The sequence below is a fragment of the Arachis stenosperma genome, chromosome 4, assembly GCF_014773155.1.
Source record: "Arachis stenosperma cultivar V10309 chromosome 4, arast.V10309.gnm1.PFL2, whole genome shotgun sequence".
Classification (NCBI taxonomy): domain Eukaryota; kingdom Viridiplantae; phylum Streptophyta; class Magnoliopsida; order Fabales; family Fabaceae; genus Arachis; species Arachis stenosperma.
This window is the reverse complement of record NC_080380.1, coordinates 134769444-134833855: the sequence shown is the minus strand read 5'-3', so window position 1 is coordinate 134833855 and position 64412 is coordinate 134769444. Positions and strand designations below refer to the sequence as shown.

At 33.6% G+C, this 64412-nt stretch overlaps 2 protein-coding genes across 4 annotated transcripts; one reads left to right on the top strand and one right to left on the bottom strand.

Moving 5' to 3' along the window:
• Positions 1–17496: 17496 nt before the first annotated feature.
• Positions 17497–19087, top strand: LOC130975592 (sugar carrier protein C-like). Its single transcript, XM_057900363.1, has 2 exons — positions 17497–17618; positions 17674–19087. Exons 1-2 carry the CDS (start codon positions 17497–17499, stop codon positions 19085–19087), a joined length of 1536 nt encoding a protein of 511 aa, XP_057756346.1.
• Positions 19088–26465: 7378 nt separating this feature from the next.
• Positions 26466–33539, bottom strand: LOC130972902 (SPX domain-containing membrane protein At4g22990-like). Of its 3 annotated transcripts, none has more exons than XM_057897239.1 (12): positions 33453–33539; positions 30740–30833; positions 30550–30626; positions 30265–30385; positions 29502–29813; positions 29281–29394; positions 28735–29195; positions 28177–28484; positions 27739–27914; positions 27460–27650; positions 27223–27356; positions 26466–26877 (listed from the first exon to the last, which is right to left on the bottom strand). In XM_057897239.1, the coding sequence occupies exons 3-12, from the start codon at positions 30600–30602 to the stop codon at positions 26639–26641; spliced, it is 2109 nt and encodes a 702-aa protein (XP_057753222.1). In that variant the 5' UTR covers positions 30603–30626; positions 30740–30833; positions 33453–33539; the 3' UTR covers positions 26466–26638. The 3 variants fall into 3 exon arrangements, with proteins under 3 accessions (XP_057753222.1, XP_057753221.1, XP_057753223.1); XM_057897238.1 differs by lacking the exon at positions 33453–33539 and adding an exon at positions 31077–31182; XM_057897240.1 differs by lacking the exon at positions 33453–33539 and having other exon boundaries at positions 27739–27908; positions 30740–31283.
• Between the last annotated feature and the right edge of the window lie 30873 nt (positions 33540–64412).

Genomic DNA, 64412 nt, shown 5'->3' with positions numbered 1-64412 from the left:
GACAGCCTTTGACTTTGGTATTCTTTGATAGGTTTTTCAATCTCTTTTTTGTTATTCCTTATACTCAATTTTGTTTTATTGAGTTTTCATGACTTAGGTTATTCTTGCGATGCGTTTTTAATCGACTCGGTACTTTCCCCGACTTGTGAGTCGGGGTTTTGTACCGAGTTTCCTACGATCGACCTCCATAACCTCTTTACACCGACTTGTACCTCGTCGTTTTATCCTGACGACCATTTAGGTCGGTTCATGAGATTTTCACGTTTTGTCGAGCTTAAGTCGGCGCGTTTCGTAGAAAGGAAGAGAGAACAAATAAAAGGAATTTATAAGAGATATTTGTAAGATGGAAAAAGATCTTTATTAATTGAGGAGGTACTTTATTGCTACTAAGGGCTTTTGGTGATCTATTTCCCTTAGCCTCTACTATGATGCCTCGTTAAAAACCCTTCTTCAGAAAAAACCCTTTAATCTTTTGGGAAAAAATCATGAAGCTGGGAAAAGAGTACATCAGGGAGTAGAGTTCGCTTTTAACTGTAGTACCTTTTCATATTACAAGCATGCCACAACCTCGGTAACTCAGTACCGTCCAGATTGGTCACTTTGTAGTAGCCTTTTCCTAGGACTTCATTGATTTTGTATGGTCCCTTCCAATTTACAGCGAGCTTTCCTTCCCCTGATTTGTTGACTCCAATGTCGTTTCTGATCAAGACCAAGTCATTTGGGGCGAATGTTCTTCGAATGACTCTTTTGTTGTATCTTGTAGTCATTCTTTGTTTTAGCGCTGCTTCTCTTATCTGGGCTTCTTCTCGGACCTCTGGGAGCAAATCGAGCTCCTCTTTGTGCCCCTGTATGTTTCCGATTTCATCATGGAGAAGCACTCTTGGGCTTTGCTCATTGACTTCTATTGGTATCATGGCTTCTACGCCATAGACAAGTCGGAAAGGCGTTTCTCCAGTGGCGGATTGGGGGGTTGTCCTGTAAGCCCATAGAACTTGTGGGAGTTCCTCAGCCCAGGCTCCTTTTGCATCTTGTAATCTTTTCTTTAGCCCTGCCAGTATGATTTTGTTGGCTGCCTCGACTTGCCCATTGGCTTGTGGGTGTTCCACCGAGGTGAACTGATGTTTGATTTTCAGACTGGCTACTAGGCTTCTAAAGGTAGAGTCGGTGAACTGAGTTCCATTGTCTGTAGTAATGGAATAGGGGATTCCATACCTTGTGATGATATTTTTGTAGAGGAATCTTCTACTTCTTTGGGCAGTGATGGTGGCCAGGGGTTCTGCCTCTATCCACTTTGTGAAGTAATCAATTCCTACGATTAGGTACTTAACTTGTCCTGGCGCTTGGGGAAAGGGACCTAACAAGTCCATTCCCCATTTTGCGAAGGGCCATGGAGAAGTTATGCTGACGAGCTCCTCGGGGGGTGCCACGTGGAAATTTGCATGCATCTGGCATGGTTGGCACTTTTTTACAAATTCTGTGGCATCTTTCTGCAAGGTCGGCCAGTAGAATCCGGCTCGGATCACTTTTCTGGCTAATGACCTTGCTCCGAGGTGGTTCCCGCAGATCCCACTATGAACTTCTTCTAACACCTCGGTGGTTTTCGAGGTCGGTACACATTTTAATAATGGTGTTGATATCCCCCTTCTATAGAGGATTTTTCTCACCAAAGTGTAATGTTATGCTTCTCTCTGGATTTTCTTGGCCTCCTTTTCCTCTTCTGGGAGGATGTCGAATTTTATGTATTCGACCAAGGGGTCCATCCATCCGAGGTTTAGGCCAACCACTTCGAGGACTTCTTGTTTGTCCTCTATTTTTACCACCGAGGGTTCCTGGAGAGTTTCTTGAATCAGGCTTCTGTTATTCCCCCATGGCTTGGTACTAGCTAACTTGGATAGGGCATCTGCTCTGCTATTTAGATCCCGAGTTATATGTTTGACTTCGGTCTCCGCAAAGCGCCCAAGGTGCTCCAGAGTTTTTTCCAAGTACTTCTTCATATTTGGGTCCTTTGCCTGATACTCTCCACTTATTTGGGAGGTCACCACTTGCGAGTCGCTGTATATCATCACTTTTGTAGCACCGACTTCTTCTGCCAGCTTTAACCCAGCAATCAAGGCTTCATACTCTGCCTGATTATTTGAAGCTGGGAATTCAAATTTGAGGGAAACTTCTATCTGAGTTCCCCTTTCATCCACCAATATTATGCCTGCACCACTTCCTGTTTTATTTGAGGAACCATCTACATAGAGTTCCCATGTAGTCGGTTTTTTCTCTTGATCTCCTGCGTATTCTGCGATGAAGTCGGTGAGGCATTGGGCTTTAATCGCAGTCCGAGTTTCATACCTTAGGTCGAACTCGGAAAGCTCTATGGCCCATTGAACCATTATTCCTGCAACATCCGTCTTTTGGAGGATTTGCTTCATAGGTTGGTTCGTACGGACTCTTATTGTGTGAGTTTGAAAGTAAGATCGTAGCCTTCGTGAGGCTATCACTAAGGAGTAGGCAAATTTTTCTAGTTTGTGGTACCTTAGCTCAGGTCCTTGTAGAACTTTGCTGATAAAATACACCGGGTGCTGACCAGTTTCGTCTTCTCTTATCAGTGCCGATGAAACGGCCTTGTCCGCCACAGATAGATATAGGACGAGGTCTTCCCCAGTTGTAGGTCGAGTCAGAATAGGAGGTTGGCTTAAGAATCTTTTGAACTCCTGGAACGCCTCCTCGCATCAGGGGTCCATTCAAACTGGCATCCCTTTCTTAATAAGGAGAACAGTGGAAGGGATTTTAGTGCTGATCCTGCTAAGAATCTAGAAAGGGCTGGAAGCCGTCCATTCAACTGCTGGACCTCTCGCAAACAAGTCGGGCTTTTCATCTCTAAGACAGCTCTACACTTATCGGGATTAGCTTCAATCCCTCTTTGTGTTAGCATAAATCCTAGGAATTTCCATGCCTCTACTGCGAAGGCGCACTTTGCGGGATTTAGTCTCATCCCGTGCGACCTTATAGTGTCAAAGACTTGTGAGAGGTCTGTTAAGAGGTCGACTTCTTTCTTAGTTTTTACCAACATGTCGTCGACGTATACCTCCATAAGGCTCCCAAGGTGAGAGGCGAACACCTTATTCATCAACCTTTGGTATGTGGCCCCTGCATTTTTTAGTCCAAATGGCATGACCACATAGTAGAAATTAGCTCTGGGTGTGATGAATGATGTCTTCTCCTGGTCTGGCTCATACATCGGGATTTGGTTGTACCCCGAGTATGCATCCATGAATGACAAGTATTGATATCCCGAGCTAGAGTCTACTAGGGTATTAATACTTGGCAGTGGATAAGGGTCCTTGGGACATGCCTTATTTAGGTCAGTATAGTCAACGCACATTCTCCATTTACCATTTTGTTTTTTGACTAGCACTACATTAGCTAGCCATGTTGGGTACTTGACTTCTCTGATGAAGCCAGCTTCTAAAAGTGCCTGTACTTGTTCTTCTACCACGAGAGCTCGTTCAGGGCCGAGCTTGCGTCTTTTCTGTTGCACAGGTCGGGATCCCGGGTAGACCGAGAGTTTGTGTGACATGAGCTCGGGGTCTATCCCAGGCATGTCGGAGGCCTTCCAGGCAAAGAGGTCAGAGTTATCTCTTAGGAGCTTAGTCAACCCTTGTTTTAGGGTTTCCCCCAGGTTGGCTCCTATGCAAGTATTTTTCCCTTTCTCTTCGCCGACTTGTATCTCCTCAGTTTTTGCTCCCGGTTGTGGTCGCAACTCTTCTTTGGCCCTTGCTCCGCCGAGCTCGATTGTGTGTACTTCTTTGCCCTTTCCCCTTAGGTTTAGGCTTTCATTGTAGCATTTTCTTGCCAACTTTTGATCTTCCCTTACTGTTGCTATTCCCGCAGAGGTCGGAAACTTCATGCAGAGGTGAGGAGTGGATACCACTGCTCCGAGTCGATTAAGGGTAGCTCTGCCGATTAGGGAATTATATGCTGACCCTACATCGATGACTATGAAGTCTATACTCAGAGTTTTTGATTTTTCTCCTTTTCCAAAAGTGGTGTAGAGGGGCAAGAATCCCAGTGGCTTTATTGGCATGTCGCCTAGTCCATACAAAGTGTCGGGGTAGGCTCTAAGTTCTTTCTCATCCAACCCTAGTTTGTCGAAAGCGGGCTTAAAAAGGATGTCCGCTGAGCTTCCTTGGTCTACTAGGGTTCTGTGGAGATGGGCATTGGCTAGGATCATAGTTATTACCACTGGATCATCATGTCCAGGGATTATTCCTTGCCCATCTTCTTTAGTGAATGAGATGGTGGAGAGGTCGGATGACTCTCCTCCCACCTGATAGACTCTTTTGAGATGCCTCTTGCAAGAGGATTTGGTGAGGCCCCCTCCTGCAAATCCCCCTGAGATCATATGTATATGTCTCTCCGGAGTTTGTGGTGGCGGGTCTCTTCTTTCCGCATCGTCTCGCTTCCTTTTTCCATGACCATCCGACCTCTCTATAAGATATCTATCAAGCCGACCTTCTCTAGCCAGCTTTTCTATCACATTTTTAAGGTCGTAACAGTCGCTTGTGGAGTGACCATATACCTTATGGTACTCGCAATAGTCGCTACGATTTCCCCCTTTTTTATTTTTTATAGGTCTGGGAGGTGGCAGCCTCTCAGTGTTGCAAATCTCTCTGTATACGTCCACTATGGAGACTTTCAGAGGAGTATAAGAGTGATATTTTCTTGGTCTGTCGAGACCGAGTTCTTCCTTTTTCTTGGCTTCCCTCTCCCTTTCTTTGATTGAGGGAGGGTGCCCTGTTCGCCAACTCAGATCTCTTAGCTTGGCATTTTTCTCCATGTTGATGTACTTTTCAGCTCTTTCTTGTACATCACTCAAGGAGATGGGGTGTCTTTTAGATATGGATTGTGAGAAGGGACCTTCTCTAAGCCCATTGACTAACCCCATTATCACTGCCTCAGTGGGCAGGTCTTGAATCTCCAAACATGCCTTGTTGAACCTTTCCATGTAGGTTCGTAGGGATTCTCCGACCTCCTGTTTTACCCCCAGGAGGCTTGGCGCATGTTTCACTTTGTCTTTCTGGATAGAGAACCTCATCAAGAACTTCCTTGAGAGGTCTTCAAAACTGGTGATTGACCTCGGAGGGAGGCCTTCGAACCACTTCATCGCTGCCTTCGACAGAGTAGTCGGAAAGGCTTTGCAGCGTGTTGCGTCAGAAGCATCAGCCAGGTACATCCGACTTTTGAAATTGCTTAAGTGATGCTTCGGATCTGTGGTTCCATCATAAGAGTCCATATCGGGGCTTTTAAAGTTCCTCGGGACTTTTGCCCTCATTATGTCCTCGCTGAAGGGATCCTCCCCTCCCAAGGGTGTTTCTTCTTGTTCGTCGTGGGAGTTTTGACCTTTGAGGGAGGATTCTAACTTCAAGAGTTTTCTTTCTAACTCTTTCCGTCGTTCCGTCTCCTTTTTTAGGTTCTGCTCAATCTCCCTTTGTCGCTCCCGCTCCCGTTCTAACTGTTCCAGGCGACTTTGGTGGACGTGGACTAATCCCATGAGCTCAGTTGCATGGGATGGTCCATCCTTCTCTGATTCGCGCCCTTCTGAGGAATTTACCTTTGGATTTTTTACTCCGGAGGTGCCTTCCCTATGATGGTCACTGGTTCCCTGGTGGAGGGCCATGTCTGGGTTATTGTTTCCAGTGTCCAGATTCTCTTGTTCAGAATCTGTCTCCACATGTCCTTCTTCAGGGGATCTGTCCGCCATCACTGGTTGATCTCTCGGGTCCCCGGCAACGGCGCCAATGTTACGGTAGGTAACCGGAGATCAATGGGCTATATGGTGTGGGTTGGTCCAATCGTTTGAAGGAGGAGATCTTCGAGTGGGCTTGTACTTTGAAGTCCTTCGTCCGACTTGTAAGCGTGAAAGAATGGGGGTGGTACCTGCAAAGACACTCCAATGCCTAAGTCAGCAAGGGTGTGAGCAGCTCTAGAGAGTATTGGGACTTAGAGATACCTGAGAGGTGTCAGTGTACTTATAGTGGCGAGCCAATAACCACCGCTGAAGTAGTGCCACCCTTTTAGGGTGATAACCGTCCCTTTATCTTAGGGAGGTTAAGATATGGCTCCTGGAAGTGGTTAGAGAGATTTTAGGGGTAGTTACTCATTTTATCTGCTAACTATTCTCCGTCCCGACTTCTTAGAGCAAGTTGTAGTCGAGACCGACTTCTTAGAGCGAAGGTCGGTGCGTAGTAAGGCTCAATCTTTTGGACTAGGCCTTTTGTTTGGATCTGGACCTTTATTATTGGGTCATGGTATGAATACCACCCTTTACATAGATCAGAAATTGGCTTGGCTTCACAGGATACCCTTTCAATATCCCTCGTTGCATTGCTTGCCACACTAAACAAGTTCCTAGGAGGAATGTCCAAATAAGGTTTTTGTGATTCTCTGATTAATTATTTCTTTTATCTCATACTCTATATGATTTATTACACCCTTTTGTGTCGGTATATGCTTTATTGTAATAGTATAATTATTGTTGAGTTTCTGTTTTTTATGTGCAGTGATTTATGAGTAATGACAAACATAAACCATAGATGATGTGCATTGACAACCTTAAATTGAAAATCGATGACGTTTTGGTTTCAGGTTTCTCATATGTCATCATCGTCTTTTATATTGATGAAAAAATGAATCAGGAAAAAATTTATGATGATACCTCAAAATACTTGACCATTTTCACACTGAGATCAAGGGAATTGCCTTATGTCTAGTCAGTTCTCTATCATTTAACTGTTTGGTTTCGAAGTCTAAAGTTCAAATTATATTTCTTAAGCGCATTTCTTTGATTCTTTGCAGTACTATCTCAACTGATCTGGATGGAGCGCCCTTTGGGTATACATTTCCTACTTTTATCTAGCTGAATTCAGGAAAATTGCTTTCTACCAAGTGATATTGAAAAAGCTGAGATTGTCGATTTCTTGGAAAAGAATAGTTGTTATTTCGTCTTTGCACAACTGCATACTATTTGTTGTATGAGGCCAATGAAAAGGAAATGGCAAAATAAATGCTAATCTCAATTGCTATTTGCTATATTTCTTCTGCCTTCAGTTTGACCAACCTTCTAAATTATCTATTCCTTCTAATTTGAACAACTGCTTTTTTTTTTTTGGCTTGTTAAGATCAGATTATCCTTGAGAGGGGGTGTTTGAATAAAGGATACCAAATCCTCTTTCTATGCAATTAAGGAAAATATCAAAGTTGTATAAATTATTAAGAGTAACGCATTCCCTCGTAAGGTATATGGCATTTCTTAGTTTGCTTACATTCTAATCAGCTGTTGAGTATGTTTTCTTTCATGTACATTTCTTGATTTTTATGCTGTTGTAGTCTTTGTAATATGAAATGTTTTGACATCCCTGAGCTTTCTGTTTGTGCATGAGACTACTAGTGTCCCCTTCAATGCATTCCTGTGGAGTGAAGTCTGGTAACTTTATTTTACTTCTTGTGTTGAGGCTTTTAAGCTGAACATGAGTAATGAACTGCTGAGTACAAATATGTTGCAGACAACTGTACTATTTGTGAGAGAACATTGTTGTTCAATTGACCCTTAGCAGCATTCTTATGTTTCCATAATGCTAGTACTTTTATTCATTGAGTGAATACCCATCCGATCCTGACAATTATCTCGAAAGGATAATGAGGCTCCTAAGAAAAAAACACCCAATACGGCTTCTGATATTTTTTTTTAGACTGATTAGCCCCTGTACCAAAAAAATAACATTAACTTTTTTGGCACAGAAGCCTCGTTATTCTTTTGAAATAATTGTCAGGGGCCGGATTGAAATTTTTTTTTTGTTAAGGGTCAGATTATCTTTTGAAGTAATTGCCAGGGACTATTTTGAGTTTTATTCTTATTTATTCCCCCTTAATATAGCTTAAACATGTGACACTTAATAGGTGCATTCATGCTCTCACACAAGCACATGTGCGCATACATTCACATTACTCTACTTATAATTATATTCTTGTTTATTCCATAATATGTTCAGTGTGCCATTAAGATTGCATGCCTGAAGATTTGCATTTCTTCATGCTTGCCGAGCCACTGAATTAATGACTTTTTTTCTTGTGTTAATACTATAAACTTCAATATAATTTTTGTGCAGATGGGACGTGTTGATGGACATAATCCACATATTATCAGAAAAGATTTGCCCTTCTCTTGGACTAATGTATATGAGGTCACTAGTATGTCTTTAGCTTTAGGTAAACAGAAGTTTTACCTAGTACTTTGCTGTGTTCCTCAGTTTCAACTATAGCTTTGGGATATTTTTTATTGTAAAATTGTAAATTAGCTTGCCATTTGATTCATCTCATCTTTTTAATACATGTTTGTTACTTCTAATTGGGTTGATCTTTCAGGACACCAAAATTAACAATATAATTGAATTATGGGTTTCTTAATTTTTCATATATTCCTGACATTAGGATATAATCTTTATTATCTAATTTGTTTATTTTGAATTCAATTCAATTCACTTCAAACTTCTTGTTCCAAATGGGCTTGCAGCAGGTTGCTGAATTTGTTCTCCTTCATAGTCCTTGATGGCTAACAAAGCCAAAGAAGAGTCTAACACTGCACCTTCTGATCGGTGGTACGACATTGTCCTAGGCCCTTCCTTCATCATTAGTTATGTGCTAATCATAGATGTAATAAATTTATAGTATTTATGTTATTTAAATTTGTATTATGTTTTATTACTTTTTAATAGAAACTTTTGTATAAATATTTTGAATTTAATAAAATATTTCATTTTGTAGTAATTAATTTTAGTATATTTATATATTATGTACAATAATAATAATTATTAGTAAAAATAATTTAAAATTTTAGAAAATGAATAAGTTATTTCTAAAAAAGTTTTAAGATTTAGCGGTAATAATAATGACAAATAAAAGTGAATAATATTCTTTAAATATTTAAATTTTAAATCTCAATTTTATTTTAAATATAAGTTCCATATAAATTGAGAGTATGTGTTGTCTCAAATCTTTTATTTTATTGTCCATTTCTTTAAATTTTAATGGTTTAATTATTCTGTATTTATATTTAGATTTTTATAATTTTTTTAATTGGGTCTCTATTATTTTTAATTTTGTAAATAGGTCTTTTTTAGTATAAAAAATATTAGAGGTAACTAACTATTTATCCATAAATTTAAAAGTATCTATAATTAAAAATCTAATTAGATCTTTGATCACATATTTTTTAAGAAAAATATTCTATTAATTTTAACATTTTTGACATAAAAATAATCTAATTACAAAATTAAAAGCAGTATAAATACTAAATTAAAAAAAATAAATATATAATTATAAATTTGATAAAATTATAGAAACTATTAGAATAATTCAACCAATTTTAATTATACAATAAATCAACACTAATTTCATATGAACTTGTCAATTTAATAATTCCTTCATTAATATAACCAACAAAAAACCATGGTACTTTGAAGTTTGAAGGGATATATTTTTCATTCAAATTATTAAATTGTATACAAACTATATACTATACTATATGTTAAATATTATAACACCACATATCCTTACTAAGACTCTTAAGCTTGACGCATCAAACATAAATATATAGTTTGGTATTCCTTTGCTAGCAAAGGAAGTTTGAAACCAATTTCAAAATACAGAAACAGAAAAAATTAAAGACAGACCCACATTGAACCCTATCAGCTACTGAAACCCACCTTCTCCATAGCCGCTGGCGGACTAGTCTAACCTCACCTATTCAAAATAAAACTTCAACAACCACCGCAGCCACCACCACAACCTCCACCACCACCGCCATGACCTCCACCGCAAGCGGCAGAAGTAGTTGCGGTGTTACCGAAGGCAGGAGCTGTCATAATAACTAAGCCACTGTCTTTGGTTCCGCTGCTACGGCTTCTATGAGATTTTGGTTTTGGAGCAGTAGTGGATTTAGTTGTAGTTTTAGTTTTTGTTCTACGTGCATCCTTACAAATTCTTTCACTTCTCTTATTATCTACTTTCTCTTGAGCATTCTTCTTTCCACCACCACCGAAACAAAAACAACCCATATAGTTCGTTGCAGATTCTAACTAATGACTAAACTACTTCGACTGCTTAGTGCTTATTGCAATGCTTGTATTGGTTAGTCTAGTATGAAAGACAAGTTTAAGTTTCTGTTTCTATTAATTGCCACTGCAATAACAGCTTTTAGAACATGCGAGGATGTTTCCTCCTCTTTCTCCTTCACTAATCCGTCTTCTTGATCAGGTAAGAAAAAATCTGCTAAACTACTAAAACTCTATCATAAAATTGTGAAAGAATAAGAAAAGAAGAATATATGAGTAACTTCGTACCTTTCAATCTTTAGATTTCGGGTATGGACAGAGCGAAATAGGGCTCTATATCCTACTCCGGTTAAGCGGCACAGGGTTGTAAACCGTACTTGATCATTGGGTAGTGCCCGACCTGAGTAAAGTTGTAGTGATCCCTCCTACCGAAAGGAGTTTCGAAGAGGTCCAATGGTACGCTCCGTGCCTGGTCTACAATACATGAACTACCAGTTCAATTTGAAAGTTATAAACATACCGGATGGTTCAATAAAAAGCACTTGAAAACGAGCGACCATAATATTCTAAGACTGCCTCATTTCGAAACCGGATTCGCTACTTTTTTAGTCTCCCTACGCTATTCTATTAGGAATTTCCTTGGTTTCTCGATCAAATTATATTTTTTCATTGATTGAATTGAATTATATTATTAAGGTAAAATTAAATATATATAAAGTATTGATTTAAAAAAAGATAAAAACAAATAAAGAGAAGATAAGAACAACTAAAAATAAAATAAAATAATAAAAACTAAAATTGTAACTAAATTTATGTATTTTGTTGGGCTAAATTTGTGGATAACGAGACTTCTTTATTGTTGTCATGGGCTGGAAGATGTCAATAATCCAATGAAATATAAAGTATATAAAATAATTTTTAATTATTTTTAATATCCATTTTAATTATATAACATATTTAAAATATTTTTAATAAATAATAATATATTATTTCTAAACTCATTTTAAAAATTTATACTAAGAATAAGATTAAATATGTTGACATGTGATAATATTTAAGTATATTTAAATATGTATAAAAAATAATTTTTTTTATTAAAATATAATTGAATACAATAGACACATATATCAGATGAATACCAATAAATATTGTGTCTAAAATATGTTTGACAGACACATACGATAACGTAACTCAGCTAATTATTCTTGCTTGATAGTTAATTATAATGTCTACACTCTAGACTACTTTTCCTATACATTGATTACATATATCTAAATTATTCTAAAGTGATGATATATAATATATAAAGGTGCATGTACATGCATGGTTTAAAGAATACATACCCTACGTACTTTATATATAATAATATTTAGGCACCTTATTTTATTTGGAAGGAGGAGTTAAGTACCTTTGATTAGATTGTATAGGTGTTGTACGTGCATGATATATTATTCTTTAATGAAAATGAAATGAATATAATGGTAAGTGATGATGATGAATAATGTGTGTAATGAGAATGCAGGGCATATTTGGGATATGTGAAGTGTGAAGTGTGAAGTGTGAAGTGGTAGGGTTATTGGTCTCCACGCACACACACCAATCTCTTGTTAGCACACCAAAAGATCCTTGCGTAATTTTTAAACTAAGGTTAAGGTTGTACTTGTACTTGCACTTATTATTTGTTATAGTACGATAAACAAAGTTTTGTGTTTTTATAAAAAATCAGTTATTAAATTAATTATTATATATATTGTTTTATGTATTTTTAATATAAATTTTATATTTTAATATATATTTTATATGAATGTATAATTAATTTGGTAATAATTGAGACAATAATCTAAAATAAATTTAATATCTGTAATTTTGTGTCGCCTAGCTATAACACCTATAATTATATATTTATTGTATTTAATATATATTATCTAATTATTCAAACGATAAACATGATGCATTGGTTAGGAGAGGGTGGGCATTATTGGAGAGGTGTCTTGTCTTTTCTAGGTTTAATTTAATGCAAGGTACAAAATTAAAGAACTCAAACAAAAATAAAAGAAAAATAATTAATAGAATCTGAAATGTGAAAATGACTTTAATTTCATTCAATCAATTAGGAATTTAATTAGGACGATATATCTAGAACTGGAAGAACTACTACCTAGTCTACCATGTTAATAAATATATACTACTCCTAAGTCCTGAAAGTCCAAGTGATTTTGATTTGAATGTGGAGAATTATTCACAGTAAGAAGTATCACCCGACACAATAACATGAACAAGTTAGGTCATTGGCATGGGTTTTGTTGCTCAAAATGTTAATAAGGAAAATTCAGGAACCCCTAACTTTAAAACACAAAAAGGGAAGTGAGCATATAGGGAATTTTCTTTTCCATATAAAAATATAGTTGTAAAAAGTACGGTTAAGAATTTATAATATATACCAATATATCAATATTAACTACTTTAGAGTCTAGTATTTATAATTTAAAAAGTAGGGTTAAGAATTTATAATTTAGAATATAAAAAATATAATTGTAAGATTTTTTTTTTGGGCAGCAGAATTTTGCGTATAAATCTTACTCTGTTGTCTATATTATTAAACTTTAGATTCTTAATGATAAAAATTGGGTTTATAACTTTATACAATAAAAATGTTAAAAATCTACATTTATAAAAGAGCTCTCACATTATTGTCAATTTCATCATCTATGTTGGTTCTTTAAGAATTTAAATATTCTTTTTTCATCTAAGATAATCCTAATTTCATACGAAAGTCACAATTTAGTTCTTTTTTTTTTTGTTTGAAAGTTTTATATGGTACGGTACCTTTGAGGTGCATTCTTTATGGAACTTGAAAGTATATGAAAATGTTTGCAGTTGAACATAAATCTTAACATAAAGGTTTATTAGTCTTTTTGTTTTTGTGAACATAAATCTAAAAGAGAAACTCAGTAAAAAAAAAGACAGAACAATGAAGAAGCTCCTAAACTATACTGTTCATAAGTAAAGGAAGCAAGGTAGGTGATACTGGCTTCATAGTTATTTTGGACTCTAAATTAAGCCATCCAGTGAGACACGGGATCTGCACTTTCTTTAATTAGCACAAAACGCAGCTATCAAATATATAATAATATTCAATTGTGATGTCATCTTTTTTTATATTTATACTCATACTTATTAATTATACTTATATGACAATATTTTTATACATATGGAGTTTTTTTTGAAATAAAATAAAACTGAGGGGACCATGTATTCTCAGAATCTCTAATAAGCTTTACTACCAATGAAACCAACTCGCTTTATTTGAGGGGCTCTGGGCACAACAGTAATAATAATGTCAACTAATTAATTATATATCTTACAAAGAAAAAGGACATTTATTTGAATAGAAAGGGTGCAAGTATCTAAATAAATGGTCTGCTGGCTCCATTTGGGTAATTATCCTTTATTTGTTAAAAATAAAAAAGAAATGATGACTCAATAGGTTCAGCCAAACTTAACTAAAGTTAACACAAAGTCATGATGCCAGTGCATTAATGTTGGCAGATAGAGAATAATATTGTTTTTGAAATAACATATACTAATATTGTTTTTGAAATATTAAATTAATATACTTTTATATTTTTTTAAAAGTGATAAAAAGAAATTAATAAAAAAATTTCATTGTTTTATCAGTTTTTAAAAATATATTTTTTACTATTTTATTTTTTAAAAATTTTGTGTAAAAAAATAAAGATAAATTAAATTTTTATAATTCATTCTATTTTATATTTAACTTATATTATTATTATTAAATAAATATAAAAATATTAAAAAATGTTAGGAGGTTAATATGTTTTAATAATATTATTAGCAAACACTTTAGATTAATAATGCTTTATTTTTATATTATTAAGATTTAAGATTTAGGTTTAGAATTTAGTATTAATCAAGTGTTTGTTAAAAAATAAATTTTGTTAATCATGTAGCATATTCCGGCATAAGAAGCCAATATATTAATAAAAATAATAGAAAATTAGTTAGTATTATTTTAAATATAACGTAAATGTAAAGAAAAATATTATTCACCGACATTTTTCTCTTTTTAATTTGATGTTTAAAATTAAAAGACTTTTAATTTAGTCCCTAAATTTAGGTCTAAACAACGAAAATCATTAAAATTTAAAATAAAAATTACAAAATAATCAATTTTATATACTTTAATATTTTTATTATCACTATTTGAGTTTTATTTTTAAATTAATATACTAAGATATTTTAATTTGTTATTGTTTATTAAAATCTTTTATTCATTATTTATTTAAATCTAGAAAATACAAGAGTACTTATACATTAAAATTAATGCTAATTAAGTCTAATACATTTTTATATAAAGTTATTATTATAATTGAGAATTGGTGAGTCTAATTTAACTTTACTTATGAGCTAGATGAGAAATGTCTCATATTTATAATTTTTTTTAGAAATATTCCAAAAATGATAATGTAAAGTATGAACATTTATAAATAAGTGGTCTAATAATAGATTGAGAGAGCCTAACTCAACTCAACAAATTTTATGAAAAATATCTTATATTTATAATCTCTTTATAAATAGGTGACTCAAGAATATTAGATTAATAAGTTTTAATATTATATTTAAATTAAAAGTAAATAAACGTAACTCAATTTCAAAAATTAATTATAAGGTGAATAATATTTAATTAATTAAGTGTCGAAACTTCATTGGCCAGTTTCATAATCAAGTAATGGGAGTAACACTTTATATAGTTTCAGTACTGATCCGTTGGAGTATATAAACTATAAATATAATTAATTAAATTGCTGTGAGTTAATTTTTATTTTATTAAAAAAAAAGAGAAGGAGCCTACTTTTATATATATATATATATATATATATATGTATATATGGGAAAAAAACTTAAAAATTTTATTATTGCAAATCTCACATCTCTCAATAATAATTTTAAAGCCTACTTATATATGTAAATTGTCCAAGCATGGTCTCTCAGCTTGAAGTTTTTTTCTCCATATTCCTCAAACAAATAATACCCTATACCCACAACTTGGAGAATTTTGAAGCATCAAAGAGAAAAGAAAATGGTCAAAGCAACCAAGCATATGTCATTGGTCTACGCATAATCATAACGGAGAAGAAAATAATATTTAAAATTTCTTTTAGGCTTCTTTTGATTATATTTATACATATTTATTTCTTTAACGAATACATCTTTTGTGTATATATAATATAGAAAAAATTTTAAATATGTCAATAATACCAATATTTCAGTTATTTTAACTGTTAATTTTAATTAATATATATTATATATATTTTTTATAATTTAAATTAATAATTAAAATACCAATATTTTTTAGTACACTTAAAACTCTTTTTATAATATATAGATCCATGTTTTCCTTTTCAAATAAAGTTATCTGCTTATGTGTCAAAATTATTTTTGCCTTTAATTTTTCTAACTCCTTTGCCTTTTTTCTGATTGGGGCCTCACTAACAAAGTCGTCTCATCTACCTTGAGGAGGATCAAAAGTACCTCAAATAAGCCACTCTTAGAGTGGTCCACTATTTATATATATAGGATCATTTTATTTATTTTGTTCCTACCCCAAGGCATGGTAAAACAAATATAATTCACAAAACATGCAGATATTATATTTTTGTGGATTATGACGTTCAAGCATTACCTTTTTTTTTTTTTTTTCATCACATTGTGATTGCTTCATATCTAAAGGAATCATAATATTTAAGGTAAAGTTATTGTTTAATTGGTCATCATTTTTTTATTGTATTTTATATATAGAGAGAGTTCAAAATATAATATAAATTGTGAATGTTAAGCCTAGGCTTTGTCCATTTCTAGTTTCATATTTTATTTTCGTGTCTTTGATATATGTTATATAATATTATAATCTATCCACTGATATAGGTTATATATATTTAGTTTTAGAGTGTTAATGTATAATTATTTATATGTTTCTATCTGATAGTTTAGATTTTTATAATAAATAATTTTATAACATAATATTAACATTTTTATAATTAAAAAATCTAATATTTATTTCTTATTTTCTCAAAAATAAATTTAAGATAACACAAACAAAAGAAAAAAAAATTATGCAAAGATTATGTACTCAAATCCCCAAAAAAAAAAAATCTTGCGTACAGGTACATAAATGATTTCATGATATGGATATTTGTCAATTTGAATATTAGCATACACTTACATGTGTTATTTCATTAAAGGATTAGATTAAGACTTAATTAGTAAATTAATCTCTCAAAACATATATACACACAGGCAAATACACCAGTTTAGTATCTGAAAAGTTTATAACATCAACTTTGTCCCTAGCCAATATATATAATATATTATTTTAGTTTTTTACAAAAATATAACTTTAATTTAGTTACAAAAATATATACATCAGAGTCATTTAGTCATTATAAAGTATTAAAGAATATCTACTTTTCTATATTATTTTTTTTCTACAATTTCTTCTGTTTGTAAATATTATTTGAGAATTTTTTTTTCTTGTTGTTTTGTTGTTTTGGCTTTTGAATATTGTATTTTTTTATTAAATAAAATATTATTATTTTTAGAAACTAATTAAATTGAAAATTTTTGGAATTTAAATTGATGTCATAAGTCTTTCGATGACTAAAATAACTCATATTAGTTTCACTTTTTGAGAAGGGATGGAACTGTTAATTTATTTTTAAACTATTTGGTTGGTTATTCTTTAAACTTTTTTGATAAATTTAAAAAATTAAATAAATTCATATATTTAAAAAATTTATAATTAAAACTCTAAATTTAAAAGATATTTTTTTTAATTTTTTTTAGTACTTTTGTTCTGATTATTATATTATCTTTGTCCCTATTGAAATTTATGTTAAAAGAAATTTTATATTAATTATTAAATTTAATATGAAACAATATTTATCTTATTATAAGTATTAAAACTAAAAATAAATAAAAAAACAAACTTAACATTAATAAATATTGATTATATATTTTTTAAAGCTAACCAAATAATTAATTACTAAATTAAAACTTAATTTTCTAAACATAAGTGAAATTATTAGTTTTGTTTTCAAAAATTAGTTAAAATAAAAAAGAATATTATTTATTTATTAATATTAATTATATAATAATAATAATAAACTAATAATATTATTTTTTTTTTAAAAATGGGGGGTCCATGGCACGTTAGCCCCCCCCCCCCCCCCCCCCTCCTCCTCCTCCTTAAATCCGTCAGTCCTTTCTCTTCTCTTCGTAGTCCCCCATATCTCTCCCTCATCACCAGATAAGACTAGTCCCCCATATCTCTCCCTCATCAACAGTGATTCCTTTTTCTTTCTCAATCACATATACAATGGCCGATGGACTCATTGGAGAGGGCTCTGCCAATGGAAAGCAATATCCGGGAAAACTGACTTTCCGGGCTCTTATGTCGTGTATCATTGCTGCGTTTGGAGGATTACTCAAAACCTGGCTGTCAAACGTGCAATACAGATTTTCAGATGGCTTCACGTTCAGCTTCTTTGCATAGAGGTGGAGTCACATCCATGAGTCCTTTCTTGAAGAAATTTTTTCCAAATGTCTATGCAAAGAAGCTGAACGTGAAGCCATCTGAAAATCTGTATTGCACGTTTGACAGCCAGGTTTTAACCATCTTTATATCCTCCCTGTATCTGGCTGCATTCGTGGCATCACTCTGCGCGTCTTCCATCACTCGAATCTTTGGAAGGCGTCTTACCATGTTGTCCGGCGGTATTCTGTTTCTCGCCGGTGCCGGTTTCAATGCCTTTGCTCAGAAAGTGTGGATGCTCATTGTTGGTCGCATGTTGCTTGGCTTCGGAATTGGATGTGCCAATCAGTCTGTTCCAATCTATGTGTCGGAGGTTGCTCCTCACAAATACAGAGGAGCCCTTAACATGATGTTCCAATTGGCCATCACCATTGGAATCTTTGTCGCCAACGTCCTCAACTGTTTCTTCGTCACGATGAATAACGGTGAAGGCTGGCGCTACAGCTTGGGTTTCGCGGCTGTCCCCGCCGTCATGATCGTCATCGGCGCAATCTTTCTCCCCGACTCGCCGAGCTCCTTGATCGAGCGTGGCAAAAATGAGAAAGCCAAGCAAGAACTGATAAAGATGAGAGGAACCACTGACGTGGACGAGGAATTCAACGACCTTGTTGAGGCTAGTGAATCGCCGAGGTCAGTGAAAAATCCATGGGCTACTCTCTTGAAGAGGCATTATAGGCCTCAACTCGTGATAGCCATAGCCATTCCTCTCTTCCAACAGCTCACCGGCGTGAATGTGATTACATTCTATGCTCCAGTTTTATTCAGAGCTGTTGGTTTTAGCAGTGAGCCTTCTTGTCTTCTGGCTTCTATGGTTATTGCAATTTTTAACGCACTCGCTACTTTTATTTTAATCTTCACTGTTAATAAAATTGGAAGGCGCAAGCTCTTTTTCGGAGGTGGTGCTCAAATGTTTATCTGTCAAATTGTGTTAACCACCGCCATAGCAAGTGAATTTGGAATCGATGGAAACCCAGAATCATTGACAACATTGTATGTGGTCTTTGTGGTGAGTTTTATATGCTTCTATGTGATGGGATTTGCATGGTCATGGGCTCCTCTTGGATGGTTAATTCCTCTATTTCCCCTTGAAGTCAGACCTGCAGCTCAGAGTATCATTGTGTCTGTTAGTATGATTTTCAATTTTGTGATTGCTCAAGTATTCACCTCCATGTTCTGCCACATAAAATTTGGCCTCTTCATCATCTTTGCTTTCTTTGTTTTGGTTATGAGTGGTTTTATTTATATATTTCTTCCTGAGATCAAAGGAGCTCCTATTGAAGTTGTATGGCAAAATCATTTTTATTGGAAGAAATTTGTCAAGTCTGCAAGTGCTGCAAGTGAAGAAGTTAATACGAACGTGGATAATTCATGTTGATTAGATCGTTTAAGATTATTCAATTTTAGCTTGAGTTTGTCTCTGTTGATTGTCTAAACTTTTTTTTTTTAATTAGGAAGTAAAAATGATTTAGACTTTACAATATAAAAGAATAGTTTAATACATCTTCTTGTAATATCTTTTTAATTAACAGTGACTAACATGATGAGTTAATACAATATCTTTTTCTTATTTCTTTATCATAATATTTTTTAATAAAAATTTATTTGTAGTTATTTTTATGTAAAATTAATAATAAAAAATTATTAAATAATAATTCAATAAAATTAGTTAAATTATTTAATAATTTATTATTATTAATTTTACATGAAAACATCATCAATTAAGTTTTTACCATTTTTTAACATTCCCATCAGAAAGAAAGAAAAATAATATTTTGGGGGGGGTTTATTAGGGTTATAGATACTTTCTATTTTCAGGCAAAGTTGTTTTTTCTGCTTTTTCATGTTAAGCTATTTTTGGAAAGGGCACATGTTGAGCAAGCACATACATGGCGCGTGTAAACCACCCCAGCATGTTTGCCATTCTCTATGAAGCAAAGAATATATTTTTTTTTTCAGACAAAAAGTGTACAAGTGTGATCCAAAGCAATAGGTATGAATGAATGAAGGGTGGTGGAAGTGTACGTCATGTGTGGATATGCATTATCATAAGCGGAGTGCACAAATGATTCAAGGAGGGAAAAAGAATTCACAACAAAGCAGAGAAAAACCAATCCTTTGCTGCCATATACCTACAAGTGAAATACAACTCAATTGATATTTAATTTTCTCGATAACCTAGAAGGAAAAGGAACAGTAGTCACTTTTTCGAGAAAATTTATAAGGGACACAGTTATTACAGTGTGTATAGGAGTTCCTCTAGCTGAGTATTCCGTACGGATCTTCTGCTTTTAATTTTGGATTAGGACTCCTATATATATTTTGGTAAAATAATTAAGGGTAAATATTAAATTAGTTTCTTATGTTTGAATGTAATTTTGTTTTAATTTTTAAAGTTTAAAGTATCATATTTGAATTTAAAAAAATTTTATTTAATTTTAATGTAGTTTTACATGGTCAAAATTAAATAATTAACAAAATATTTTATATAACAGCAATGTAAGAACAAAGTCGATAATCTGATAATCTGAAAAACAAGTACAAGTTCCAAAAGTATAAAATCAACCGTAAATGCATTAATACATTTATTTATCATTTTTTTTATAATTTAAATAAAATATTTTTTATAAAATTAATAATAAAAAATATTAAATAATTTTAATATTTTTTATTATTAATTTTACATGAAAACATCATCAAAGTTGTTTTTCCCATGCTTTTTCATGGTAAGCTATTTTTGGATTGGTCCCTATAGGTGCTTTCTATTTTCATGCAAAAGTTGTTCTGATTCCATAACTCTCCCCAATCCCCATCCCCAAATTAAAACATACTACTACTAAGCATGCCACCTCCATCTATCTCTATAAAACACTTTAATTTGAGCCTTCTTAATACTTTTAATTTATTTATATTTTGTGGCTGCACCTAATACACATGCACCCACCTAGCTAGGCTTATTATATATATCTGGGTTGTTGCTGTATCGTGTATATATAATTTCACTCGAGTAGTGCTACAGCTACGTACTGTATTACGTAATGCATATACTGTATACTATTTTATATCTATGAATTACAGTACTAGCTATTACTGCATGAATTAAATAATTTGGTTAAGTGTATATGTATGCATGATGATTGATGAACATGATGATCAAGTAGTCTAAGTTGTTGTACATCATTGTTGTAGATTTTTTTCATCATAAAACCTATGTAGCTGTGTATTTTATAGGACATCATTTCCCTTCTCTTTCACATTAACACTCTAAGTTTGACCAAACCCCTTCCATCTTTTGACGCTCTTCAATTATTGCTCCATCCCTCGACAATTACGACAAAAATCTTTCGCAATAATTACAACAAACTTAAATGTCAAACTTTTTTCCCCCCAAAATAAATCTCACCTTTTTTTTTGGGTTTTTAACTTTTTACGCATAAAAATTAAATTTAATTTTAAAATATTATCAATATAAAATAATTTTATTATACATATATTTAATTATCTTACATTGATCACTTAAATAATCATTCAAAATAATAAATATAATTAAACAAAAATTATACCCTTTCTATACTAAAATTAAACTAAAAAAATTACTGCATAAAATAATAAAGATAAATAAAAAAAAGATATTTGGTATATTTATTTCATAGGCATGCTCTGCGATCTAACAAATGGAAATGGATCCTCTCAATTGTTAAAAAAAATTGAGAGTATAAAATGTGATTTCTAATCTTTTATTATTTTTTTTATATTTATTTTTAGTCCCACTTATAAAATTAATGATAAAAGATCACACTTTACTCTCTTAATTATTAAAAAAAATTGAAAAGATCTATTTTCTTTCCTTAATGGCCCTACTATATGTGTTTTATTATATTTAATCTAATTGGAGCCAATTAGGAAAAGGTTGTAGGTCATTATCATCACTCTATATAAACAGACTGTTCAATGCAGTTTCTCTATTTGAGAATCTTTTCCCCTGTTGGTTTGTCAATTCCTTGTGGTTTTGTGCTTTGGGAATCTTGGATAATGAGTTGATTGTAGTTTATTATGCTTAATTGCTTATGCATTTTTAATCAGATTAATAAGCCATTAAGTTAAAACCCTTGATGTTTATGAGTAATGATATTTATCTTCTTAAATACTAAAAAAGTTTAACTAATGTGTATTCTTAAAACGGGTATGTCTAAAACGAGCTCAACGATTATGTGTTTATTGAATGAGCCACACTTATATAGGCCATTAGATCTTATTAAATGGAAATCAAAGGTTAATATAAAAGAAGAGTATTGATGGATTCTAATAGATATAGAATATCCTAGTACATAAATAAATGTTTTAAATGGCAATACTTTAATACACAATACTTTAAACGGTAATAGAATCTTATATTCTTAAATAATTAAATATAAAATATACAAGTATTTTTTATTTATTAAAATTAATTATTATGCAAATTTTTTTTATAATATTAAAAAATTATATTAAAATAATATTTTAAACTAAAACTAATATAAAAATATAAAATAATTAAAATTTTATTTTATATTACTTGACAAATAATTAGATTATTATATTTAAAATTTATTAACTAACTACGTTTATTAAAGATATTATTATATAATATAATTTTTTATAAAAATATTTTAAAAATATAATTTATTTTAAATATTATATATAATACATGAAAATATTAACGTTTTCATTTTTTTCAATTTTTTTTAGAAAAACAGAATAAATAATATAATTTTAAATACATACCTAAATAAAAAAGTTAATATTTTCATGTATTATATATAATTTTTTAAATAAATTTTACTTTTACAAATATTTTGATAAAAAATTACATGATATAATAATATATTTAACAAAGTTATTAGTTAATAAACTTTAAATATAATAATTTAATTATTTGTCAATTAATATAAAATAAATTTTAATTATTTTATATTTTATATTGTAGTTTAAAAAAACTTTAAAAACATATTTTATTATGGGATCATTTAATGGTCCAAACGTTCTGGAACCATCGAATCCTGTGCCCACTAAGTGGGGTCGGCTACATGAATCAAACGACACCATTGTGCTCTATCATGTATCATGTCTACAGAGAGACCGTTTACATGTAGATCTTGTTTGACCACCTCATGGATGGTCTTCTTATGTCTTCCTCTGCCTTTCGTCCCTTGTCCATCTTCCATCTTATCCACCATCCTGATTGGATGTTCTATCAGTTTTCTTTTCACATGTCCAAACCACCTGAGACGCGATTTAACTATCTTTTCCACAATGGGTGCTACTCCAACTCTCTCCCTTATATCTTCGTTCCTTATTTTATCCAATCGCGTATGACCACTCATCCATCTCAACGTCTTCATCTCTACCACACTCAGCTTATGTTCGTGCTCCCCTTTAACCGTCCAACACTCCGTACCATAAAGTATAGCCGGTCTTATAGCAGTGCGATAGAATTTACCTTTAAGTTTTAAAGGCACTTTTTTGTCGCATATAAAACCAGATGCACTCCGCCATTTTGACAAACCTGCTTGAATCTTATGATTTACATCCTGTTCAATCTTTCCGTTATCCTGTATGATGCACCCAAGATACTTAAAACTTTTAACTTTTCGTAGGATGTTTTCTCCAATCTTCACCTCTATATCAGGGTTTTTCCTTCTCAGACTGAACTTACATTCCATATATTCCGTCTTGCTACGGCTTATGCGCAGACCATACACTTCTAGAGCTTCTCTCCATAACTTCAACTTCTTATTTAGGTCTTCCCTTGACTCTCCCATAAGGACGATATCATCGGCAAAAAGCATGCACCATGGCACAGGCTCTTGGATGTGCTCTGTGAGCACTTCCAAGACTAATATGAAAAGATATGGACTTAAAGATGATCCCTGGTGTAATCCTATACCAATAGAAAATTTCTCTGTCACACTACCTTGAGTCTTCACACTAGTTGTGACCCCATCATACATGTCTTTAATTGTATGAATATATGCGATCCTTACTCTCCTCTTTTCTAAAACTTTTCATAAGATCTCCCTTGGTACTCTATCATACGCTTTTTCCAAATCAATAAACACCATATGTATATTCCTTTTATTACTACGATACCTCTCCATCATCCTTCTTAATAGGTATATCGCTTCAGTGGTAGATCTGCTTGGCATAAATCCAAATTGGTTCTCTGTTACTTGTGTCTCTTTTCTCAACCTCCGTTCTATCACCCTTTCCCATAACTTCATGGTATGACTCATAAGCTTGATCTCTCTATAGTTTTCGCAACTTTGTATATCCCCTTATTCTTGTAGATAGGTACCAAGGTGCTCTTTCTCCACTCATCATGCATCTTCTTTGACCTTAAAATCTCATTAAAAAGCTTGGTTAACCAGTTGATGCCTTTTTCTCCAAGTCCCTTCTAAACCTCAATCGGGATATTATCAGGTCCTACTGTCCTACCATTTTTCATCTGCTTTAGAGCCTCTTTTACCTCGAAGTCTCGAATCCTTCAATAGTAGTCAAAGTTTTGATCTTCTTCTCTTGTGCATAACCGACCAAGGCTCGGAAGAGTCTTCTATCCTTCATTAAATAACTCGTAGAAGTAGCTCTTCCACCTTTCATTTATTTTCTCCTCTTGACCCAACACCTCTCCATCCTTATCCTTTATGCACTTAACTTGATCCAAATCTCTCGTTCTTCTTTCACGGCTCTTTGCGATTCTATATATACATTTTTCTCCTTCTTTCGTACCCAAAGACTAGTAGAGACCCTCATATGCTCTTGTTCTTTCTTCACTTACAGCCACTTTTGTCTTTTTCTTAGCCGCCTTATATTTTTCCCAGTTATCTACGTTGCGGCATAAAAACTACTCTTTAAAGCACTTCCTTTTATCTTTATCTTTTCTTGTACATTCACATTCCACCACCAGGACTCATTGTCTCTTGGTCCTATTCATTTAGATTTTCACCAAAGCTTTCTTTTGCTGTTGTTCTAATAACTTCTGCCATCTCCGTCCACATCTCTTCCGCGCTTCTATTCCCATCCCACTTTTCCTCTTCTCCTACCCGTATTAGGAAGCTTCTTTGTTTCGCACCTTTCATCCGCCACCACCTCGTCCTTGGGTTCTTCGTATGATGTCTTTTCCTCAACTTTTGCTCAACGCAAAAATCCATGACGAGCACCCTATATTGTGTTGTCAAACTCTCTCATGGGATAATTTTACAATTAATGCAAAATTTTCGGTCGACTCTCCTCAACAAGAAGAAGTCGATTTGAGAGCTTGTCATGCCACTCTTATAGGTTATAAGATGTTCGTCTCTCTTTTTAAAACATGTATTTGCGATGAGAAGATCAAAGGTTGAGGAAAAGTCCAAAATAGTTTTACCCTCGGCATTGATCACCCCGAAATCATGGCCTCCGTGAATACTCCCATATCCAGTCACTTCTCTCCCAACATGGCCATTTAAATCTCCTCCTAAGAAAATCTTATCTCCCAAAGGTATGTCTTGAACCAAACTCTAGATCCTCCCAAAATCTTATCTTGTGTTGTTCATCCGAACCCACTTGCGGTGCATAGGCGCTAATCACATGGAAAGCACCTCCCTCCACTACAAGTTTGATAGAGATGATCCGATCTCCCACCCTCTTGACATCAACTACGTTCTTCTTCTACTGCTTATCTACAATTATTCCAACCACATTCCTATTTTTCACCTTTCCTGTATACCAAAGTTTGAAACCAGAAGTATTCAACTCCCTAGCCTTCGCACCAACCCACTTTGTTTCTTGTAGGCACATAATGTTAATCTTCCTCCTTGTCATGGTGTCCACCATCTCCATGGGCTTTCCTGTTAGAGTGCCTATGTTCCATGTCCCAAATCTCAGCCTTCTGTCGCTCCGACCTTTACCTTTTACTTTGTGAACTAGCTTATTTACCCTCATCCGTTCACGAAAACGCGAGAATCCTTGCTCATTTAACACTACATCCGGGGCTCTGGGCACCGATGCAGTGTCTCTTGCTCATTTGACATCGTACTCGAGCCATACAACGCGTTGCTTTCGGGCAACGACCTAACTTTAGCGCAATAATGTCTTTGATTCATGTCATGGGGATTCGACTATATTTTTATGTTGGTTGTCGAAGACCTAACACAACCCTCCTCCTTTATCCGGGTTTGGGACCGGCTATGTACCGCAAGTGTAACATAGACGGAGTATATATATATATATATATATATATATATATATATATATATATATATATATATTGCAATATCAATATTTAGTATTACTTTTCAATTTAAAATGCTAAATAAGAAAATTAAAAAAAATTATTAAAGTCTCAGTCTTCGTTTTTAAAAATTTCAATTTCTTGTATTTTTACTTTTTGGAGGTGAGATTGAAATTTTATGTTCTAAAACTGAAATTTTTGTTCTAATTTCTAATAACTAAACTTAATAAATCAATAATACTCGGTCTCAGTTCTCTAATCCCAGTCCCAATCTTAAAAAACAAACGTCCATGATTTACTAATTAAATGGAAGCTCAAAACTTAGTTCCAACCCGCGATTTAGCAGTGTAGGCACTAGGCACTAAAGTGAAGCAACGATTTATTCGAAGAGACAGATTTCTATAGTGGCGATTTAGTAGGTTTTATAAATAAAAATAAATATAACAAACAAATAAAACTTAACTAATATCAACTCAAATGCAAAATAAATATAAAGAAAAATATTGCTTATTTCATAGTATTTGTCTACAAACCAAAAGTTGTTTAATTTATTGGTGAAAGTTTAAACAACAAGCATGAGATTTTATGAGGTTAAAATCTCATGGCGTTAATATGCTAAAAAAGAAGGTGAATATATACAAATTGAAGTTCTAATTAAGAAGAGGAGGATAATTAATTAACTAACTAATAAAGAGAGTTGTAAGTGTAGCAAGTAGCAAGAATGGAAGAGATGCAGAAGAAGAGTGCAGGGAGTAAAGTGGTATTGAGGAGTTGACTTTGACCAAAATAGCCAGCGATAGTTATGGTTCCATCTGCAATTACTCTTGCTAGTGTTCCAGCTTCTGTTGACAACAATCCTCCATTGAAGGTTCCACGTGAAAGCCTTGATGACATCACTCTTGATAGTAGTGAAAGGTTTACTCCTGAGTGATTTTCATGCATCAGACTCCATGTTAGATGATCCACTACTATATTACTTTGTTTAATTAGAATGTTCCAAAAAAAACATGCAGAATGAACAAGTTTTTTTGTACTTCAGTTTTAATTAACTCTCTAAAATGTTTAAAATGTTGAAACTTACATGCAGTTGTTTTCATGTGAAGTTGATAGTTAAAAACTGTTAGACGACAAATTAGTCAAACATGTCAAATTATCTAATAGTTTTCAATTATCAACTTTACATGAAGACAACTGCACGTGAATCTCGTACAAGTGGCCGAACCATTATTTGAAAGTTAGGGATCATAGAAGGGGCAAATCTGAACTACCTTCAAGAACCTCAGCAGATACAAATGTGATAAGGGCTGATCCAACATATTGAGGCACTGAATAAGGGATCACTGCTTGGAAGCTTAGGACTAGTCCTATGCATACCATGATTTCTGAGCCCAACAGAACTTGTCTGCAAACAAAATCCATTTAAATAGTAGAATGAAACTACATTATTTTTCTAAAATATTAATATTATTGATAATAATATTTATTAAGAAAAACAGAAGATTTACCTTTCCTCAAAAATGTTGCTGATGTAGTTTCCAACAACTATATTGACAGGAAGCACAGTTAGGCCAAGGCATGCAAGAAAAATTGCTACATTGCTTGTTGACCATATAAAATAGTACTCAGTCACAAGGCTTGATTCAGCAAGCACAATTTCCATTGCATACTTGAGCATGAAATATACATACAATTGAACCTGACAATATACAATTGAATCAGAATTAATGCATATATACAATTTGTTTGAACTTTTTTTCTATTTTGTTGTTGATTAGGCTTGTCACCTTTACTGATGGGGTAAGTAACTTGTATGCTGCTACAATGGAAGTTATAGGCTTTTGAGTTTCTTTATCAGGATTTTCTTCTTCATCATCTTCATTCTCTTGTTGCTTTGATTCTGCTGTATTCATCAGCAATGGTTGTGTTTGTTCATCTTCTACTGCAACATGTATTTCTGGTCCTAACCATTAAAGGAACAAATATGAATACTATAATAAATAAATGAGTTTAATTTTGATGCCCTCACAGTGTGAAACATTTTACACAATTGTGTAATCATATCTATTTTTTTGGATGACTATTCACGTGGTCAAGCAGTTATATCATTAGATGCACGTGTAAAACTACTTTACAGTGCACCAAAATTAAATTCTAAATGAATAATACTGATAAGTTTCATATATGTTAAAAAATAAATGTATCTAAAGATAATTTTGACATACCGACATTATTCGATTGATATGATACGAGAATTCCTTCATTCTTGTTGTTTGAAGGGTCCTTGAAACAAATCCACAACCATAAAAGATATATAAGCCATGCAAGAGCCATAACCCAACCAGGTAAAGTGTCCTGGTTCATGGTGAGGTTGAAAATCCTAAAATCTTTCTGCAACAACCAAGCAAGTGCAGGACCGCATGCCATTCCTAGAGCGCTCGCGCTAACAAAGCCTGCCGAAGCCTGCATCCGAAGTTTCGACGGTACACAGTCGCTGATGTAACGCCTATTAACTGCTCTTGCAGAGCCTAACCTGAAATTTCAATGTAAGAATGATATGAAACATAAACATTCATTTGCTTGTGACGCAAGCAACATAGATTAAACATTAAGAATCATACTCTCTGCATTCCATATCAATAAATCGCTATGCCTCGTCTTCATACATTCATAAATCAATGCAAGAATGGTGTGTAAGGTGTAACATCATAAACACTCATTTGCTTGTGATGCAAGCAACATAGCGAAACAGAGTTTAAAACAGAGTTTGAAGCAGAGCTCACCCGCAAAAAAGGCGTCCAATCAAAAGAACTGGTAGTGAATTCAGGTCATAAGCCAATGCATACAAGGTGTTACCAATTAGAAGAACAATGCTACTGAATATCAGTGGTCTCAGATACGATCTATTAGACCATGCGCTGAAATAAACTGACGAAAACACTTGCGCGACGGCCATAGATCCAATGACCACGCCACATACAGAGGCTGCAGCTCCAAGGTTCAAGGAGTAGTTATCTGCTGTAGGCACAATGATGTATGTATTGACCATGTACAAGAATGTGTTTGCCAAGTTCAATAGAAGTGACATGAAATGAAATTGATCATCCATGATGATTTGATCTCCAGGTGAAGATGGTAGCTGCTCGTTTTGCACGATAAAAGCGCGCCTTCCCAAGAACTGAAGGAAGCTTGTTGAGTTTGATAATCTGTCCACTGCCAATTTTATGGACTCAAGAATTGGATCCTGTAATCATAGAATAAATTTTCATGATAAATTTTTCAGATCTCAGTCAAGATTATTGCATATAATGCTGAATTTGAGGACTAACTTGATGAGTATAGGAAGGTTGATCATATATAGAGATGTAGCTTCCTTGACATAGTTGTAAATCATGAAGATCTGCAAAGCTATGAGATAAGACTCCGACGACAGCGCCAATACCCTGCGAAACAAGCAATTATTTTCTTGAAACTGCTTCAATTTTACAAACACATGACAATGACAACAAAGGTTTAAAAGGGGTTGGAAGTTGGAACTTAGAAACATTACCACATGCCTGAAAACCTGCCTTAACTGCGAATAAGGATGATTTGCGCGCGTCTTCACGTAATAGTCTGTGAATTTATAGCCAAGCCGTTTGTCAAACTTCTTCAAGATCTTTCTCAGACCAATTGCATTCATTTCTAGAAAATGAAGAAGTCGCAGAAGATCTCGGCCGACTTCTCTGTATGCTTCTTGGAGTTCAGAGATGTTTGAATTATTCGGCTGCTGTAAGAGACTGTGGTGCTCTTGTGCAAGATCATACAGCCTGTGTGCTAAAACTCCTTGTTGTTCAAGCAGAAACAGAACAATCTTTTCTATCTGAAATTCAAAATTTTAAGCTTAAAATTGTTTTTATAGTATGATCATGCTTGCAACACAAGTAACCCTAAAGTAAAAGTTCTATACATGACAAATTGAAGGGGAAAAGAAAGGGTTACAATATTTTTTTAAAATGATAAAAAAAAATACTAAAGGCATCTTAAGTACTATTCCTTCTATTTTGTAAGGTGAAGGACGAAAAAAAAAGAACAAAAGAAGTATTAGATACCAGTTGGATAACGACACAAAGTAGTCAAAGAGAAATGATATTTGTACTCATTTTATCAGGTCAATTTACACTCGGGTACTATTAGATTTGGTGTGGTTGCACCTTAAATAGTGCCATGATGAAGATGTGAATACTAGTAGCATGTGAATTGAGTCCCTTAAATAATTTCAAGGAAATGTCATATTTAAAAAATTAAAAGTATATATGTGCATGCATAGGAACCTGAGTGTCTAGCAGCACTGAGAAGTCTCTGAGAACATTGTGGCGGTTTTGTGCTCCAACCTCCATTTGTTCTAAGTATCTCTTCACTTTCTTCTTCATCAATTTGTAGTTAAAATAATACCTGTAAAATTCATTATAAGCATTTATTTCCTGAATTATTCCAACAATCACTAAAAGGGTACCAATAAAAAAGGGGAAAAAAAAAAGCCTGATGCAGAACAGAACAAAGTATATGAAATTTAAGAAGTGAATGAATCAAGATAAATAATCCTTCAAGAATTTTACCCTTTCCATTCTTGAATTTGTGATTCTCTCAACTTCTTGCCAAAGCCAACCATTTTCCAGAAAGAAAGATCAGTGCACTATATCAAATAATTAAAAAGAAAAAGAGATTGTCAAAAACTCATAACAAAAGCTTCAAGGTATTATTACTGAAAGCTTTTATGAAAGGTTCTTGAAGAGTAGAAGCAGAAACCTGATAATGAAAACTTCAATTGTTGGAAGATCAAAGCAGAAGAAGAAGAAAACAAGAATTTAAGGCAAAAAGATCATCATCATGGCTTTGCTATCTGAAATATATAGTTTAATTAGCTCAATTAGGAAACATAGCCTTTAAATATTTTCTATATTATAAGAAATGGAAAGAACAAAATCTAATTAAAACTTCTGATTTTCTCCATGACAATTGTTTCTTTAATAAATTTGATAATGGATTTTTTTTTCTCCATTTAATCTTCCACATTATTTACTTTCATGGATAACATTATCGGTGTAAGCAAGAAAAATGAACACATAACAACCACAAAAGTTACATATATATTAAGATGCTTCACACAAGAAGAAGAGTGGAATTAAAGAGGAACAAGAACATCAACAAACTACATAAATACTTCAGAAACTAAAGTTTCCATGACAAACAGATGAGAAAACACGGTAAAATACTAAATTTGCATGTTATTCATAAAAAAAAGAGGAAGAAGAAGAAAGAAGAAAAACATATAAAAGAGAGAAGCCTTTTTTTAATGATATGCCACTCTTTTATAAATATAATAATTTATTACTACTTGCTATTATTTTCAACTTATTTATTTATATGTTATTATTCTTGACATGAAAACATTTTTTACCTTTACGTAAAGTTTTAACTCAAGAAAATATGGGACGAGAATAATGTGGATTTTCAAAATTTTCATCATATATTAAATTTAAACATAAATATAATATCATGCCATATTAATAAATATTAAATCATTGAATGACTACTTAATTCAATTTAATAAAAAAAAGTAAATAGAATTAAAAAATAAGTGCTATCAACAAATAAGATTAGAAAATTGTTTCCAAAAGATAGTGGTGATGAAATTGAAGAAATTAAATAAAAATTGAAAGTAATTGAGAAGAGAGAAGAGGTAATATAAGCACACGTGATTTTGTGAACTTTAAGTTTGAAGGGTTGACGTTGCATAGGGACTGTCTCACGAACTGACACGTGTACACCCACCACATTTTAGACAAATCTTACCGTTAATTTACGTCATACATCAATTTCCAATGCCACACATACAGAATCAACATTATTCATAACAAATTATATCCGTAGAATTATTCAGATTCTATTATCAAGAATTTAATAAATTGGACTTTGGGCTGAAAACATTTATTGGACAAGTATTTCTACTTATATAAATTAATATTTTGTATTTAATATGGAAAAGTACAAGCATTTTGCAATATGTAAGATTCGAATAAGAAAAGGTTACACTTAAAAGAAAATGATACAAATGGGTTTACCTTATTCATAAATATACTAATGCTTGATTTTATACGTTATTTTGTATTTAATGAATAAAGAATTATGTATTTATATTTTTTGTTTTAAAATTAAAGATGTTTTTAAAGTACATATGAAGACGTTTTAAGACTAGTTTTTTTAATTAAGAAAATTAATATAATCTTATTACATGTTAATGAATTGGAAAGATAAAAATAACTTATTTTGTTTTGTAAAAAAATAACTGTTATATTTTTAAATATAATATTTATTAAATATAACTAACTTCCTTAAAGCAACAATACTAAACTGCGAAAACAAATTTTTTTAATTTTTTCGTTTTAATTATTATTATAAAATATAATTTTTCACTATACACTCCTTAACTGATCCAAAAGATAGTAAGATCCATTTATTAATTACATCAGTAATCATATCTCATTGCATACAATGTGCATCCTGTAATATCCTACTATTTTTACGCTTAAGTTATAAAATAGAAGTAGTATAGTATTATAACTTTTAAAATAAGATGTATATATATAATAATAAAAAATTTATAATATACTAAAAGACTTAAAAAATAAATGAAATAAAAATTATGAAATAAAAACGCAATATTCAATGTAATAGAGTGTTACAGGTCTAATTACAGAATTATTCTTCAGTAATGATAAATTAAAGTAAATTAGGAATGATAATCTAGAGGAAAGAAATTACTCGTGCAATAACTGTTCTTTTATCGGATACAATATATGGGTTTAGGAAATGAACTTTGTGTCTTTAAAGTCATGTCACTTAATGTACCCCAAAAAAGGTCATGATATCTTATAGATAAGAACGAATTAAAGGAATATTAGAAAACCACATAAGGTGACAATTCACCAGTATAAAATTAATAGTTAAAAATTATTATATAATTTAATTTATATAAAAATAATTATATATAAATTTTTATTGAATTATATTATACGTATATTAAAATTAATTATTAATATAAAATATATATTAAAATATAAATATATATTAAAAATAAATTAAATTATATATATTTATACATAAATATTTTAATAGTTAATTTTAGTGTATAAATAGTATGTTTTATTTTTACTATTATATATAGATATCGGAGAGACTGAGTATACCTACATACATATACATGTGTTTCACACTACACACTCATGCTCATGCTGAGTTGAAGGGTAATTAATTACATTAAAATGATTCATATGATCAGGTGATATTATACACCTCTTATATATAATAACTTGGTGTAAGTTTAATTTTAGCTCATATATATAGAGAAGGATAGCAGGACTATTCTTAAAAAACAAAAAATCACTCAAATACGTATGTATGTAATGTAATGCAATATTAATAATAATATGATTCGGTACTTGGAGTGAGTTGGACTTACAAGGATAGATGAACATTGAAGTAGTTAGCAAAATTCCATAATCCATGAAAGTGTACATACACTACAAAATGCATGCATTTATAATGCTGGGAAACATGGTAGAAGCTCCTCGAATATAGCAAGTTAGAGAGAGAGAGAGAGAGAGAGAGAGAGAGAGAGAGCCACATCTACATGCTATACAAAACCTCCATTGCTTTTATAGAGGATGGTTATAACAATTATGATATGCTTGATGATTTTTCATTTTTGTATAGAATATATTACTAAACTAACCTTCCTTTTTCTTTTTTCCTGCTTTTCTTTTTCTTTTTGTTTTTTCGATTTCAAAATCAGTAATGGCCAAGTTTTGTCCTGAGTTCAAAAGTAACTTTAAAAAGATTAGGACATGCAGTTTATTAGTCACTTTAATTATAAAATTGTTGAAAATTACCAACGGTGTCATTTCCCTCTATGAGTTTCATTATGATTATATTATTAGCTAGCATAGTATGTATACTATAGGAATTTAATTTATATGTATTTTGCATGGATATAATTAAATAGTTTAATCGAAATATTAGGGTAATTAATTACACAAATAAAACAATTGAGAAAAGATGCTACGATTAGTGTGATTAGAAGACATATTTAAATAAATATTTTATTTTATTATAGTATTTTATGGTGTAGAAAAGTAAACCCTAAAATGTATACTATTTATTGTATGAAAAAATAAACTCATAATATAGTTATGTTATTTTAATTTGAATAATATAAGCACAATGTATATGAAAAATGTTTATAAAAAGCTGGAAAGAAAAAAATAATAATTAAAAAAAATTTCCAAAAGAAGTCTCGGATGTCAACATCTACAATAATATATATCGTAATGAAATATAATACAAAAATTATTTTTAATATGAAAATATAAATAATATTTTAGTTGAATATTAATATTTAAAATGTATTATAGTATTGTAGAAATTATTTAATACGTCTTTTATATATTGGCCAAAATGTTATTGCATGTTTAACACACTTTTTACGTATTAATTAAAATGTTATTACGTGTTCAACATTTCTCTCACGTATTACAACACGTCTTTTACATATTAATTTTTCACTTAAAAAATTTATCCACTTATAATTATATCAAATAATTATATTTTCAACAAAAATATCAATATTTTTTTTATATAAAAAGATCAACTAATATAATGCCCTAAAATTGAATAAAGTCTAATATAAAGACACGACAAAATTGGGGGTCGAATTCTGCCTTGTGAATGCAGCAACCTATTGATCGATGACAAATTCTTAAATAAAGTTAAGTACTGTGACGAATTAATTTTTGACCTGTCAAATTGAAAGATATCGTAAAAAACAAAAAAAAACACAACAAAATCTAGGCATTGTGGGTCAATTAGTGACAGAACACCAATGTGTCATATCTACTGTACCTATTTCACATGCTAGTGCTGTTTTTCTATCCATAATTTGTATGGTCCACAAATAGAATATTCAACTTTATTCATATCACAGTATTGAATAATATACATGGCCTCCCTTTTTTGCCACAATTTCTTTGTTTTAGTATTCTTTAACTATAAATGTGGGTCACTCGGGCATATGTGTTGGATTGATTTGATTCCTCAATGAAAATAATGTTGCCACATGGAAGTGCCCAACTCCAAGTGTGGCAGTAAAGAAAGTATTAATATAAGCCGTGCAAATTAAATTGTCTCATTTCACATAGTGTTCACATTTTTTTTTTTTTTTATGAGCACATAATGATGATTTTTTTCTTTTCTTCGAAGTAACTGTGGCCTAACGGGAGGATCAACATTTTTAAGGGTTTTTATCTATTATTTAATATTATTAAAATTTGAATTTAAATACATCGTATTAAAAGGTATGTTAATGTATCATTTTAATTAGGCATCTGCAAATAAATTAGAGAAAATTTTACTTTCTCTTTTGTAAAATATTAAAATGATATTTTTTTTCTTCTATTTATAAAATATACATTTCTCTTTTTTATAACTTTTAAAAAACCTTTTTTTTAATTCATTTTAATTTTTTTTGTTAACTAATTTTAATTTTATCTATTTTTTAAAAAAATACCCTTTAGTAACATTTTTTGTCATTAATTTTACTTATTAAAATACCCTTTAATAAATTATTTTTTATTGATTAAATTATATTTTTATCAAAATATTTTTTAAAAAATTTAATAATTAAATTATTTTTTCTAAGATACCCTTTAATAATTTTTTAATTATTAAATTATGATTTTACCAAAATTTTTGTTAACAATTTTTTTATATTTTACTATTAATTTTTCGATATTAATATATATTATTTTAATATTAAAAAAATTTTAGTAAAATTATTTTTCAATATCAATATATCTTAATTGTTATACATATTAACAATAGTAAGATTTTTTTATTTAATTTTAAAATAATATACATTGATATAAAAAAATTAATAGTAAAATATAAAAAATTATTAACCAAAATTTTGATAAAATTATAATTTAATAATTAAAAAATTATTGAAGGGTATCTTAGGAAAAAATAATTTAATGATTAAATTTTTTTAAAAATATTTTGATAAAAATACAATTTAATAAATAAAAATAATTTATTAAATGGTATTTTGGTAAGCAAAATTTAATGATAAAAAATAAATATTTGTTAAAGGGTATTTTTGTAAAAAAATTCTTTTTGAAAAATAGATAAAGTTAATATTAGTTAACAAAAAATTTAAAATAGATTAAAGAGGAGGTTTTTTAAAAGTTATAAGGAAGGAGAATGTACATTTTATAAATAGAGGAGAGGAGAGCGTCATTTTAGCATCTCGCAGAAAAGAAGAGTAAAATTTTCTCAATAAATTACTATTCAAAGTGTTTACCCGAACTGCTTTTGTGAAAATTGGACCTAAATTGATGGAGGTCCATATTCTTAAAATGGTCTTTTATGCATGTTCCAATAATAGTTAAAAATATTTTTTAAGAAATTCTAATGTCAAAGTCAGTATGTATTTTTATAATGCGTCATTATCGACTTAAAATTATCTGAAGTGAGTATATATTTATAAAAGTATGAATATAGCTTTTTAATCTAGAGCAAAAAGTTTACAACAGTTACACCCCTCATCGTCAAGATAGTTTTGTTGTGTGGAAAGTTACTCCCTACATGCGTGGATACGAGAGAATGGAGAGCTCATAACTTCCTCTCCAAGTCAGGTCGAATGTCAGTCTAGAAAATCCGGTCGAGTGTTGACAACCTACTTTGCCCTTTGATCCAGATGGATTAGTGAGGTATAAATCATGTTGTTGGACTAATCGAGTGTATTGGATCTTGCTATACAAGTCGATTTAATTCTCCAAATAAGTAAAGGTATTCATGGATCGGATCATATCTGTAGATCTGCAGTGAATATTCTTATACCCGTATTTGATCTACAAATTATATATATGATCCGATTACAGATAAAGGATCGGATTGCAAATATTTAATCTGCATCCGTGTATTAAATCCGTAGATCTGCGAATCCGCACATTAATAATTTAAAAAAATAAATAAGTATATATATATGTCGTGTTCATCCTCTTTCGCCACTTTTTCGTTGCTGCTTCTTCAGTGACAGTGGTCCGTGATTTGAGGTTTAGAGTTTAGACATTCTTGCTGCCTCGCATTCTCGTTGCCTTGCCGTCAGTGGTACTCAGGAAGCCACATCGCCATCCTCCTTTCAGTTTTCACCGTCAGCCTGTGGTCCTCTTTTCTCGCCAGTTGCCACCTTGAAGTCCTCCATGCTCGCTGTCTTATCATACTCAATTCCTACCACATCACCGCCCTTCGTTCCCGCCAGTTCGCCATCCTCCTTTTAGTGATTCAACATTCTTTCCTTTTAAAGAATTTTTTATAAATATCATTTGAATTTTGTGAATAATCCTCTATTATTGTTATTTTTTTAAGAATTATGCTATTGTTATTGTTTATATGAAATGTTGTTGTTCTGACTTTTGAAGTTTTGAGGTGTTGGTATGGCTTGTTTGCTTGTAGGAATAAATTCATAAAGTGTGAAAGGAGCATTTTTATTGAATTTTTTATATAGAAATATGCTTTAAAAAAAGTTTTAGTTATGCAGATATACCTGATATCCGATTCGATCCGATGAAAATTTTGCGAATCGAATCAAGATTTCGGACATATTCAATCTGATCTGCGTACACTCCTACAAAATAAGAGGAAGAAGATACCAATATGGGCCTTTCTGTTATTGGATCGGATAGGAATAATTAATTTTAGCTGTACGTTGAATCCTTAATTCCAATTTTTTAGATATTTAATTTTAAAAAACAATTGTTTTCATTTAATTATAATCTTTAGATTATTTATATAATGTTTTTTGTATCTCTAATATATAATGTTTTTTGTATCTCTAATATGGGCACCCATTGTTTCTAATGAGAGAGAATTTATCATATTAGATTTTCTACAATTAATTAAGAGGGAAAAATAGATAAAAGTTTAGTTATTGTAAGATCCAAGTTTATGAAAGATAATATTCTTACAATATTATAAATGTGAAATATTTTTTATATCTTGAATTGAATTTTAGGTGACCTCATGGCTATTGGCTAACGGTGGCTAAGTATTGACCATTTAATTTGAGTTGATACTTGACATAAATATTTGGAAGAGAATATTTTAATTAGTCAACCAAGACAATCTCCTCCTTTTCTACGCCAAGAACCAACTACTTCCATTCTTCTTCCTACTCTTCAACTAGAATTCTTGCAATCCTATCCCATGTAATTTAACAGAACCCTAGAAGGTTTACTATGCGAGTTAAAAAGCAGAAAAGATTTAAGAGAGACTTTGAGAAATGAATAATAAAACAGAATTGTATATTATTGCTATAAACTTGTTGGTAACTATACAAGCTAAGGTACAACTGATATATATATAATTACAGTTCACTCAGCATAGCTAGCAAGAAACATTCTTGAATGTCAATTAACAGATTCTAAATAATCCTAACAGCCTAACTGATTCTGTCCCTTAACACCCCCTTTAAACTGAGGTATGGGTTATCACATACCCTCAGTTTGACTTTGTATTTATCAAAGAGGGTAGGAGATAAATGTTTGGTTAAGGTATTTGCAATTTGATCAATAGAGGGGATGTGAACAACATAGAGAACCTTTTGGTTGACAAGATCTTGAAAAAAATAAAGGTCCAATTCGAGATGCTTGCAGCGTGTGTAAAGAATGGGATTGGCTGCCTTTAAACACGTACTCTGGTTATTACATTCTGAGATCTGTAATTCGCCAAGTAATTATTGAAGTGTCGTGATTTCTATTTGCGCAACTACCATGGCTCTATATTCTGCCTTAGTCGAGCTTCTACTCACTTTAGTTTGTTTATTGCTTTTTCATAAAACAAGATTGTTGCCTAAGTAAATACAAAACCTAGAAATGGACTTGCAATCATCAAGATCACCATCCTAATCTGCATCTACAAAGGCAATAGAGCAATAAAAAATTAGCACACTTAGTAAATAAAGGACCTTGAGTAGTTGTACCTTTTAGATATCGAAGAATTCTCTTCACACACTTCCAATAGTGTAAGGTTGATTGATGCATAAACTGAGATGCACGATTTACAACAAAAGATAAGTTAGGATGAGTTAGAGTGAGGTATTGGAGGGCTCTCACAATAGATCTATATTGCTTCGTGTCATAGAAAAATTCAGAACCTGCTGTAGAGAGCTTAGCACTAGACATCATGGGTGTTGACATTGGATGAGAATTTTCCATTCTTGCATACTTTAACAAATCATTAGCATATGTTGATTGAGAAACTAGAAGTTCTTCTTGTGGTAAGTATGTGGCTTCAAGGCCAAAGAAGTAACTGAAGTTACCAAGGTCCTTTAAAGAAAAAATAGTATTTAATTGTTGAATCAAGTTATTAATTTCTGTGGCATCATTACCAGTAACAATAATGTCATCCACATAAACTAAGAGATATATAATAGATTTAGGCATTGTTTTTACAAAAAGAGAAATATCAGATTTGGTATTATGAAAGCCAAAGTTAAATAATGTTGTTGTCAAGGTCTTAAACCATGCTTTAGGAGCTTATTTAAGACCATAGATAACTTTGTTCAACTTACATATGTGTTGCTATGAGTATATCCTTGTGGTTAAACCATGTAGACATCTTCTTCAGGCTTACCATTTAGAAAAACATTATCGAAATCAAACTATCTTTGAAACCAATTTAAATATACTACTATATGGTAAGAATGATACATACTGTTGTTGGCCGAGCCACAGGACTATAAATTTGTTCATAGTCTACACCTTTAACTTGATGAAAATATTTTCCAATCAATCGAGCTTTGTAGAGAAAAAACTCTCCTTGAGGATTTTTCTTAATGGCAAAGACCTATCTACTTTCAATAATTCTTGCATTTTGTGGTGGTTCAACTAACTTTCATGTATTACACTTTAGTAATGCCTTGTATTCATTGTCCATGGCCTCTTTCCAGTGAGAGCATGTCAATGCTTGATCAACATTCTTAGGTATATTGCTCAGTACTAAGTTCAAGGGATGATGGAATTTTATAAGACAGAGTCCTTCCACAAGAGATGATGTAGACTTCAAATAAAGTCAATACAGTCTTTCGGGCGAGCGCTCTCTATGAATTTCGATGGTCATGTATTTATCCTCCTAAGGGTCTTGCAACGAGTCCGACCCGATCCAACAAGGTCTAGAGTTTGTGATACAAGAGCTTTAGGCCTTGAATTTTCAGATTTGGCATGTGTGATCATTGGATGTTGATTCTGAGTTGATAATAGGGGTAAAGATTTCAGTTTAGTAATAGAAATTGTTGGAAAAGATGGAGAATTTCTTGAAAAAGTTTAAGGCATATATCTCAAGTCAGTAGAAAATGAAGGGTAAGAAGTAGTAGAGATGTTTGATGTGTCTTGTGTAGACAGAAAAATTGAACAAGTGTATGATTCGAAATTTGAAATTGGTGATTATAGAGGTGGTAATGAAATAGTTGGAATCTAAAAAATTGAAGATCCACAAGGTGAAATAGTAGCAGAAGAATGAATATCAGTAGCAGAAAATAGGGAAGGATAGAAAAATGTTTGTTCATAAAAAATAACATGTCTTGCCAAATAAATTCTAGTATTCTACTACTCTTAGCCATGCATTTGTATCCCTTGTAATTAGAGTCATAGTCAAGAAATAAACATTGCTCATATTTATAATCAAACTTAACCTTGTTGTATGGCCTCAAAAATGGATAGTAAGTGATGCAGAATTTACAACCACAAACTAACCGGCAAGTGCACCGGATCGTACCAAGTAATACCTCAGGTGAGTGAGGGTCGATCCCATGAGGATTGATGGATCAAGCACCAATGGTTGATTAATTTACTTAGTTAGACAAGCAGAAAATAGTGTTTGAAAGTTCAAAAGCATTAAACAGTAAATTCAGAATATCAAAAGATAGGCAATAAATAGGTTGGGAAAATAATATGAAGGTAGTTAAGGTTTCAGAGTTATCTATTTTCCGGATTGATTTTTCTTATTAATTTATTTTAATCATGCAAGATTTAATTCACGGCAAATTATATGTGACTAGACCCTAATTCCTTAGACCTTTATAGTCTCCTCTAAAATTCATCAACCGCCAATTCCTTGGTCAATTAATTCCAATTAGAGGGTGAAGTTTAATTATAGTTATTATGCCATAAAAATCCTAATTATCCAAATATAAGAGGATTATATGTCACATATCCTGTTAAGTCCAGATAATTAGAATTTAGGAGAATATGTTTTCAAGCTGTTGTTCAAGTAAAGAGCTTTTCCAAGTTATACAAGAACTCAATTAGAAAGAGGGTCATACTTCCGTTCCACCCAAATTCATAAGATAAAGAACAAAAATAACTCTTAAATTTATAAATCAGTACATAAATTAAAATAGAAAAACAATAGAATCAATCCATACAAATAGATAGAGCTCCTAATCTTAACAGTAGAGGTTTAGTTGCTCATGACTCAGAGAGAAAAACTAGGATTCAGATAAACTGTAATTTACAGAATGAGATGGAATAATCCCAAAGAAGAAAAGTTTCTCCTTTTTATATCTAATTCTAATTAATTTAAAATCTATTTTCTAAACTTAAAATAATATCTTTTCCTATTTTAAAAAAAATTTAAATTTAAATCAGAATTAATTAAATAATCCACACCTTGTAACGTGGGAACCACTTGGCTTCACTGGATCCACGCATAACTTGAGAAATCTCAAGTTAGGCGCAGCCTTGACAGAGTTGATGGAAGAGAAATATGGACTATTATATATCATTGGAAACCTCTGAAAATTAGATTTCCAACGCCACTGAAATCACGTCCATTGAACCTCTGTAGCTCGAGTTATTCAGGTTTGAGTGCAGAGAAGTCAGGGATGATAGCATTATTCGCCTTCTTCTCTTTTTCTGCGGAAACTCCATCAAATCCAGCCAAATGCTACCTAAAATAAACAGAATTGCACGAGACTCAAAGTAGCATCCATAGTGGCTAAAAGATAATTAAATCTTGATTAAACTCAACAATTTAAATGCAAATTCACTAGAAAAAGATAGGAAAGATGCTCACGCAAGCACATTAAAAGACCTTAAAGAATTGAAAATTAGGTGTTTGATTAAAAAGAACCTCAAAGGGACTTTTGCTTTGAAAAACTTGGTTGGTAACCTATTTATAATATAAACGGCACTTAGGAAGACATCTTTCTAAAACATCATTGGCAAGGAACCTGTTGCTAAAAGAGAAAGACCCATTTCAATGTAGCGATGCTTTTTCTCGACACTTCCTTGTTGCTGATAGGTATATGGACATGATTGTCTATGAAATATGCTCTTTGATTCAAGAAATGCAGTAAAGGCTTTGGATAAAAATTTTATTCCCTTATCAATTTGAATAGACTTTAATTTGAAATCTGTTTGCTTTTCCATAAATAATTTGTAATTCTGAAATGCATGAAGAGTTTGAGATTTATTAGTAAAAAAAAAGATACATGAGTATTTGGAGTAAGTATCTACAAAACATAAGTAATATCTATAACCACTTCTTGAATTTATTGGAGCAGGCCCCAAATATCCATGAACACAAGTTTTAATGGATGAGAGTATACAATTTTATTTTCACTAAAGTGCAACCGATGTAATTTAGCTAAGGAACAAATTTCACAGACTTGCTTGATGTCAGAATCATGCTTAGAGGAAGAATAAGAAATAGCATTTTGATTAAGAGCAATAATAACAGTTTTATGCCACAAACTTAATTTGGCATTTTTATTACATTGATAAGCAGTAGGTATACAAAAAGTACAAGCTGGTGTATTTTTATTAAAACCAAAAACAGGTTGAGACAAGATAATTCGAAAAATTATGATTCAAGCCATTGAACAAGAAATAGAATTAGCAGTAGCAGTTCTAGAAACTCTAAAGTTGTCAAATGCATAGATGCCATTCTAACCTCGCCTTGAAGGAGAAGCTCCCTGGATTTTTGATCACGAATAGCAACAAAATCAGGCCAAAATTCAAAAAATACATGATTATTGGCCACAAATTTTGAAACACTTAAAAGGGTTTTGAGTAATTTGAGGAATATGAAGTAAATTGTTCAATTTAAAGACAATTTATATATTATTATCATAAAGAATTGATGATCATGAGTTAACAATTGGGATACCAGTACCATTTCTCACAAAAGTTTATCAGATTCAGAATTAGTTAAGACTGATGTTAAAAGATTTATTGCATCATGAGTAATGTGATGACTAACACCCAAATCAGAAAATCATTATGCTTCACTTATGGAAGAGGGATTAAAGAGGTATGCTTTTGGTTGATGAAAGCTTGCTGATGAAGGAAGATGTTGAGAATTTCCAAAAGGTATCTGTGTTTGTGATGTAGAGTTCATCAAATTAGGTTGAAAGGAAGGATCAAAATGATATTAACACTGCCATACAACATGACCATGTCTGCTACATAGTTGGCAAATGATTTTGTTGTTTCTATAGCCAAAACGGCTACCATCTCTTGTGTTTCTATCACCACGTCCATGTCTGAAGTCTCCTCCACGCTCAAAGCTTCCAGAAGATTGTGCAAGATGTGCAACTGACATATCTATATCAGGACTTTTAAATCTATTCAACATATCATCAAAAGATATCAAAAGATATATTCTTCAGAAAGACCATTTATGATGGCTTGTATATGATCATACTCTTTAACTTCATACCCCAATACAAAAAGAGAATCAACATATATTCGAAATTATCGAAATATATTCTTTAACAGTGCCAGTTTTCTTGCAAGATTTTATTTGAGACTTCAAGCTTTGAATTCTTGATGCTGATACTGCTTGAAAGTATTCTTCAATAGTATTTCACACTTCATGAAACGAGTGATAATAAAGTACCTTATTTTTTAAGGTGGTAGTGATAAAACCACAATTTTAAGGTTTATCTTGTGCAAAATTTGGTGGGTTTCATCAATATTTTTTACACTTATTCATATAAATTGCATGTTTTTGTGTTTCCTTCTTAATTCTGTTTCATGGTTTAAAACATGCTTCTTTAACCTTAAAAATGCTAAATTTTAATCCTCTTCCATTACCATTCGATGCCGTGATGTGTTTGTTAAGTGGATTCAGGATCTATAGGACAGGAATGACTTAGAAGATGGAAAGGAAGCATGCAAAAGAGGAAGGAACATGAAGAATAGAGTTTTGGAGAAGTTAGTGCCTACGCGCACGCATGACTGACGCGTACGCGTGGCCTGGTGCAGTATTGACTGACGCACACACTTACCTAATGCGTACGTGTGGCCTGAGGAGATCACTTGATGCGCACGCGTAGTCGACGCACACACATGATACCCAGCACATGAATTCATTAATGGAAAATATGGCTGGTGATTTCTGAGAAGTTTCAGGCCCAAATCCAACTTGATTTTGAATGAAAAAGACCCAGAAATTAATGGGAGAAGGGGAGACTCAATATACACAACATACACACAATTTTAGCTAGATTTTGTTCTTGTTTTCTAGAGAGAGAAACTCTTACTTCTCTCTAGGTTTAGTTTGTTTTGATCATCCTTTGTTGAATTTCTGAATTAGGTCTTGTTAATTCTAGTTTCTATTACTTAATCTTAGTTCTCTAGTTATAATTTTGTTTAAATCTTGTGTTAGAATTGTGTTTTCTTGTTATTTTTCCTTTTTCTCATTTTATGAACTTTGTTGATTTTGAATTTCTATTAGTGCATTGATGTTTTCTATAATTGATAGTGTTATTTGAGTTGTTTTCTATTGATAATTGTTAGTGGGTAATTGTAATTTCCAATCAATTTTACAATTTAAATATGTCTTTAATTAGTACCTACCATGTGTTTGATGAAATGTTTTCTTTTATTATGGAGTAGTTTTCTATACTCTTAGCCTAGGCTAAGGGAATTGGGTGACCTTGAGTCATTGGGTCTAATTGAATTGGTGATTTGAGAATCCTTGTTGGTCAAATTGATACCCATTAACACTAATCTACTACTAAGCCAATTAGTAGATGGATTAGAACTTATGAGTTGAAGTTGATCAAGCCTATTTGACATACTTCACTTGTAGAAGTAGACTTAATGGGCTTGGTTCCTCATAATTGTCAATATATGGTTATTAGACAAGGATGATGATCTCAATTCCTATGCCTTAGCCAAGAGTCCTTTTTATAATTCATACTTGAAACCCAAAAATATCAATTACTTAATTCTTGTTATAGTTAGTCTAATTGTTTACTTAGCTCTAGAATAGACGTTGATTTATATGTTACCTTGTTAGATTGCACTTACTCATACCTTGCTTTAATTGCTTTGATTTAGTTTCTTACACTTTAAATTTCTTGCATGCTAAGATTTAGTAGTTTAAATTCTTGTTTATGACTCTCAACCCCGGAATTCTAACCAATCTTGGTGCACATGTTTGTCCATTCTCTTGAGGACGATCCGAGACTAATACTCTCGGTTACTTTTTATTAGGTTTAAACTTGTGACAACCATATCAAAATTTGATCGAGGGATTAATTGTCGGTTTAGGACTATACTATGACATGATTTTCTATTGAGAAATTCTAGACCAATGATAATCCTAACCATTTGGTAGTCATGGATGCTACAATCCATGTAGAGAGAGTAAGATCCTATAAATGCCATGTCTGAAGGATTCTAATTCTTTTTCAACTTTTCTATCTTCATCAGTTGTATAAATGAGTAAATTTTTTGTTGCATCTAAATGATCTTCCATTCCTAGGCTCTGAATTGTGAGCAATAGGGGTGGCAGTAAGGCGGATAGGGATGGGTTTTTGCATAATCGAAACCGTCCCACCCTCCTTTCACTCTACTACTACCTACCCCACCCTATCCACGAGTAGTAGACTTCTTTACCCTAACCCGCCCCAGCGAGTACCCGCCTCGCCCTTACCCGCACCTATAAAAATTAAATAATATTTTAATTTTTACATATTCATATATAAATTAAGATAAAAACTTAAAATTCATACCTAAATTAAAATACAACATAAGATTCATACAATGTTAACTAACTTGAAATTAAAAAAAGTTAATATTTGATCACTACAAATTTAACACCATAAAAAAATTGCATCATTAAATATAAAAGAATCTTCAATCCTTATTCTTGATCACTTTCACATCTTCATCATCATTAAATGTTTGAAGGTCAAGAGTCAAATCTAAAAATCAAAAAGAGATAATCAATTTATTTATTTTTTATAGCCAATACAAATTAAAAAAAAATGAGGTAATAGATTAAACAAAAAAGTTATCACTAAAAAATTAAAAATGCATTAAATGAGATAATGGATTATAGTCTATACAAATTTCAAATTCACTCTAAGATTAAACTAAAATCAAAGTTATATAATCAAGATGAAGAATAAAAATACACGAGTCTCATGCTCAGCAACAAAACTACATATAAGTTGTTTAAGAAGAAATATATACATGATTTTAACTTGTGATATTGTCTTGTCATATCCTTTAAGTATGGTGCAAATAATTTCCTTCCCTAATTGAGAATTCAGGCTCCAATTCACATTTAGCCACATAATGCCTAATCCAATAAAAACCAATCTTAGTTAATATCTAATGTACTTGAGTAAGAGAACATTCCAACTTACAGAAATCACCCTCAACTTCAATGCAAGATACAAAGGTATGAAGATCAACATAAGTATTATTATAACCAAGTGTAACACACAAGCCCTCACGTTGAAGAAAATTCACCTAACAATGAAGATGTAATAATGTTCTTATATAAGAATAGAGAAGAACGATATACATGTAATAACATATATATAAACAAAAATACAAATTCACACATTCTGATTTACAAATTCACACATTTAGATTCATACATTCAGATAAACAAACTCACACATGTAAATTCAAACATTCAGATTCACAAATTCACTATAAAGTGTAGATTTTTTTACATATTCATAACGTGAGAGAAAGACAAAGGATAAGGGGACTTACTAGGAAGCTGCAATAGTTAGAGGAAAGGGAAACCGCAGGAACGGCAACGAACTCGACAGTGCAGCGATGATGACTCAACGATGGGTTCACTCGGCGAGGGGTTCAGCAATGCAGTTACGGTGGCTCGGCGAGGGTTCGGCAGCGCAGCGATGGCAACGGGCTCGGTGGCACAATAACGATTGATCTGTGATGGTGAGTGGCGCAGCTAAGCTTAGCTGTAGTCGTTAGAGAAGAGGTGATTTTGGTTGAGGGTTGGCAACTGAAGGTGAGCGGCGGTAAGGGTCTGGCGTAGCGACGGTGATGAATTACGATGGCGAGTGGTGCAGCTGAGCTTGGCTATAGTCTTTGGAGAAGAGGTGACTTTGGTTGAGGGTTGGGTTTTTGAAGGTGAGTGGCGGTGAGGGTATGAGGGATTAGGAAACCCTAATTCTTAAAATTATATACACACGCACACACGCGCGCACACACACACACACACATATATGCATTATGGGGACGGGTTCACCCTTAACTCGACTCTGTCCCACCTCGCTCTACTACCCATCTTGATTGAAACCCGCCCCATTTTAGGTCAGGTTTAAACTCGCCCCAATCGGGTAGGGGTGGGATGGGTACCCGCGGGTTTGGATACTCATGCCACCCATAGTGAACAATATTTGATACCTCTATGTGGAATAATTGTTTTCATTCAATTTATTTGTAATGGGTGAGAATGACCTCTAGTTTGATGAATCAAATAGAAAATTTTCTATGGTAATAGGTGAGCAAAAAAACAACTCTTGATACCATAACAAAATCCTAGAAGGTTCACTGTGTGAGTTAGAAAGCAGAGAAGGTTTAAGAGAGACCTTAAGAAATGAATGGTAAAATAGAATTGTATATTATTGCTATCAGCTTTTTGGTTACTATATAAGTTAAGGTACAATTGATATATATAGCTATAGTTCACTCAGCATAGCTAGCAAGATACATTCTTAAATTTTTGAATGCCAACTAACTCAATTAACAGATTTTAAACAATCCTAATAGTCTAACCGATTTTGTTCCTTAACACAATTGGACCTCTGTCACCTACCCCAACATATCCAACATCATTCTCCTTTTTCTCTTTAGTCCCTTCTCCTTTCTTCGTTTGACTTCTGATCTGCCTTCTCTCTCCTCCTCTCACTCGATGACAATTTTCTCATGTCCCCCCTCTCCTCCATTCTCTCTCTCCACACCTCTCTCACCCACCTTAACCTCTCCCAAAACTTTTTCATCAAACTCATCCCTTCTTTTCTCTCCTCTTTCCCCTCTCTTCTCTACCTCGACCTTTTCTTCAACAACTTTTCCACTTCCGTTTTCCCCATCCTTCTCTATCTTCAATCTCCAGCTTCCATTCTCTCAACCCTTTTATAAATCTCCTTAACGCAGTGGTCTATTCTTTTTTCACCAACCTCAACATTTTAATCAACTAACACAATTAATATAGTAATTAGAGAATTGGTTAAAAGATTCTCTTCTAAACATCTATGCCAAGTGTCAAGTTCGGATTAGATGGTTAATACTTAGTCATCGTTAGTCATTAGATACTTGACCACAAAAAAACTCACTTAATTTTTTTCAGTTAAATTTGAGTTGAATCTATTCAATACTTAATTTAAAAATAGTCTCTTATCAACCAATAAATTTAAACCAAGTGAATGATATACATACATTTTAAAAAGTTATACCGATTGTTGTCTTGAAACTTATAGGAAAGAAGATAATTTTCCAGTTGGACATGTCATACTCATCCAGAGCCATATTTATTTTTAGTGACTAACAAATATTACTTTCTATTGTTGATATTTTCCTTTCTTTTTCAATACTTTGGTGAGAAAAATCAAATGCTGTGTATTTTGGTTTTGTTAATTGCTACTTAGCTTTTCAAGGTTCAAGATTACCTATTGAAGCCTAAGGACCTATGATCTGAATTATATTCTTTGCAGTTCTTTTAATTTTGTGTGGTTCTTGCTTTCAACCTAACTTTGTTAGTTTGTGTGGAAGAACATTTGTTTTTATCAGGCAACTCTTTTAGTGCATTAGTTAAGACAAAATAAGTTTAAAGTTTGATGAATCTAATATATTAAAGAGAAAATCTTAGTCATATTTTTTAAACCTAAATTAAACTCTTGTTGTCCATTTCCTTTAAGGAAGGAAAAATAAAAAGGCTACTTCTATAACATGTATATTATCAAAAAGTTAGATATTTCTTAATTAATAAATAATTCAAGTTGTTTGAAATTAACTCCACTAATTAATAACCAGCCACTACTTTTTTTTGGCTGAAAGTGTAAATTAAATAAACCTAAACCCAGTAAAAGAGGAGAGTGCAATTTTATATACAAAAGAAAGACCTCAATTTCATATAAATAAATGATTTGATCGTATAGTAATAAACTATTAATGGTGTATCACACATTCATCTAGTTGAACCCAACTACTTATAATAAAAGTAGTTTTTGGATAAGAACTTGGCTACTTATATATTAATTGGAGTAGAAATAATGCCCTTTTTATAAAATAAGTGAGCATGAACAAATAGTTTCTTCCTATTTTATGTTAGTGGAACTCTTATTTTTCCAGATACAATTGTTAGGCTAAGATTTTGTGACTTGTAAGTGGTGGATCTGAGATTTTTTTGTAGATCAAGATACAAAATGATTGGGTTCTACAATTTTTACAAATAGATGTTGCTTTTGGAGTTGCACTTTCTGAGGTAATAACCCTAACATCACTGTCCCAAACCCAACAAATTTTTTTTTTTAAATGGTTGAAAAGCCAACAAGTTAATTGCATATATTTATATAAATCACAATACATAAAAAAATAGGATTTTAAAAGAAATCATTTCTTAAATATTTTTTTGAAAGTCATTTTTCAAATTTTTCTTGCATAAAAAAATCAAATTTTAAAATCACACTTTCTAATAATCACACTCCAATTCTCTAAATTAACAACAAACTAAGATCACTAATGAACAAAAGTAGGTCAGACGAATAAATAGAAAATCGTTGGAAGGATTGCTAATTATATTCTAGAGGTGTTATCTAACAACATTAGACAACTTGGAAGACAATAGACATAAAAAATTCACTAGCATATAAATTAATTACCATCATGTAGGAATACAACTGAAAAATTAATAGTATAAATTGATAAGTGTGTTGAAAGAAAAAGGGCAATAGCTTTAGTTAATTTACAGATCTTTTATTCTTATATTTTTTTTCTTTTCACAAGAATATTTATCTTAAGAATGAACTCTCAACACTTAATTAAAAGACGATAAGTTTCTTCTCTTTAATTACGTTTTAGATATATTCTTTCATTATATATATATATATATATATATATATATATATATATATATATATATAGATTATTTTTTATGTATAACTAATATTATTTTTAGAAGAAAAAAAAGCTTATGATTTTTATTTTATTTTTTAAAGAAAAGATTTTTATTGAAAAATAATATTTTGATACATTGATGAATGTTCACATTTAGTTTTTAAGGTAGTATTTGGTGGAGAGATAGAGATGGAAAGACTGAGATTGAGAGACAGAGACTAAGAGTCAGATATTGAAATAAATCTCAGTATTTTTTTTGGTGTAAAATGGGAGACAGAAATTGAAATAAGAATAAAACTCTAATTTAATTTGTACAAAAGGTAATATTAGAATTAATTAATTAAAATGAGGATATTTTAGGTATAAAATGTTATTAAAGTTTTAGTTTCCATCTTTAAAAATTTTAGTCTTCTATGTTCCTACTTTTTAGAGGTACTGAAATACTGAAATTTTGGAGATAGAGACAGAAATTTTAATACCAATCTCTGAATCAACAAATATGATATTGAGTCTCAGTTTCAATCTTTGTTTCAATACCTCAAAATAAACGCTAGTTAAAGTGTCTACTTTTGCACTTAATTAACACTATACATATTTTTATGAAAGTTGAGCTTGAGTTGGACTTAATTGTACTTTTTCATAATTGATGGAATTTCACATTATTTTTGTATCTTATTATTAGATGTATCTTTAGCTTTAGATATCAAAATATATTGCAAAGTTCATATGTACTAGACAAATGAGAAGAAATCAAAAGCTAACTCAGATATCCAATGACCAATGAGCTAATAATAAATATTTAGATTGGGCTTTGGAGAATAGGAAAGAAAAAACAAATTGCAAAATATCATCATTTTGTGGATATTGCTGACTATTAGTAAGAGGCACTTTTTTTTATTTTTATATTTTTTCTCTTTATTCCCCCAATTGATGAGAGACATTTTGGGATGGGTAAAAAAGAAATATTACTTTTAGGTGTGCTGTGGAAAAATCCAAAGCTTAGCTTGGATTTCTTTACATTTTATTTATGGAGATGTTAATTTTTTTTATTATTATTAAGATGTTGATTTGACATATGAAAAGAGGAGTGAAGATATTTTATTTTTGGTCAGGGGGAGTGGAGCTATTTCAAGAATGTGGTAATCGAAAACAGTAGAAATAACTGAATCACTTAACGTAGTATATGGGTGGCCCAATTTTTTATTGGCCAATCTTTATCAGAACTAGAAGTGTTACCATGTCCCTTAGCCCACCCCCTCCTTTTGTTTTCTGTTATATCATATATTGATATCCATTGATCAATGGCTCCGGATTTGTTAGCCCCGATCCATTATAGCTGTAATTTTGGGCTTTTAGCCCCGTTATACAACCCAAAAAAAAAATTCATATCCATTGATGAGCTTTTCATCAACCTTAGGCTTGATATCACTTGGATAGATTTGGTAAATTTTGCGGAGAGGTATTTAATTTTTTTAAAGTATAAATATTTTATTTTGTATTAATAAATAAAAAATTATATATCTATACTTTTAATTTAAAAAAGTTAGAGATATTTTTTAAATTTTTTTCTTTTTTTATTAGAAAAAAATGTGTAACACCCTAATATTCAAATCCTTATGCTCGAGTCATAAGTCAATGATATTACGGTGGTACGACTCTCAGGTGAATTTTTAATATATAAATATAGGTAATTTTGAAAGGAGTATTAATCGAGAAGCCTGAAAAGAGTAGAAATAAAATCGCGAAGACGTATCACTCACGTTTCGACAACGAAAAGTTAAACCGCGAAGCCGAAAGCGATATACGGACAAGGCATAAAGGAGATTAAGAGATAGATAATAGATAGATATATATAACATAAGTAAATAGCCGCTAGTCGCGACCTGCGAAGTTTAGGCCGGCTAGGGTACAGTATGAAAGTAGTTTACAACAGTATATCATAATCTCTCCCAAAGGAAACATAAAAGCCTCTATAGGCAAGTTCCAAAAGAGTTCAATACCTAATATAATCTTTTCAAAACAAGGGTGGAGAGATTCTAAGCAAAACACAAAGTAGGGAAAATAAATATCTTCGCCGTCTCTCAGACGAACCGCAGCTCACTTCTGAGCACCTGAACTTGTATCTGAAAAACAAGAGATATATACGGAATGAGAACCCCGGGCCCATGGGTTCCCAGTACGGTAAAAGTGCCAAATAAATACAATGCACTGCAATAAAAACTCACTAAGCATCCTAAACTCCTTTTCACCAAGTATCCAGCCTAGATTCTCACTAATCCATAAGTAGGCATCTATCGTAAGGGGATACTAAATCTAGTTCATGTTACACATGTTTCCCAACTCGCTGATTCTTCCACAAATCAGACTCAGAATCATAAGCGAAACCATCACCAGGTGTTCTGCCTCAGCAACTCTATATCAATACATCATACCCTCGCCTGGAGCTAGTGAAATCACATCACTGCATCTACCCAGGGGGCTTAAATTATCTCATTCAAAAATCATCATCATCATGCAATCGCATTATCAATTCATCTCATCCAGAACAGCCACCAACATCCACCGACACCAACATGAGGGATCTCTCAGTTGTACAACACAAGCAATACAGACAAGTAATACACAAATAAGGTACAAGTAGAACAAGTAGCACGTAATCAGGTAACATAGCATATATGACATAGAAATCCAAAACAAATAGGCAAACCCAAACAATTCAAACATATGCAAATGATGTATGCCTGTCCTATGGCTGATGATATCATCTGTCGGTTATATAGCCAACCCGACATGTTCTGGTAGCTAACCGTTGGACAGAAACACCCCTTGCGGAGCAAGTAGGTTTGAGCTACAACCCCCTTGCTACTACCCGCTCAACCCAGAGCCAGTGGAACAACCACTACTGCGGCTACTACCCAGGCGGGTGTTTAAAAGCTCAACCTGGAGCCAGTGGAACAACCACTACTGCGGCTACTACCCAGGCGTCACAATCTCTGACCTGGAGCTACTACCCGCTCAACCCAGAGCTAGTGGAACAACCACTACTGCGGCTACTACCCAGGCGTCACAATCTCTGACCTGGAGCAAGTGGGACGAACCACAACCCTTACTACTGCCCAGGTATCTTAAGCATTAACCCGGAGCAAGTGGGATGAACCACAACCCTTGCTACTGCCCAGGTATCTTAAACATTAACCCGGAGCAAGCGGGACGAACCACAACCCTTACTACTACCCAGGTATCACAAATACATTCATTCAAAACTCCATAATTAAACTCATTTATCATAAACATCCTTTTTCGTCTCACACCCGGAGCAAGTGGACATCGCCACTGCCTACTACCCGGGGTTACACATTACATTTCAACATCTTCCATTATTATCCATCTAACACATTCATTCATTAATCATATATGCAATTATTCTCAGCCATAATCAATAATGGCTTTGCCGTGACCCGGCAATAACTCAGCCATCCGGCTCATGTTCCAATCAAGAACCAGCCATTTATCAATAAATATAGCCCTTCGGCTCATGGCATACACGGTACTCCCACCGTCATCCTCCATATCTCATATAATCATCGTTGATCATCATTGATCATAACTTTTCCCCCTTGCTTCACTCGCAAGTTACCACATCCCCTAACTCTTTTCTCATTGATAGGCATATCATAATGATTTAATACATAAGGGGTGAGATCGGAGGCTTAAAAGTATGAGATTTGGCTTTTAAAACTCAAAAATCAACTTTGGGATGAAAACAGGGCCACGCGTACGCGTACTCCACGCGCACACGTGGATGGCCACAAAACTCATCGGCGCATATGCGCCATTCACGCGGACGCGCGGATTGAAAAATAGACCACGACGCGTACGCGTGGGTGCATTTGCGCCCCAGGCACAAAACTGGCACAACTCTGGCACAACTCTGGCACAACTCTCGGGAAAATGGCTGGGCATTGGGTGCAGCGCATCGACGCGCACGCGCACACCATGCGCACGCGTGGATGGTGCCTTCTCGAAGAACGACACGTACGCGCCAAGTGCGCCTACGCGTGGAGGGTCATTCTGCTAAAAATTTTCTAAGTTAAAAGCTGCAGAATTCACAGATTCAACCCCCAATTTTCCGACGGACATAACTTTCTCATTTTAAATTGTTTTTCACCCGTTCTTCGAACGGCATGGATATCCCGGATCCAATTTCATTTCTAAACAGATTTAGCACAAAACAGAGATCCGTAGTCCAAGTTATGTCCCGTCAAAATATGCCCAAAAACAATGTTTTTTCATACAAAATCACAAAGTGCCATTTTCAAAACAAGTCATTTTCAACTCTTTTCAAAATTAGCCAAAACATGCCAATTTCAACCCTTTTTGAAACCAATCAAAATATACCAAAATCAACATCAAGCCTCCTCAACTCATACATTAACACTTTACCACGATTCACAAAACCGCCATATAACCATCTTTACCCATTTTAAACAAATGGCTAAATTACAAACATATCAACATGTCATACATCCTTCCTCTTCCCAATTTCCAACTATACTATTTCCAATCAACCATCATTATACATAACCAATATCATACTCACTATCACGTGGTTTCACCTCCAAATCAACCTTAATCATTTCTCAAGCATATATCACAACATACATATCTCTCATGCATTATCATACCATCAAGGCATCAATAATCATACTCACATATATGACCACATAATATATCTCAACCAAAATTAAACATACCTCATCTATACTATTTCACCCAAAATTACCAATTTCCACACTTCAACTCCTCAAACCTCATTATTCAATAACCAACCCAATCATTCATATATTCATTATATGAAATTCATCCAATCACTTGTGTCATCATACAATGCACACATAAACTTACCTTCCTTACCTCTTTCCGGCCTCCGGCCCAAAATATACGGCCTCCGGCCCAATTTCACAATTTAAATGCATAAATCACAAATCAATACTCATTACCCAAAATATCAAATTTTCAATACACTAAGCATACAAGGCCACACAATTCTCAACCCAATCATTAATTCACATTATATACCAACTATGCATATTAGCACCAACCATTTACACAATCTAAACTTAATCCTAGGGGCATCTAGCCTAGGAATTCTCATCACACCACACGGTACTTAAATGAAACTTAAACCGTATCTCTTGTAGCAAAATCAATTGAGCATCTTCTTTGGAAGTCTCCACCAAACTTAGCCCTAAGCCTTACCAAAGCTCCTCAAGCAACACCAATCTCCCAATTGTGCACCAAAACCATCAAATGCACTAACATAATCAATATCACATTCATACATCAACCTAGGGCTCATAAAGATGATAAATCACAAGGGTTTGAGCACTTCTTACCTCAGCCCCTATGAAGTAGGGATAGAACCCACTTAGAATCCATGTTGGAGTATCCCTAAACACCCAAAATCACAAGATTTCAACACTAACTTCCCAAAAACGTGTAACAGTAGGGAATTTCGAAAACTGGGCAGAGATGAATGGAATACTCACCACAAAACTTAGATAGAAATGTAGAGGATGAGAAGAGCGACGCGTGGCCGCAAACGGCTCGTCAATCGGAGCTCCGTAGCTCAAGTTATGGTGGTTTGAAGATCAAAGAGAGTTAGGTTTTCTCTCTTCTCTTCTCTCTTCTCTATTTCAGCGCCCCAACATCTCTTTTAGGGTAAAATGAGCTGAAATGTTCATAACTAATGTTTATATATGTTGGGTCTTGGGCCCACTTAGGCCCAGTTCACTTATTTTTGTCCGTTGGCCCAATTTTGGACCAAAACCTTTAAGATTAGCGCTCTAAATCGCACTTCAAATATTTCTACCTCCCCTAATTATAATTCCTCATTTCTTAATCTTATTTACTCATAATCAATTTTCTCAGCTGCAGTACCAGACAGATCTCAGTCAGTACTTCTGGTCAAAATTCCACTGCGCGCTTTTACGCAGAAAACTATGTCTTCCGACTCGGAAAAATTCACTGAATCCAAATATCATATTTAAATCATCAAATTCCAATTGCCAAATCTTCCAACCATATTTGCTCCTACTTAACTTGTTATTTAATTAATTTCGGTTAGACCGGTTATTACATTCTACCCTTCTAACAGAAATTTTCGCCCTCGAAAATTCCATCCATCCCTACGAGTACGCGAGTATAGTCTGCCTTTATATCAAACACATAACAGTTCCAAGGTCCTTTTACTCTGCGCGCTTCCCTTGCTGCACTCTGGTTTCTCTATTCCTGAGGGTCTCGGTCATTCATTCAACGCCGACCAACAGCCTCGTTCCTTACTTTTACCGTCTCATCAACCCACACCCTATTAAATTTCAAATCATGTCATCAATAATATTGCCATCTTCGTTAATCATAGCCATCATCCCACATCACTATAATCAATCAAAGCTTTCTTCGTTTTTAGAATCCAATGAGTTTGTACTAACAAGCTGACAAACTCTTATGAATCCGCTTTGCTTTACTAATCTATAAAAGCTTTCGAGACACATCTCTTTTGTTGAAGTTACTCAGATCAAAAATCATTTTAAAAAATATAACCAACACTCCTTCAAATTCTTGGGAAAAAAATTCAACAGCACCTCCCCAAAAATTGGAGTTTACCACCCGTCACGGGTTTCCTCAAACCAATCTCAGTTCCGCATCAATATTGCAATTTAAAGGTTTCGAAACGATTCCTCTGAGACCGATCATTAAAAATCTTGATCTAAATCCAAGGTCACCATGACCAAACATCATAGCACTCATCTCTCGAACACGACAACTTGCACTCAATCATCATCTAAATCCGACTATGCATCAAGGATAATTTCCTCATCCATTTCAGAACCTTTAAGGCTCATAGCCGCCATTAATTCCAATTATCGAGAATCAGTATCTGTATAAGCTCACTAAACTTTTAAGTACTCAAAGCATAAAGCATTCCTAATCATACCCCACTTTTCTTTATTATTACCATACTATGCTAACGCTTTTAGCAAGCTTCCGCTATGCCACTTTGATTTCTCGTCAAGTATTAGCCCTATCACTTATTTCCTCAAGTACCCAACCACAACTTAGCATGACTGGTATTTCAAATCAACGTTTCTAAATCCATCATTTAGGACCATTCCTTATCTATTTAAATCAAAGGAACTAAAAGTCACATGTTCAATCCGTTTTACCAAAAATCTAGAAATCAACCAACTACATAGCAAACACAACACATCATTTTCAACAGAAAATCATTTACATCACAGGCATTTATCCATTTGTATTAAGGCAATTCCTTACTCGGACCATCCGATTTGCTTCTTAGTCTAATATTAAGCTCGACATTCCCAGTTTTACTGTACAGGCGGTATTATAAAATCACACACTGCCATTTAAGCTTGATTATTGCAATTACCTCAATCTTACTGCCGCAATCGGCCCGCATCCTGACTCTCTCCTTGTTGGCAATTTCTTGATACATGCCATGGTAACCCGCACTTGTAACATATGCCTAACCCCAATCGGCATGGCCTATTTGGGTGATGACTTCCACACCTCTGACAGGTCAGAATATTAGAAGCAGCCACTGCCCGTTTTCCCTTACCATTCCTTTGGGACTCCTCACTCGTCGCAAAGTTATTCCGTCCTTGGGGAAAGTGTTGTATGTATCCTCTCTCCTTAAACTCCCGACCCCTTGGTGCAAATCCTTGGTTGTGCTCTCTATGACTTCCTTTCTCTGCAACCATCCTCTTCACACACTCTTCAGCAATTCTGCTCTTATTCATTAACTCTGAAAAAGTTCGGATCTCCATTGGTCCCACTGAACTCAAGATGTCGCTCCGGAGCCCTCCTTCATACTTAATGCATTTCCATTCCTCGAAGTCTCCCGGAGCTCCCTGACACATGCGGGAAAACCTGAATAGCTCCTCAAATTTGTCTGTATACTCAGATACAGACATAGCACCTTGCTTCAACTGTAGTAACTCCAATTCCTTGGCTGTCCTGGCGGAATTTGGAAAGTACTTCTTATAGAATTCCACCTGGAAGGCATCCCAAGTGATAGGATCATTCCCCTGTTGTAGGAGACGTCGAACCCCTTGCCACCAATGCGATGCTTCCTCCGTGAGCAGATAGGTAGCAAATTCAACACACCGCTCTTCAGGCACCAACTGCGCTTGTAGTGCTCGCTCCATGGCCTGAAACCAGGTGTCAGCTTCAATCGGATTAGTGGTTCCCTTGAACTTAGGTGGGTTAACCTTTAAGAAAGTTGCCAGTGTCATCGGGCCCTGAGCTTCCCTTCCGCCATTGTCATTATTGTTTATCTGTTGCCCAAGGGCCTCCGCAGTGGCTTGCATAGCAGCAGCCATATTCTCCAACGCCGCCATAAGGTTTACCGGGTTATTTGGGTTGACTTCCGGTTCCTGCGTGCTAGTACGATCTCTCTCACGTCCCCGACCGGGTCCACGAGGCGCCATCTGGTTCCTATACACACCAAATAATCGATATCAAGTTGATCAGTCTCAATATCGGAAGTATAGTGCTTCAAAGTACCAAAGGTACACTCATGGATTCATGCTAGATGTACCGGTTAAATACCCTAACTAGCACAGACACAGACTTAGAGTATGCATTGAAGCATAAGCAGTTCCATCCCTCAGGCTCACGAGGACGAACTGCTCTGATACCATAATGTAACACCCTAATATTCAAATCCTTATGCTCGAGTCATAAGTCAATGATATTACGGTGGTACGACTCTCAGGTGGATTTTTAATATATAAATATAGGTAATTTTGAAAGGAGTATTAATCGAGAAGCCTGAAAAGAGTAGAAATAAAATTGCGAAGACGTATCACTCACGTTTCGACAACGAAAAGTTAAACCGCAAAGCCGAAAGTGATATACGGACAAGGCATAAAGGAGATTAAGAGATAGATAATAGATAGATATATATAACATAAGTAAATAGCCGCTAGTCGCGACCTGCGAAGTTTAGGCCGGCTAGGGTACAGTATGAAAGTAGTTTACAACAGTATATCATAATCTCTCCCAAAGGAAACATAAAAGCCTCTATAGGCAAGTTCCAAAAGAGTTCAATACCTAATATAATCTTTTCAAAACAAGGGTGGAGAGATTCTAAGCAAAACACAAAGTAGGGAAAATAAATATCTTCGCCGTCTCTCAGACGAACCGCAGCTCACTTCTGAGCACCTGAACTTGTATCTGAAAAACAAGAGATATATACGGAATGAGAATCCCGGGCCCATGGGTTCCCAGTACGGTAAAAGTGCCAAATAAATACAATGCACTGCAATAAAAACTCACTAAGCATCCTAAACTCCTTTTCACCAAGTATCCAGTCTAGATTCTCACTAATCCATAAGTAGGCATCTATCGTAAGGGGATACTAAATCTAGTTCATGTTACACATGTTTCCCAACTCGCTGATTCTTCCACAAATCAGACTCAGAATCATAAGCGAAACCATCACCAGGTGTTCTGCCTCAGCAACTCTATATCAATACATCATACCCTCGCCTGGAGCTAGTGAAATCACATCACTGCATCTACCCAGGGGGCTTAAATTATCTCATTCAAAAATCATCATCATCATGCAATCGCATTATCAATTCATCTCATCCAGAACAGCCACCAACATCCACCGACACCAACATGAGGGATCTCTCAGTTGTACAAACACAAGCAATACAGACAAGTAATACACAAATAAGGTACAAGTAGAACAAGTAGCACGTAATCAGGTAACATAGCATATATGACATAGAAATCCAAAACAAATAGGCAAACCCAAACAATTCAAACATATGCAAATGATGTATGCCTGTCCTATGGCTGATGATATCATCTGTCGGTTATATAGCCAACCCGACATGTCCTGGTAGCTAACCGTTGGACAGAAACACCCCTTGCGGAGCAAGTAGGTTTGAGCTACAACCCCCTTGCTACTACCCGCTCAACCCAGAGCCAGTGGAACAACCACTACTGCGGCTACTACCCAGGCGGGTGTTTAAAAGCTCAACCTGGAGCCAGTGGAACAACCACTACTGCGGCTACTACCCAGGCGTCACAATCTCTGACCTGGAGCTACTACCCGCTCAACCCAGAGCCAGTGGAACAACCACTACTGCGGCTACTACCCAGGCGTCACAATCTCTGACCTGGAGCAAGTGGGACGAACCACAACCCTTGCTACTGCCCAGGTATCTTAAGCATTAACCCGGAGCAAGTGGGATGAACCACAACCCTTGCTACTGCCCAGGTATCTTAAACATTAACCCGGAGCAAGCGGGACGAACCACAACCCTTACTACTACCCAGGTATCACAAATACATTCATTCAAAACTCCATAATTAAACTCATTTATCATAAATATCCTTTTTCGTCTCACACCCGGACTAACACATTCATTCATTAATCATATATGCAATTATTCTCAGCCATAATCAATAATGGCTTTGCCGTGACCCGGCAATAACTCAGCCATCCGGCTCTTGGTCCAATCAAGAACCAGCCATTTATCAATAAATATAGCCCTTCGGCTCATGGCATACACGGTACTCCCACCGTCATCCTCCATATCTCATATAATCATCGTTGATCATCATTGATCATAACTTTTTCCCTTGCTTCACTCGCAAGTTACCTCATCCCCTAACTCTTTTCTCATTGATAGGCATATCATAATGATTTAATACATAAGGGGTGAGATCGGAGGCTTAAAAGTATCAGATTTGGCTTTTAAAACTCAAAAATCAACTTTTGGATGAAAACAGGGCCACGCGTATGCGTACTCCACGCGCACGCGTGGATGGCCACAAAACTCATCGGTGCATATGCGCCATTCACGCGGACGCGCGGATTGAAAAATAGACCACGACGCGTACGCGTGGGTGCATTTGCGCCCCAGGCACAAAACTGGCACAACTCTGGCACAACTCTGGCACAACTCTCGGGAAAATGGCTGGGCATTGGGTGCAGCGCATCGACGCGCACGCGCACACCATGCGCACGCGTGGATGGTGCCTTCTCGAAGAACGACACGTACGCGCCAAGTGCGCCTACGCGTGGAGGGTCATTCTGCTAAAAATTTTCTAAGTTAAAAGCTGCAGAATTCACATATTCAACCCCCAATCTTTCGACGGACATAACTTTCTCATTTTAAATTGTTTTTCACCCGTTCTTCGAACGGCATGGACATCCCGGATCCAATTTCATTTCTAAACATATTTGGCACAAAACAGAGATCCGTAGTCCAGGTTATGTCCCATCAAAGTATGCCCAAAAACAATGTTTTTCATACAAAATCACAAAGTGCCATTTTCAAAACAAGCCATTTTCAACTCTTTTCAAAATTAGCCAAAACATGCCAATTTCAACCCTTTTTGAAACCAATCAAAATATACCAAAATCAACATCAAGCCTCCTCAACTCATACATTAACACTTTACCACGATTCACAAAACCGCCATATAACCATCTTTACCCATTTTAAACAAATGGCTAAATTACAAACATATCAACATGTCATACATCCTTCCTTTTCCCAATTTCCAACTATACTATTTCCAATCAACCATCATTATACATAACCAATATCATACTCACTATCACGTGGTTTCACCTCCAAATCAACCTTAATCATTTTTCAAGCATATATCACAACATACATATCTCTCATGCATTATCATACCATCAAGGCATCAATAATCATACTCACATATATGACCACATAATATATCTCAACCAAAATCAAACATACCTCATCTATACTATTTCACCCAAAATTACCAATTTCCACACTTCAACTCCTCAAACCTCATTATTCAATAACCAACCCAATCATTCATATATTCATTATATGAAATTCATCCAATCACTTGTGTCATCATACAATGCACACATAAACTTACCTTCCTTACCTCTTTCCGGCCTCCGGCCCAAAATATACGGCCTCCGGCCCAATTTCACAATTTAAATGCATAAATCACAAATCAATACTCATTACCCAAAACATCAAATTTTCAATACACCAAGCATACAAGGCCACACAATTCTCAACCCAATCATTAATTCACATTACATACCAACTATGCATATTAGCACCAACCATTTACACAATCCAAACTTAATTCTAGGGGCATCTAGCCTAGGAATTCTCATCACACCACACGGTACTTAAATGAAACTTAAACCGTACCTCTTGTAGCAAAATCAATTGAGCATCTTCTTTGAAAGTCTCCACCAACCTTAGCCCTAAGCCTCACCAAAGCTCCTCAAGCAACACCAATCTCCCAATTGTGCACCAAAACCATCAAATGCACTAACATAACCAATATCACATTCATACATCAACCTAGAGCTCATAAAGATGATAAATCACAAGGGTTTGAGCACTTCTTACCTCAGCCCCTATGAAGTAGGGATAGAACCCACTTAGAATCCATGTTGGAGTATCCCTAAACACCCAAAATCACAAGATTTCAACACTAACTTCCCAAAAACGTGTAACAGTAGGGAATTTCGAAAATTGGGCAGAGATGAATGGAATATTCACCACAAAACTTAGATAGAAATGTAGAGGATGAAAAGAGTGACGCGTGGCCGCAAACGGCTCGTCAATCGGAGCTCCGTAGCTCAAGTTATGGTGGTTTGAAGATCAAAGAGAGTTAGGTTTTCTCTCTTCTCTTTTCTCTTCTCTATTTCAGCGCCCCAACCTCTCTTTTAGGGTAAAATGAGCTGAAATGTTCATAACTAATGTTTATATATGTTGGGTCTTGGGCCCACTTAGGCCCAGTTCACTTATTTTTGTCCGTTGGCCCAATTTTGGACCAAAACCTTTAAGATTAGCGCTCTAAATCGCACATCAAATATTTCTACCTCCCCTAATTATAATTCCTCATTTCTTAATCTTATTTACTCATAATCAATTTTCTCAGCTGCAGTACCAGACAGATCTCAGTCAGTACTTCTGGTCAAAATTCCACTGCGCGCTTTTACGCAGAAAACTATGTCTTCCGACTCGGAAAAATTCACTGAATCCAAATATCATATTTAAATCATCAAATTCCAATTGCCAAATCTTCCAACCATATTTGCTCCTACTTAACTTGTTATTTAATTAATTTCGGTTAGACCGGTTATTACAAAATGGACCTTACTTATTCTGTTTAGAGAGGATAAAAGATAAAGAAAGGAATCGGAGGCTTTATTGACGGAAAAAGGGAATAGACTTATTGAACCTAATTGAAAAGAAGATTGAAAGGGATCACCTAATAAAAATATTTTTTATATATAAATATACATATTAGTCAAGTGAGTTTTTGTATAATCGGATCTAACTCTAATATTTTACTGAATTATCTATTTTAAATACCTGAATCTAATGAGGACCGGATAAAAATTTATGTTGGATCTAGCACACTTTACTTTTTCTAAACTAGCTTATATGCTTTTTTTGTTAATGAGATAATATAGGGTGAGTTTTAGCCTGGGCCTCCCTGAATCAGGTTCCGCATGCGTCTCGTATGGATTCAAATGGTGTCACAAATTGTTGGTGACACGTGTTACAATTTTTTGAAACCTGGCAAATAGTACATATCCCGTCAACCAGCTAATTGCTGAAGAAGTTTTTGGTGAAATAGTGATTCATTTCTCACATTTGGGTTCGAATGTAATTACTGAAAATGTGGATATGTGAAGTTAAATATGGAAATAATTTTTTGTGGATAGACTTTTTTAAGCAACGTGATTTGGGCTGGGGCTTATTCTCATTTGTAGGCTAGTAGTTGTTAGCCCATTAGTAGTTGGATAACGAATTTTATTCACATTTATTCAACTTCTGACCCATTTCAAAAGGAATTCATTTACAAGTAAAGAAAAAGGAAGCCTGAATTAGAGAATAACCTCAATCTGAAAT

Excerpts from the sequence above, each read along its gene's own strand:
- LOC130975592 (XM_057900363.1), top strand. The coding sequence starts at position 17,497 with ATGGCCGATGGACTCATTGGAGAGGGCTCTGCCAATGGAAAGCAATAT. Across the intron at positions 17,619-17,673 it reads GGATTACTCAAAACCTGGCT|AGGTGGAGTCACATCCATGA; the intron begins GTCAAACGTGCA and ends TTCTTTGCATAG.
- LOC130972902 (XM_057897239.1), bottom strand. The coding sequence starts at position 30,602 with ATGGTTGGCTTTGGCAAGAAGTTGAGAGAATCACAAATTCAAGAATGG. Across the intron at positions 30,386-30,549 it reads CAAATTCAAGAATGGAAAGG|GTATTATTTTAACTACAAAT; the intron begins GTAAAATTCTTG and ends TGAATTTTACAG. Across the intron at positions 29,196-29,280 it reads AACCTTCCTATACTCATCAA|GATCCAATTCTTGAGTCCAT; the intron begins GTTAGTCCTCAA and ends CTATGATTACAG.